This window comes from Patella vulgata, chromosome 1, assembly GCF_932274485.2.
Source record: "Patella vulgata chromosome 1, xgPatVulg1.2, whole genome shotgun sequence".
NCBI classification, from domain to species: domain Eukaryota; kingdom Metazoa; phylum Mollusca; class Gastropoda; family Patellidae; genus Patella; species Patella vulgata.
The window spans coordinates 75,858,421-75,930,509 of NC_065879.2; the positions used below are offsets into that span (position 1 = coordinate 75,858,421).

Below are 72,089 nucleotides of genomic sequence, written 5' to 3' on the forward strand. Positions count from 1 at the left end.
GCCGCCATATTTGATCAACCTTGGGATGAATCGGAAACTGTCCAAAATGAGCCCAGCGACCAACCAAAAAGTTATAAAAGAACATGTTACACGGGCTATTTCCTCAACGATGTTTGTCAAGCTCGTCAATCTCATAGTATTCCCTTAGCAAAATGCAAAATATAATTTCTTTTATTTTTTTTTATTTTTTTACCTTTTTTCTTTTTTTTTTTTTGGGGGGGGGGGGTGGGATTTCTTCTAAATTTACAAGATTATTTTTCTCTGCGTGGACATGTTTGATGATTCATCAGTAAGAACCATGACACGTTTTCTTCTTGATATAACTGAAATATAGGGAAAAGAATTGTTAAATGAAGTTATTTAAATAACAAAACCACATGAATCTGATCTAATTTGATATTGTTGTTGAGAAGGTAATAAAATATACTTATACATGTTAGTTCCATAGAAAACTATACCACCAATTCTACAGGGGGGTTGGATGGCTGAATGGTTAGCGTGCGCGCGCTGTATCTAAAGTCTGTCATTGAGTCGACTGGCGTGATTTCGAATCCCCGGTTGTACGTGACAAGGAGTAGGGTCGCCTGTCCAACCTCGTGGGTTTTCTCCGGGTCCTCCGGTTTCCTCCCACTGCTAAAGACACCTATGCGCAAGCGAATTATTGAAATAAAATTTAAAAACCATATGTTAGTCCCGAAATGACCTAGTTTGTGTCGAGTGGACGTTAAAACTCATTTCTCTCTCTCTCTCCCTCCCTCTCTCTCTCCAATTCTACAGCAGCACTAATAATTAATCTATAGGTTATTGTTTTGAGTTCCTTACAGTATTCTATAGAATTCTATAGGAAATTACACTTGGAAAAACCCATCTACCGATCCTATACAAAACTATAGTAAATTATTCCGAATCTATATGTATAGTCATGTGGAAAAATCTACAGAATGAATTAGTGATCCTGTAGTACTCTATAAAATTCTTTGGAATCCCACGAAATTCTACACCTTTTGTATAGGACTTTCTCGTAATAGTTTTGGTTGCCACCTTGGAATATTTGCTCTCTCGAAATTAGGACTTATATATAGTGTCAGAAACCGTCACCAAGTCTTGTTCCACTCAACAAACTTGTCAACCTTAGAAATTTCTGTATTTTCATGAACAGCTGTCCTTCGAAACTTTCGCATAAAGACTGTCACAATTTACGGTCTCCGTTGAACTGACCCAGTATTAGTTGAATAATTTTGCTCTGGCTAAGTTGGTAAGACGCTGGCTCGCTAGCCTGGAGGTCGGGTGTTCAATCCCTGCATTGGCCGAAAAAGTTCACCCAGATTTTCCGGCGTGGTTCCACCTTGTCAGTGATGCAGGACGGAGGGCCTGACAAGTGACAAGGACAGCTGTCTAGTCATTCGCATGATACGAAAAACTGAGGTCCCGTGTACACATTGACGTGCACGTAAAAGATCCCCTGACAGTTAATTGGAATTCAATATAAGAGTATAGCGTATGCCCGTCTTCATTAGCCCAGTTCGGAGCAAAACAGTAGGACGTTAAACCCCATTTCATTTCATTTCATTTCTCTGTGTACCTAGTATTATTCCGGTCATCGTATTACTTTGATTTGTGAGACATTAGAATCTCGCGACGAAGGGGAGACAACTCCAGTTTAACGCGCATTTCCGAGACAACAACGGGTGATACAGTGGCGATTTCCCACAACCAAATTTATATCTACTATCTATATTGCTTGCGATCAACTATTGAAACTCACCTGCTTCACATATTTCATTGACTATTTATCCTCGAACCCAAACCACCAAGCACAACATCATCTGAACTTGCCAAGGCTCGGTAATCCCCTAAACGATGTATTTCTGTGGAATCTCCACGGCGTACCCATGAAATAATTTCTTTCACATTTTCGTAAGTAAGTTCTATATACGTCTACAATTCTGAAGATCTGTGCATCCCAATTCTTGTTCATCTCTGTCCTTGGACGTTATTTTGGATGGGATATTTCTTACGCTTAATGAAACCAAAAACTTAATTTCTCCCACATATCTGTCTCGTCGGACCATTCTTGTTTGAAACCCTGCACCTCGGCTGCACCTGGAGAGTGTGTGTGTGACCAATTGACGTCATATAACACTCTGGAGTCTTCGATTCTATTAAATCATTCAGTCTACACTTGAAAAAAACCCAAAACAACGTGGGTAGAAAACCAAAGTTGAGAGTTTGACAACACACGGAAAGTGGAGTTATCTCCCTTTAAATAAAGGACTGTCTTATTAAAAGATTATTTTCTTAACACCCCCCAGGTTACCCAAATGTTTTAGAGTTTTAGAGAAACAATAATAATGTCATGTGTATTTTTTTTATTATTGTAAGTGAAGGGTATTTTACAACTTCAAAGCCAAATTTGTCCGCTTTGTCAAAAATACCGACATTAAATTTAAATTTACTGTTGTTATATTGATATCCATGTAAAGATAGGGACAACTATCGTGACGCATAGAATAGTAAGAGGGGATAACGCAGTAACAAAAGGTTGGGCAGTGCTGATAGGGATCGTCTTCTTATGACCCCAGTACTTCACACCAAATAAAAACTGTAGCTTCTATCCCGTTCACAAAGTTTTCGGAAAATGAAAGATAAATCCGGAACGAAAGGTCGCGGAAGTGCCGCCCTTTCGTGATCCCAATGCGTTAAACCAAATTTGAAACGTGTGTCCCTGACGAAAAGAATGGGCCGCAGTCCGCTAACTGTATTATACCGGTATGAGTGACTTGTATATTTCACGGAGAGACGATTTCTGCAGTGAGCTTATTTATAACAGTGAACAAAGTATTTGAATAGTCTATATTATCTGTCAATGTACATGGCCCCTGCTCTATTTATATTCGCCGACGCTAAGCAACATGTCCAAATCTCCATAATAATACGCAGCTATAGGACTATATAACTATAATTTACTGTTTACATGCTAATAAACAAGTTTTGCCCATCCTAATCGCCTTATCTTGCATGGCAACCGCTGGTTAGTTTGTATTGTATAATATGAAAAAAAACCCCAACGAATAATTTTGCCTCGCTTTGAGCTGACATCGCAGACGCCATTTTAGTGCGGTCTTTGTTTATCATAAGCGGGAACCTGTCATGTGATTGCATTACGTCGCTTTTCACATTTCCGATGAATTCTTGAATATATCAGATGTTAATGTATTCATATTTCAAAACGTTTTAAGGTCCATTTTTTTTAAAAAATAAAACAAATAAAATAGTCACTTACCGGAGTCCGTGTAAGACCATTTCAAAGCTAAAGGATTGAAGTTTTTTTATATTTAAGCCGGGGCGGAAGGGTAGCTGGATATAGAGGTGTTGGGGACCTATTGAGGGTAAAATTTTACGGACGCTATGGCCTATGTATGCTAACCATTGTAAAAAGACTCAATAAACTTTGAAGCTTAGAACTGTATATGCGCACCAGGCAGAGTATGCGTAGCCATTCTTGAACGCCGGTTACTACTTATCTCACGTAAGTTCAATTGCTTTCGTTACTCTATTTAGCCTATTTGGCCTTTTGGGATGCGACATGAGCTTGATCTCTTTTTATTGTATTGTTATATAAATGTCCCCCCTCACCCCCCTCACCCCCCCCCCCCCCCGCGGTCATATTTATACTGTTATCTTTAAAGGGTTTGGGGCTGTTTATTTGGAACCTTAAAATAGACGAAAATGAGTATAAAAGCACATATTAATGTAATAGGAGTGCTTATACGGAGATTTACATACAGTGTTTAGATTATTTATTGTAATGTCGGGGAAATACGTGAACAGTCCAATTTGAACGACAGTCCATTCTATGCCTTTTTGTCGTTTGTAAATCAGCAATTATTAATTACTTCCGCATTGTCTTGTTTTGAAATTCGAATATTATGGAAAATATTGAGCCAGGGGTTTGGCTCCTTTAAAGTTACAATTTCATATTTTTAAAATGTATTAAAATAAAGCCCTAAAATAGATGGTATCTATAAACAGTCCTACCTTGTTAAAGAATAATCCTATTAATCCTATAATTCACTATTGCCAGTTGAGAAATTGGCAAAAATATCATTTTCAACTTCAAATTCAAACGTTTGAAGATAGCTATTCCATGGTGGGGAATAGGAAAACAAGGGAGGTAATTGTGTTATTTCCGGTGTGAAGATTTTTAAGTGTGAGAAAGATAACCTACGATCCCTTACTAGTGAGTTGACAACCTATTGAGCAAAAGACATAGAAATAATTATGTTTTGACTTTCTTAGAAAATATGAAATTGTAACTTTAAGTGACATTTAGTAACTGAGCAATGCATTAGCAGAACACAATCTGTTTGGGAAACAATCACTGTTTTTATTACACAAGCACGACGATTCGACGCCTATCATCATGACGTTATACTGAATATTTTCGTTAAACAAAGATATGAAATAGAAATACATTTTCTTCTTTGATATCATCAACATGTTGCATACATAGTTTGTTCAATATATGTTAGATATTGAGTTTTCGACCATACACAATCAGACATACTTTTATTAATAAAACACATTTAAATCAGAAGGTATTTAAATCACAGTAAAAATACCGCAGACAAAAACAGGAGAAGTCAAAGAAAAAAAAAAATTGCGGTATATTAGAGCATGATTCAGCAATTCGATTGGATTGGTGGGAATTGTTTCCCTTTGCACTTCTGACCAACCGCAGTGTCTTCAAATATGGTTAGTACTAAATGATAAGGCCAGCTCAATTTTCGTCATAGCTTCCTACCTTAAAGACACGAACGATTTTGTTCACAAAATCAAACAGTTAAGAGTCCCTGAGCACACCATTTTAATACCCATAGACGTACAGAGCATGTACACGAACATTGATAATAACGCATGTATTGAAGCAATTAGGAAAGTATTTCTTAGGAACCCACAAGCATTCAGGCCAGACGAAGAAATCCAAAGAAACCGATACACATCAATTACTGTTCAAAAGCTCCTTTCACCCAAAACATACGTTCTCTGGCATCATAAAATCTCAGATTCTCCGTTTCCATAGAATATGTACTCAGAAGGCCGACTTTGAGTCGACATCTGCCCTGGTATTTTTAAACAAACCAAGAGAAAGGGGATACTCCAAACGCTACCTCCGACGTATAAAAAACAATACTCTAGCTGAACTTGCCGCCAAAGAAACAAATAATATACAATCAGCACATAAAACCAAAATTTGTGGCCATCCAAGATGTCAAACATGCAAAATCTTAAACATATCCGACCATTTCCATAACAAAACATCTGGCACAAAATTCCCAATATTAGACCAACTTTCATGCAGTAGTTCAAACATAATTTATCTAATCTCATGCAGAAAATGTGACAAGCAATACGTAGGGGAGACTCAAAATGCACTTAGGGAAAGAATTAACGGTCACCGGTCTGACATAGTCACCAAAAAAGACAAACCTGTCTCAATTCATTTCAACCAACCAAATCATGACATTTCAGATCTCATTGTCACGCCAATAGAAAAGACCAAGAGCGACTTTGAAACTTCAGAAGAAATTAAAACGTTTAGGCTAACAAGAGAAAAATTCTGGATTGACAAATTGAAAACAACAGCCCCCCTAGGTTTGAATATTCATACGGCTAGCGCAATAGCTCCTTTTGTAGTTCCATTTAGCGCAACAGCAGCAAGTGCGTCCAAAATCATCAGAAAACACTATACTGATCTCCAAGAAAATCACCCGAAAATATTCACACAGAAACTTATAATTGCATATTCTAAAAATAAAAATCTGAACGACATCCTAGTGCACAGTAAATTAGATTAAATAAGACCAGTCTCCACCCTGACCCAAAACAAACCATATATCAAATCCTATGCCTAACCGTTAGTAATTAAAATCAATTAGATATAAGAATCCCTAGCCGTAACCCGGTGATGTGGAACAAACACGATTTTTTTAGAAAATCCAATCCGTTGTAGGAAACACACTAATGTGGCTCTCTCCCGAGAGCCTCAAATTTATTTTCTTTTCTCTTCAGAAACAATAATACCAGAATACCAGAAGCACCACCCAAGGAAGACCATCAGCGCCACCAACACCAATAAACAGTGAAATCGCCTTTGTATATAAATCTAATGTATTGTATGTATTTTAATAAAACTAGGAAATATCACGAACTAATTTTTCATCATCCTAGGTCAGTGCTTATGTGGAGACTTAACCTCTCCCCCCAAATTCTTAAACCTAACCCGGTGACATTGGAACAAACACATTTTTAGAAAATCCAATTCTTAGTAGGAAACACCCCCGAGAGCCTCAAATTTATTATTTTTTCTTCAGAAACAAAAATACCAGAATACCAGAAGCATCATCCAAGGAAGACCATCAGCACCACCAACACCAAAAAAACCCAGCGAAATCACTTTTGTATATAAATCTAATGTATAATATGTATTTTTAATAAAACTAGGAAATATCACGAACTAATTTTTCATCATCCTAGGTCAGTGCTTATGTGGAGACTTAACCTCTCCCCCAAATTCTTAAACCTAACCCTGAACCTAACCTAGAATCTCGCCAACAATCACGTACCCTTACCTTATTTACATCTCATCGACCTTGACAAAAACTGAGATGGCCTTCACAAATAGATTTAGCCCTTCAAATAAGCCCTCGTAACAGTCGAACACTTTACCATAATCAGGTCTCCTTTTGGTTAAATCCATTATTCATAAATGGTATACACCACTCAAATATTAAGGCATTGATTGTCATAAGAACAAATAAATGAAAAATTACAGTTTGGAAGATAGGCGTACGAGCCTCCTTTTTGGGCAATCTGACTTTTCGGGCTAACGGGTAAAGAGATTTTTTTTTATTTCATCCACTTGGCAAAATAAGGTGGCCGAAATCTAATAAAACACTAATTTTACTTTTCGTTTAATTGTCTGGAGCCACTCTACTTTGTGCGACATTAGTCAGGCATCGATTATTATTTGTGAATTATTTGTGATAGGATGTTTGGAATTCAGTGGGATAGAGTGGGATTTTGGTTACAAAACCATTGGGCAACTTTGGAGTTGTTTAACTCACGGGCTAGAATGCAGAAAAACGCATTTGCGGCGGTTAAATTTTCAAAATGTATTCCGCGACGATTAATTGGTTGTTTGGGATTCAGGACAGCCAGGTAGGCTATATTGGACCACATTGATGTTGCTGTATTCACGGGCTAAAATAACAAGAAAACGCGTTTGCGGCAGTTAAATTTTCTCCAACGGTCCCGTCTTCGTGGACTGTAAACGATTGATTGGTTGATTGGGATTCGCGTCAGTCACCTCAATTAGGCAATATTGGACCACTTTGAAGTTGCTTTGTTCACGGGCTGGAATAGCAGAAAAGCGCGTTGGCGCCTGGGTGGACGTCCAATATTCCAAAATGTTCTTGAGGGGTCCTTACACGATAAGCCCCACCTCTCACAGAAGACGGGCGCCGCTGCCTGTAAACCTGTCATAGAGCTGTACGCCTATGGTTTGAAATAATTATCGAAGGCACTGATTTAAGCGGAGTTTGGGAATAACAACTACGGAAAATGTGTCTAGATGTTCAGATAATACTTCTGGTATTGTTGCTCTACAGCTTCAAACCAAAATGTATGATTTTTTGTTGAAAATTCCGATACTAAAGGCTCGGTGCGCCATTTAGCACAACAAGAATTACTTGTAAACTACATTATTCGTTAAAGTTGAATCTCTAATAGGAAAACCAGTCCAAAAATGGTTCAATTCCATTCAATATTTACAAGGTTATGATTATTATTGAGAATTATTATCCCCCTTTACTTAAATAGCTGAATTTGAATATATAGCATGCAATTACAATTTATATATAATTTATTTAAATTATACTTTTTTAGGTCAACTTTATCATAAATCACATTGTGTCCACCTATTAAATAATGTTGAATTTGTATTGTTGACAATTTATACTTTGTTTACATAGGCGCGTATAGTTTTTAATTTTGCATGCCCTGGGAATGAATTCACAACACCAATGCCAAGACGTCTTGAACTGGGAGAGTTCGCCTCCTTAAAAATAGTATAAAAGAATTTTCCCAGTCCTTTATAACTTCATGTGTAGTGCATAATAAAACTTGATACGTTTATGCGTTTTGTTCCGTTTGTTCGAAGAGAGGTTTGTGATCGGCCGATAGGTCACTGGTGGCAGAGACATTACCGGGTGTTGGTCCTGAGCAACACTTACAGCAGAATTCCCCACACTACCAAACCGCTACACCATTTCATCACCAAAATAAAAAAAGCACCACAAAAGACGCCGCCATCGTTTGTTGGTAACGGAGAAACATGACGGACCTAGTTTAAATCTGATTGAATCCAAGTCGGGAGATTGTCTAGCGTCGATATTTGGATTTTGTTGTCTTAATCAAATGCTAATTAATCAATTGAGCCGTGAACAATTCAATATCTTAAAAATATATAAATGGAGCATCGGACCTTCAAGTTTATCATTGGTTTTACGGTTGCCTAAGTCAATGTCAGACGCTGTTTGATGCCCTTTAAAAATAATGAAATGAAATGGGGTTTAACGTCCCATTGTTCTGCCCCGACTGGGTTAATGAAAACGCTTAAAAATAATGGAAATATAAAGAACATAATGAAACATTCTAAACAAAATTAATGTCCAGCGCAAAACAGTATTGGTTTTATTTTAAAGGTTAAAATGGGATGCGGAGACATTGTCCAAAACGTTTTCGACACCTTCGCTCGGCGTCAACCAAAACACCGTCAAAATTGCCATCCCCACCCTAACACCACAGTTCAAAATATTGTGGATACGCGCTTACGGATGTAGTTATATTTAAGTCATAGTGACAAGTAAGAAATAAATGAACCTTGACAGTGTGTCAAGTTAATAAATTGTAAATGCAAATAGATAAAGTAATGCATGTAAAGCTATACACGTATACATTGTATATAATATATTTTCTTTCTGGTTGAATACAATTAATGGAAATGGCTAAATATGTCTCGCATAGTCTATATCTTATCATGTTATAAGGGGTTGGGTGTAATTCGTCCCGCATTCGATCGTACTGTCTGTAATCGGCTCAGTTCCAGAAGTCAACCATACATAATACACAAACATTGTAAGTAATATAAGTACTAAAGGCAATGACAACATTTCAACCATAGAAAATAAATGCATGGCGTATGGCCGTCCCCATTAGCTCAGTCGGTAGACACAAAACGCTTGCATTATTAATACAACAGTGTTGAGTGTAATAAAGAAATGTTGAAAGTTAATTTAAATTTAAACACCAGTGTAGGATGAGGTCGTTTTTCTTATAATTTGTTTAAAAATTCCAAACATTATTGAACTATGCAGATTTTCAAGATGAAGTATTACATAACTTTATTTCTACTACATACGTATATGAATTTTTTGATTTCCTATGTGTATTTTGAAAAAAAGAAAAAAAGATTCTAGTTTTCATATTCAATTTGTATTTTTTATATCTTTAATTTTTATTCTATTTTTATTTTAAATTTTATATTAAAAGATAAAAAAAAGGAAATAAAATATTTAAAATGGAAATTAGAATAAAATATTTAATTAAAAATAAAAAAAAAAATAGAAATAAAAATAAGTAATAAAATATTACAAAGTTAAAAATAATTCTACAAAACCGAAACCCAAACATAGAAATGAGCAAATATTTTTTTAAAACTTTAGAAATAGGAATGAAAATACGAAATAAAAAAATAAAAAATAGCTTGTATTTGTTTGTATTTGAACTTCCGTACCCAACACTTACAATTTCTGATGGCCAGAAATAAAATATTACAAAGTTAAAATCCATTCTACAAAATCCATATTCAAAAAATCCCCCCTCCCCCCACCCCCCCCAAAAATGATGAAAAGTGAATATCATAATAGTTTCAGTCAAATTACTTGATTTTGGGCGACGTTATGGCTCATTTGGGGAGTAGCGGAGTCTCGGTTGTCATTGCTCGATTATTCATTTTTCAATTAAATCATTAACCGCCAATCGTGTTAAATACGTTGAAAATATTGAGCATCCCATGCCATCGAGTTAATTATATAACATTTAAGGCCGACAGAAAGATCTGCATTGGCAGACGATAGTCATTAGATGGTGCCATGGCAGAATACTAAGTCACACAAGCGCGCTCGATGACTCTACCCCCGTTTTGCGAGCTAGTCCATACAAGCTCAAAAAGGCCCTGCCTCGTGCGGTGTAACAGGATAGCAAATTCATCACTAAATCCGTGACTACTGACATTGAAACATATAGGTAACGATGTAAATTTTGCCCCAAGTATTCATTTTGGATAACCTACTGTAGAGACAAGGCTGCTGTGTGATCTTAAATTCTACATTTGTCTGACTATCTCCACATTCATATATTAAGTCAGATGTAACATGCCTTGAACCATGGACCGAATATAGATGGACAGGGAACGAGTGCGTCCATTTGGTCCGGTTCTCTGCCGCTCACGCCAGACACGACCAGATCTCAAATGCACACGGTGAACAAAGCGAATTTGCGGTATTCTCATTGTTACACGGTAATGTTTTACCTCGATAAGTATATATATATCCGTTAGTAACGAATTTTTCCAGTTAAGAACTTTGACAATTTAAAATGTAACAGTTGAAGATTGTGAAATGATAGCTTTTTTTATTTTAGGAGTTTTTGTAAGTATTTTGATTTTGCTTAATAATCCAAATTCTCGTAGGTATGAAAGATTTTAAAATTTATGAAAACGAGGTTCAGGTATATTAATATCCGGAATTATGACTAATTGTGCAGAAGTAAAAATTAAAAGTGTGTTTTATTACCTTTGTATTTAACGAAAACCCGGCGTATTTTTTCTCAGATCCATATGGGCGTGTCCGAAGTCCGAAGTATACAAAGACGTTGTACCATAGACAATCATCAGTGGTCTATCTATGCATTGGTTTGAAAAAAAATAGCAAGAACTTATCTCAATAACAATATTATGAATTGATTTATGTTTCTTTGCGTATGAACTTCCTACCGGTATTTGCACCATGGGCTTTGTAATGCTTAATAAGAAATCTAAACACATTAAAATTGCAGTATACAGAGCAGCCCTACCCTTTAACTAATAAATATGAGAGGTCTAGATTTAAATTTATTTTTTGAAAGAAAATATGATGTTTACCTATTATTGTTGAACTAATCATATTAACGTAGGCGTTACAGGGTTTAGTGTTAGATTATGTGGTAATTGCGCAGCTCTATTCTAAAATACATTCTGACAGAATTATCCAGTTATATTAACAAAAATACGAGAGTAGGATCTCGAACTGACCAAATGTCCCTTTAAAGCACGTACGTCCATGTTTACGGAAGACACATATATATACAGAGTCATACAGCTACATAATACTTTAATAAAACGTTAAATTGTGTCATGGCATTTAGTAATTAAAGTGGGGATACACAGGTCAAAATTCTATGGAATAGAGTTCTTGGTTATTACTGAGGGACGTTTTGACTAGAATTCTTATATTAGAGGGCCGTGTCTTGTTGGTCAGTATTAACCAAGTATTGCTTTACATGAATACATTGGATCGTAAAATAATTTTATATTTCACCAAAGACTAGAGAAGTCTGGTCAAAACGTCGATCAGTGAAAAGGAGTAATTGTATCCAATAGAATTGTGACCTATGCATAATAAAATGGTGTCATCATTTGAACAATAGTTGAATAGTTTCGCGAACCACCATTATATATCTTTTTACATACTAAAATATACACACTTTCAACATTTAAGAAGATCGCTTGGCTAATATATTTCCTTGTACTTTTAGCATCCGCTAAGGCTGAAAACAGTCATGGGAATCGGTCCGAAAGACATGATAACAACCTAATCTCCAGTGATCAAGACGAGAGGTTAAATTGCCAATAATCCAAAGTCAGAACATAACGACAGTCTTATAAAAAACAATGACTACTGACTCGCGGTTCAGTATCGGTTGATTGTCGTAAGTCTTTATAAAATATAACCGAGCTTATGTAGGTCCCGTCGTTCAATTGTCCTCCCATGGGTAGATGACCACATCTTACATATCCACCATGTTTTTCTATTGATAGGATCCCTTCTTTGTTATTGCTAAAACAGTCCAGGTAGATTGCAACGAATCCTAGGTCTGTTGCGAACGTCTCTACAGTCTGCAGACAAAAACGCCCGATCCCCTTTCTCCGTTCCGATTTATCCACGATGCATAACGAGTCGGCTACTTTTGTTCCACGGAAAAAACTGCTACGAATAATTATGAATCCAGCCATCAATTTATCTGAAGCTTTTTGAGTTACAGCAAATGGGAATCCTGCTTTGATTTCCCGCCTGAATACATTCTCACTGGAATATTCATTAATCCCGAATCCCATTCCGTTCTCGGCAGCTTCGTGGATCATCGCATATGTTTCTGATATCTGACCATCCGTCATGACGTCAATGACTACTTCCTCGCCATCGGGAAGTGTCGTAACGAGTGGAAATCGAACAGCTTGTTTTAATATCCCGTTGTTCGATGATTGGTAATCAACTAAAAAGATACCAAAAAAAAAAAAATAATAGCCTAATATAACATTAACAATATGCCAATGGTTATACCAGAAACTGCTATTAAACACTTTTAAATTTGATATTATAGTTACAGTTGGGAAAACGTATTTCAGAAGAAATTGTTTATGGTGTGGTGACCTGTGTCGCATTCACAACATTGTATAAGAACGAACATAATTACTGAAACAATTTTAGAAAAATTTGTATGGAATGAAATGCAGTTTTGTTGTAACTGTAATGAGACAGCTGGAAGTTTTGAAGACAGCCAGATCAACACAAGAAAATTGAAATAAATATCGACAATCTAAATGTTGGCAATTGTTCTGGAAAAATTGCCAGAAACCATGATTTGTTTCATATTTTTACAAATCGAAGTCACATCCTACAGAGATCTTCATTGACTTGATTTCCACATCTAACTAGACACTACAAATTGTCGACGAAGCAGTTGTAGACTAGGTTGCTATATAGCGTGTGTATTGGCTAGAACCCAATCGAATACTCTGTTTTGACCTACAGCAAAGAAATTCGGTTTCTTAAAAATGTTTAGAAATCTACTTACCATTTTGTATACCAAGACGTTTGGTTGAAATTGATCTAGGAATATTTTTACTAAACTTCTGTAGAATTGGCATTTGCGGTATCCTTGGAAACGATAATACGCCTGGTTTTAGTGTCTTGGGCCACATTTTGCAAAGAACTTGACCTAAAAATTTCATCCTGATACGTCTTAATAATGCCAAAGCTAGATTATATTTTAAATTCTGAAAAATAAAGCGTACACCAATATTTTCTATGGTATAGAATATTTAGTTTATTTATAAATTCTAATAAAATAGTTTATTCCGTCATAACAAAAATCCAATAATCTATGGAATTAACTCTTAACGAGCGTTAAATATATACGAGTAGGTGTTGCCTTGTCTAAAAACCATGAACCATATAATGGCCCACGTTATAATGCGTTACACTAGAGTGTTTTGACGGTATATTCAATAAATTCTAATAAAATAGTTTATTCCGTCATAACAAAAATCCAATAATCTATGGAATTAACTCTTAACGAGCGTTAAATATATACGAGTAGGTGTTGCCTTGTCGAAAAACCACGAACCATATAATGACTCACGGTTGTGGTTATAATGCGTTACACTAGAGTGTTTTGACGGTATATATTCAGTGGATGAAGGAATGTATAATATTGGCAGTACCAAATGTAGTTACATGACCATATACGGTGTGTAGGTTGTCGTTCTTTGAACAAGTGCCCATAACGATTGTCGTATTGTGATTTGAAGACCCGTTTGCCTTGCATGCGTTTTCGCGTTTCCGACGGCGAAAACGTCGGTCTAATCCAAATGTAATGCGACCATTTCCACGTAATCGATGAAAACAGGCCCGTGAACGTGATTAAGGGCAATAAACCATAATGTCATTATCAGCAAACCAAGTGGTCACTGGGTCTCAGAGGATTCACATCGAAATTAGCGGAGGCTGTTAGATTTGTTTGTTAGCTCTTACTGGTAATAAGTAATTGCAGCTTTATAGGTATTGTAAATTCGATTTCTCAAGAGTTGTATATTAAGAATTACTGATTCTATCACTGGGAGACATACACGATGTCCTTGTTGCGATAATATGGTTAAATTTGTTTGTAATATAAAATCATGCCTACTTGTTCATCCCATGTCAAATTTCTTCTACAAACTTTTCTCAGTTCACAGATTTAAACCGAATATCTTGTATTCTCAGTTCTCTACCACATACATAGGCCTATAACGTTAAGAAGTGAAGAATTTTTTTATCGCCAATGAACAAAAATGGTCTCAAATGGAGGCTTCCATTCAATGAAAGGGGTGATAGGATGTATCAGCATAATTCACGGAAGACATTGCACTGTTTTAATATAAAATCTACCTTCGTAGGTAATAAAGTAGATCTAAGCGCTTACATTCGTAATTTTACATCCAAGCAGTGGATTTAAAAGGGATTTTGATGGTTCGGACAACAACACCCAACTCACCACCACCATGCTTTTAAATTATCTATAACATTAACATTCTTCTAAGAAGTGTTTGTACCGTTCCGCTGGACTGATCTGACATTGCCGGTTCGAGCATATATTAATAAGCATTGAAGTTCATCGATGGACAACGAAAGTCCTTCAGGCGTACTGTTATTGGGCAAATACTGACTACATGGTGTATGTTGATTTTTATACACTCTGTCAACCAGAGAGAGAGAGAGAGAGAGAGAGAGAGAGAGAGAGAGATAGATAGAGAAGGAAATGGGGTTTAACGTCCTCCCGGCACAAACTAGGTCATGTCTGGACTAACATAATATGGTTAAATTTTATTTCTATAATTCGCTTGCGCGTAGGGGTCTTTATCAGTGGGAGGAAACCCGAGGACCCGGAGAAAACCCTAGAGGTTAGAGGCGATCCTACTCCTTGTCACGTACAACCGGGGAATCGAACCCATCGCCAGTTGACTCTATAACAGACCTTATGATATAGCGCGCACACTCTAACCATATGGCCATCCACCCCGGACTCATTAAAACGGGTATACAGATTCCATACTCGATATCATATGGATTGCCTTATAATTCCCTTTTCAGTAACGACGAATGCCACCGCAAACTTACGAAAGTTGCTGCGTTGACACTGCAATGAAAATATTAAAGATGGTCGTCATGAGGCATTTTCTGGTTATTTACTTTAATTTAGTGGGGTAAAATTCGGACCTCGATATGGAGGTGGTTTCCATCAGAATTTGACCAGCTGAATCCAACGAACTTGGGTATTCCTCCTAAAAAAGATGGCTAATTCCACTAGCGGGCCAAATTCAAAATGGAGGCTCATTTTGGGGGGAAACTCATAAAATCCCCCAAAAAGCTGTGCAATATATTAAACTATAGGTTTTCGGTGTCATTTATTTCCGATATAAACATAAAAAAATGTTCCGACCACAAAGTATTCCAGGTTAAGTTCATATTCAAAATGGTGGCCATATTTGGCAAGACATAACGATATTAGTAATGTTTTAAACTATAGATTTTCGGGTTCGCCGAATTCATATCTGAATGGCGAAATGTGCCATGACCGAGCGAAACGCCAATATGGTTCCCTAATTCAACAAAATAACTAAGTTTATTAGACCATGGAAAAAAATAGAATCGGTGATGTAAAAACTTGTGCACCACAGGACTAAGAGCACAAATTAAAGGGTCATACGAACAGAAGCAACGGAGAGCGAATTGTAAAGCATAAATTTTGATCCACTATGACCCCCGGCCGTGTCACCTTCTCTACTAGAAAACAGAGAGGAATAAGGGATGGAAAATGTTTGTTAGGGTGATACAAAACCCCAGTTTTACCGGCGCGTATGAATGACCAAATAACTGGCAAGAACAGTGTCATCCCCGTTGCATGAGATGGAATAGGAAGAATCAGACTGTTCTACCGATTGCGAGTATTCAAGTGATTCAGTACAGGTTGAGTGAGAAAAATACCTGAGGTTGCACAAGACAAATATGTGAGCCCCAGTTAGCTATTAGAAACATTTGCTTTCAACTCACAATGGTCCGATAGTTGATTGTGTTTGACCGTGTTGGGCCATTATTTGTGTCATTTTCATGTGGACGTATATTGTCGTCAACCCTTTCCGTCCGGACGTCCGTCCGTCCACAATTTGTTTGTGGACACTCTACGGGTCACAATTCTTATTCGATTTTGACGAAACTTGAAATATAGGTTTATCTCCAAAAGATCTCGGTTCCTTTCGATATTGGCATGTATCGGACCGAAACGTCAGGGAGTATGTCCCTTGATTGTACGTAAAACCGCGTGTTTAGCTTGTGAACACTCTGGAGGTCACAAGTTTAATCTGATTTTGATGAAACTTGAAATGCATGTTTATAACCCCAAGATCTTGGTTCCTTTCAATATTCGCGCATATTGGATAGTAACTTCCTGAATTATGGCCCTTGATTGCACGAAAAATCGCGTTTTTAGCGTGTGGTCCCTCTAGAGCTAACAATTTTTATCCGGTTTAAAAGAAAAACGTTTGAATATATCACCGTTAAACTGTAATGATGGCCGAGTCCGAATTTAGTGAAAATCGGACCAAAACTGCCAGACAAAATGGCCGCCATTCGTACGCAAATAGTGTAAATATATGTTATATCAAGGTTGTGGCCCCCCAAGAGGTCACACTTTTGATCCGATTTTGATGAAATTTGCTGTATGGTCGTAAATTCTACACTTTGTTTCGCTATCTTCACATATGTAATGTATAATTTTGTAAATCAGACGTTACTTATACAGAACCGCACTGATCAGCAGTGAATATTCGCTAGGCCGCTACAGTCACTGATGAGGATGACATCGATGCGACTTAATGAGCCCAAAATATTAACCTTTTTCCTCCAACAAATTAAATTCTAAAACATTGTTTTTATGTATTAGAAAAATAAAAAAAGAAGTTTGAAGTATTCGTAGGTAAAATCTATTTCCTATTTAATGGGTATTAAAATGAGTAAAAGGCAGCATTCTGCCCAATTTAGCAACGTCTTATGTAAACAATCCACGCGCCATTGAGCCAATTATTGACGTCGCTTGATGTGACGTCACGTGTTGAAGGCAGAGATATTAGAAGACTTTCGTAATCATCTGTGAAACAGATTGGTACAGAACTACGCATATTAACGAAAGCGTTACACGGTTATCATTAGAGTTACATCGTAATTCCGCTTTATTCTCTGACAGAATTGACCAGTATTTTTTTTTACTAATATTATATATCTCGAACTGTCCTTGTAAATCAGTTTGAATCACGTACGTTCATGTTTACGGAAGACAAATACATAAAAAGAGTCATCGCAGCTACAAAATACTCTAATAAAAAGAGTTAATACAGCTACACAATACTTTAATAAAAAGAGTGAATACAGCTACACAATACTTTAATCTATACTAATATTTGTGACTGTCGTTTGTCTGTCTGTTTGTCTGTTCGGGGTTGGAGGCTACACTAGGTCTGCTCCGAGTCTGAAATTTACTGTTTATTACTGTGGGATATTTTAACTAGGATTCTCTGGTCGGTCAGCAGTAAACCAAGTATTGCTTTACATGTATTATAAAGTTTATATTTTATAATAGCTTGAGAAGCCTACTGGAAACGTCGGTCAGTAATAACCAGTAACTGTATTCCATAGAATTGTGACCTGTGTATAATAAAATTTGTCATCAGTTGAACAATAGTTCGCTCGCCAACTTTATATTTCTTTTTATATACTAAAATATATACACTTTCGCCCTTTAAGAAGTTCGTCTAGCTAATATATTTTCTTGTTTTAAGCATGCTCCCAAACTGAAAACATTCATGGCGATTTGTCCGATAGCCATAATAGTCTAAACTGTTCAGATACCATAATCAGGAGCTAAAAAAAATATGACCCAATCGTCCCTGATAAAGAGTTTTAAAAAAGATCACGAATCGTTCAGTGTCAGGGTTTAAAAAAATATAAAAAAGCACCCCAGTGATCAAAACAGGAGTTTCAATTGCATAAAATCCAAAGTAGGAACAAACGATCATTAACGGAACATTGGTATTTTTAATTTTGTAGGCAGTCTTCTAGCATACAATGACAACTGACTCGTGGTTCAGTATTGATTGAATGTCGTAAATCTTTATAAAATATAATTGAGCTTATGTAGATCCCGTCGGTCATTTGCCCTCCTATGGGTAGATAACCACATCTTATATACCCGCCAATTCTGCCTAGTGATCGGAGCATTACTTTATTATTGCTATAACAGTCTGCAAATATTGCCACGAATCCTAGGTCTGCTGTTAATGTCTCCATAATCTGCAAACAAAAATTTCCGACCCCCTTTTCCCGTTCCGATTTATCCACGATGCATAACGCGTCGGCTACCTTTGTTCCACGACAAAAACTGCTACGAAAAATTATAATTCCAGCTATCAACTTATCTGAAGCCCTTTTCGTGACGGCAAATGGGAATGCTCTTTGGAATTCCTGTCTGAATATAATCTCACTGGAAAATTCATTTTCTACGAATCCCATTCCGTTCTTGCCAGCTTCCTGGATCTTGCCAGCTCAGGAACTCTGAGTGGAAATCGAACAACTTGTTGCAATATTTCTTTGTCTGAAGTCTGAAGATCAGCTAAAAAGATACCAGAAAACGTAATAAATTGCTTAATGAAAAACGGACATGCCAATGCTGGTTGATAACCCTAATGAGACAACTTGAAGACAGGGAGAACAACACAAGAATATTTAAATAAATATCGACAATCCAACTGATGCCAATAGATGATTGGAAAATCTGTCGGATCATGATGATTTTCCCATATTTTTACAAATCAAAGTCACATCCTGCAGACATGATGATTTTTTATGCGGCATTCTCAGGGATACAAATGAACTTAATTTCAACATCTCACTAGACACAACAAATGGTCGATGAAGCAGTTTGAGAAAAGGTCGCTAACTCTGTATTGACCTAAAGCAAATATATTCGGTTTCTTAAAAATGTTTAGAAAGCTACTTACCATTCTGTATACCAAGACTTTTGGTTGAAATAGATCTAAAGATACTTCTACTACATTTCTGTATAAGTGGAATTTGTGTCATCTGTTGAACTGACAAGTCTGGTTTTAGTGACCGGAACCATATTTTGCAAAAGACACGACCTAAAAATCTCATTCTGGTAGGTCTTAATAATGTCAAAACTAGATTCTACCTCAGATTCTGGAATAATCAAAAATGTGAACCAATATTTTCTCCTCATTAAAACCGACAACAAAGTATCGGACAGAAACGTTTGTGTGTTAGGGATTATGCCCGATTATATAACATAAATATTATATTAGTGCAGCAGCTAACTGCATAAAAACAAGTAAATCGTTCAAATATGGATACACGTATCAAAATGAACATGAATACTCCTTGAGGACTAATTCTTTGGTAAAAAAAACAAACTTTTAGCCATCGAAAATCTGAGATGGTGGTCATACTTCAAGTAAAGAAATATTATTGTTTGCCATAAAGTCACACAAAATTGATTTATTACATGAATACCCTAACTAAGTTCGATATTGAGCATTTTCAGCTCAGGCTAAGCAGAGCGATAAGCAATTTGATTAGTCGAGACTTTGGACTTTGACAACTCTAATTGAGTGAGAGTGTTGAGACTTCATTACCTTGACTTCGATGACAGCATTTTCTGCTTAGGCTAAGTCGAGACTTTGGAACACAATGACTCTCCAAATTAAGTTAGAAACTTCAAACTTGGTGTAGGTGTTTATTAGGTGAATACCTTGACAGTTTTTTTTCGTCATAACCAATATCCAAGGATCACTGGGATAAACTCTTAACGAGCGTTAAATAGAAGTAGGTGTTGTTAGTCACACATATTGTGGTTATAATGCGTTAGACATAAATGAAGGGATCTATAATATTGGTAGTATCAGATTCTAGTCATCCCACATCATTGTGGGAGCCACGGTGGCTAGGTGGTTAAGACACTGGCTCGCTAGCCTGGAGGTCGGGTGTTCGATCCCTGCATTGGCCGAGAAAGTTCATCATGACTTTCCGACGTGGTTTCCCCTTGTCATTGGCGCAGAACGGAGGGCCCGACAAGAACAGCTGTCTAGTCCTTCGGATGGGACGAAAAACCGAGGTCCCGTGTATATATTGGAATGCACGTAAAAGATAACCTGGCAGTTGGAATTCGATATAAAAGTAGGCGATAGTGCCGCTGCCCGGGCAAAATTTCCCTCATAGCACACTGCATGGCGTAGGCCCGTCTTCATTAGCCTAGTATAGGAGCAGAACAGTAGGATGTTAAACCCCATTTCATTTCCCACATCATTGTATAATATTTGGATTCGTCTACTAAATGCATTCAATTGGAAGGAAGCGTGGGGTGGGATGGACTGATCTGTGAACAAGAGCCCATGCAGATTGTCCCATCGTGACTTCTCACGGGTAAAGGTGGCCTAGGTAAATAATCCATAAAGTAAATATCAGAAACGCAAGTGGTCGCAGAGTTTGAGAAGATTCCTATCGAAATTAGAATTGTGTGTTGGAGCTTGCTGGTAAACCCATCCATTTTGAGATAACTTTCAATTTCTTAGATTTTGTTTAAGTATGAATATTACTTATTCTGACACTGTGTGACATATTACGATGACCTTGCTGCGATATGCTTAAATTTACGGTTACCTGTGAACTGTCTTTTACAAAATTTTCGCCGCTTCAAAGATTTAAATCAGTCAGTGCATTCGTAATACCTTCTATACTAAGTTCTCTCCCACACAAAAGGTTTGAAAATGAAGTACAAACAAATATGACTAATAATGTTTGCTTGCTCTCAAATGGAAGCGTCCATTCAATGAAAGGGATAATAGGGTGTATCTACATAACAAAATGTTAGATCTACCTTTCGTAGGTAATGAAGTAGATCAAAAGCGCTCACATTCGTAAATTGATAACTCAACAGTGGATTTAAAATGGGTTTTGGTTGGTCGGACTGCAACACCCACTTCACTCACCACAACCCCCTCCACTCCTCGCTTTAAATTATGAAAACACTAACATTCTTTTAAAAAGTGTTTGTACCGTTCCGGTGAACTGGTCTGACATAGCTCATTCAAGCGGACTTTAATACGTATTCTAGATCATCGATGTACAACGAACAGCATTCAGTTGTACTGTTGATGGACTGATACTACCTACATTATGTATGTTGATTTTTATACGCTCTATCAACCAGAGGGGTCTTTAGCAGTGGGATGAAACTGGACAACCCATGAGGTTAAACAGGAGACCATACTCCTTATCACACACCAGCGGGGAATCAAGACAGACCTTATAATCTAAATTTCACCCCTTAGACAACTAAGACTGGCATGTAACTGTGTTAATTTCACCTATTAAAGTTTCCCTCAATTTCTTTTTAAAAGATAAAATTTGTTTTTCGGAATTAAAGACCCGTGTAGTCTAGCTCTTACCCCACGTTTTATTATATTTCTAATCTTAAAATGGTTTATTAACAAAACAATTATTATATATAAATCTATACATAATCTTAAAATAGTTCTTTCACAAAACAATTATTATTATTTATATAATATACAATACCGTTAAAATTCAATATTACACCTTAATTGCTCTACTTGTTAGTTTCAATACACAGCCGTGATACCTACTGTATGCTGTTTGCTGGACCATACATTCCAAAGTTTATTGGTAATGACCAAGAAGGAACGACGAGAGCATCAACGTCGAAGCGCTCCTTGTAGATTAATCAGTAAGTGTACGTAGTCCATATACATGTGTAGTGTTATACCTATCAATTGCTAAAATGCCACTTAAAGTAACGGTGAGAGATATATTTTGTCGGAAAATATAATTTTCGAACATCCTAATCCACGATAATATGTTTTCAGATTGATTGTTTAACATTTAGTGAAACTGATATATCAACGCTAGATAACCGCCCGACTTGGAATCAGTGCCCATCAATTACATTTCTAGTCTCTATCATGCAGATAAATATTCTACAAATATTAATCTGATGGGTTGACAACCTTTGAGAATAACTAGGTCATTGGCTAGATTATCCGGTCTTACATTACCATCAACAAAATTAATTTAATCGGGGTAACTAGCCCTAAAAAAGGATGTCTGTATGTGTATTTCTCAAGTAGACACTGACCTTGTGGAGGGAGAGAGAGAGAGAGAGAGAGAGAGAGTTTTAACGTCCACTCGGGGCTAACACATGGTTCAATTTTTATTTTAATAATTCGCTTGCGCGTAGGGGTCTTTAGCAGTGGGGGGAAACCGGAGGAACCGGAGAAAACCCACGAGGTTGGACAGGCAACCCTACTCCTTCTCACGTACAACTGAGGAATCGAATCCAAGCCAGTTAACTCTTTTTTTTTTAAACCATATTTTTATTCAGGTTGACTGAATGGGATTTGTATATACATATATATTATTAATACAAAAGGGTGTATATACATAGTTAAAATGGCAAACACATACATATAATATGGATATAATAAAATGGGTGAAAATGTACAGTATACATAGTAGTTAATAATTATACATATGCAAGCACAGTAAGAATCTTTTAATAATAATCAGCATTAGAGAGACTATACATACATGAAAGAGAAGATAAATTATTATTTGATCGAGATGAGATTAGAATCTGTTTGATATATCTATAAATTTATGGACCTGATTAAAAATATTAGAATTAACATCAAGACTGTAGGCTGTGGAGCCGAATAAAAGACAGTTTATATTTTTAAAATCATGTTGTAATTTGTCTATGGTTTCTATTCGTGCAATTGAATGTAAGGAACATCGCAGGAGGTAATGATCGGGATCTTCAAATATATGACCGCAGAGGCATGCGGGGCTGTCGGCAATATGTCGTAGGAATTTGTGACCCTGCAGGTCAGAGCATCGAAGTCGTAATTTACAATGGATTATTTGGGGGTTCCGCTGACCGTTATAATAAAACGAAGGAACTTTGATATCAAATTTCGATAGATGATCGGAGAAAAATTTTCAGGGATCTAGAATTCCTCGCTGGGGTACTGAGTTTATTCAACTCCCTTATACTGGATGGGATAAATGATTTAGCAAAAATTTCAGTACGACAGCGAGTTTCTTTTAATTTGTCTTCGTTACGAAGGGAATATTTGTTTGCAGGTTCTAGATTTATGAGATTCTTAAGATAAGGAGGGGTTAGGTTATTGATGATTTTGTAAAGTAGTTTTAATTTATGTCGATTTCGGCTTTCTTTGAGTGGAATAAACCCAGTTTCTGCGTAGAGGGAAGCATAGCTAGTACCCTTAACTGCCCCACAAATAGTGCGCAGTGCGTCAAGCTGAAGGTATTCAAGATTATTACATAAGTAGTCAGTGCACCCGTCTCAGATAACATCGGCATAATCAAGGTGTGGCAGAATGAAGGAAGAATATAGGGTGTGTAGCGATTTTCTATTTGGACGATATTTCAAGGAGCGAAGACTGTTTACTAATTTTGATACTTTGCTAATTATGCTATCAATGTGGCTGTTCCATTTACAATTGCTTTGAAAGATAAGTCCGAGGTGTTTATGTTCAGTTACTTCCTTTATTCCTATTGAGTTCATTAGAAGGGGTGGTTTTACAACACTGCGTTTAGTTGTGAAGGTCAAAGTTTCTGTCTTGAGGGGGTTAAATATCACTAGCCATGTTTCCGCCCATGAATTAATTGTTTCAAGATCTTTATTTAATGTAAGTGCGCATGCCTCTGGGTCGTCGATTTTCAGATACAGAGAGGTATCATCAGCAAAAAGTCGGATGTTCGATTGTATATTATTCACAATGCCGTTTATATATAATAAAATTAATAATGGTCTAATACGCTTCCATGTGGGACACCAGCGGGAATACCCCTGTGGTCCGAGGATATTCCGTTTATCACAACACATTGTTGTCGATTTTCAAGATAGTTCTTGAACCATAACAGCAGTCCTCCTCTGACCCCAGCAGCTTCCAGCTTATGACAGAGTCCGGCGTGCCAGACTCTGTCAAAAGCCTTGCTGATGGCACAAAACACGATCCTGGTATATTTGTTATGATCAATGGCTTGACAAAAGAAGTGATTTCGGGACTAACACATGGTTTAATTTTATTTCAATAATTCGCTTGCGCATAGGGGTTTTTAGCAGTGGGAGGAAACCGGAGGACCCGGAGAAAACCCACGAGGTTGGACAATCGACCCTACTCCTTGTCACGTACAACCGGGGATTCGAAACCACGCCAGTCGACTCAATGAAAGACTTTATGATACAGCCATCCAACCCCCCCCCCCACCCGGAAGAAAGCCACTTTGAAGTGCTGTTAGTATTGAATTGTCCTTGAAGAAGTTAAAGACGTGTTTATATATTATTTTCTCAAAATTTTTTATAATAATGCTCAAGAGTGAAATGGGTCTGTAATTGCAGCAGTCGGCTGGGTGTCCTTTAAAAAAATATCCATGACATTTGCAAATTTCCATAAGTTTGGGACAGCGTGTGTTTCTAGTGAAAAACGAAAAAGTTGGCACAAGGGATTACTAATTTCATTAACGATATATTTTAAGATTTTTGGACTTATTTCATCTGGACCTGAAGCTTTTGATGTATCTAGGCTATTTATTATGTCCTTAACTTCTCCAGGGGTTGGTACAATCGAGTCTAAGCTATTATAATTAGTATTCATTTGGAGGAGTGGAAGAGTTTTGTTAGTACTTAACAGTTCAGTTTGTTGAATGAAATAATTATTAAGGGCATTGGCTTTATCGGTGGGCGTAAACATTGTATCATTTCCAACTGTTAGTGGTGGTAACAGACTTTATGTTACAGCGCGCACGCGCTAACCATTCGGCCATCCAACCCCGTCCTGGATGGAACATACGATGAACAGTCTCCTGCAAATAGGTTGAAGTCATATTTGACTCAGTTTGATATGTTACAGAGGGCACTTTAAATTCGCCAATAGCTTAGAGCTGGGGGTTTATGGGAAATAACTGAAGTCCTGGTGACGATTCTAATGCAGCGGTTCTATATGCCTGACATTGGTGTCGAATAAATGAAAAGCAAAAGCTGAAACAGCGTGGTTAGCTTAGCTCAGATTAGTTCAGCTCTGAACGTAGGTTTCATTACACTCGCCCTGTACGTTCAGGGACCGTGTTATTGAATCCTTGGCGAAAAAGTTTGGCTTCCCAGTCAATTTTACTGGGCAACTTTTTACTGCTAAACGGTCGCATGTCAGTGAACGCCTGACAAATGTAACTGAACATCTTAGTGAGAAAATAAGACCTTGCTTACCTCGCTAGAACCAATATGAGCGACAATGAAGATTTGGCCGTCTTCATTGAAAGGGTAAAGCACAAATTTACGATCTCGGGCATATAAGATGAAACGAAATTTAGGTAAGCCTGGGGGGGGGAAAAATTGGAATTTTTGAAAAAATTGGGATTTTTGAAAAAATTGGGATTTTTGAAAAAATTGGAATTTTTGAAAAAATTTGATTGTAAATTATTGTAATTGGGCTAGGCAAAGCAATAAATGATTGAAGATTCACAACCTTTCAAAGATTTCTATAACTCAGATCTACGTAGAAGTAACAAGCGAAGTATTACTGGTAATAACGTCCTGGTTAGACGGAGTAATACACACGCCATCAGCACAATCAGTATCATCTGTCGTACATCTCTTCTTTTTTCTATCTGCAATAGATATATAATACAGAGATAGATAGATAGATAAATAGATACATCGAAGAGATAAATAAAAACATAAAAAACTTTTAAACAATAACAAAATCATTCGTTGTGTCTGATCACCCTTGACGCTATTAACCAAAGATTGGTTGGGTGGCTGAATGGTTTGAGAATGTTTGTCATTGAGTCAAATGGCGTGGTTTCAATTTCCCAGCTTGTACGTGGGTTTTCTTCGGGTCCTCCGGTTTTCTCGAACTGCTAAAGAGCCTACCCGCTAACGAATTATTGAAATAATAGTTAGATATTCGAGCATTTATAATAGACAGGAAAGATTTACTTAGACAGCTTTCAAGTGCTGTACCCCTATAGTTTCCCCTTTCCAGTACAGGACCCTTTTTGTAGATGGGTGTTATGTAAAGAGTCTTGCGATACTGTTGGAAATATTCCTATGGATAAAACTAAGGATACAATTAGCATTTCATTTAGGATAAGATCGGGACCATTAGATTTATTTTTCTTGAGTTTTTTTTAAGGCTTCACGTACTTCTTGGGTCGTGCTTACCCCATTTAGTTTATTATGGTTTATTGTTGAATTACGCTGAAGATGTTTGATGCGGTTGTCGATATCTTGCATCAGAGTCATTTCTATTTTTACTTTCAATTTTCTTATCGTCGTAAAGTAGAGAATTAATTAGGTTCCGGTATTCTTTGGGGTTATTTGATTTCAAATCATTCAGTTTTGCTAAAATCGTACTTTTTAGCTTGGAGACTTTTGAATTTAATGAGTTGTTTTTTTTTAGCGTAATATACATGACGAAAATGAGCGTCGAATGTTATTTTTTATTGAAAGCGTCTTGTATATCTCAGTGATCAGAGAGATGTTTCAGGGGTGAAGTACTATAACAATTATGAAACACGTATAACTATTATATCTCCATAAGTGATCAGCATTGATATTAGCAATGATGATTATAGGGGATATATTCACATGGTTTTTTTTAAATCGGATAAAAATTGTGACCTGTACATGGACGGCAAGCTAAACACGTGATGTTTTGTATATTCAAGGGCCATAATTCTGGAAGTTACGATCCGATACGAGCGAATATCGAACGGAGCCAAGATTTTTGGGTTATAAACATGTATTTCAACTCTCATCAAAATCGGATCAAAATTATGACCTCTAGAGGGTCCACAAGCTTGATATACCAGATGCTATACACTATTTGCGTACGAGGGGCGGCCATTTTGTCTGGATTTTCACAAATTCGAACTCAATAAACATTACGGTGTAACAGTGATATATTCGGACGTATTTTTTTTAATCGGATAATAATTGTGACCTCTGGAGGGACCACAAGCTAAAAACATGATTTTCATACAATCAGGGGCCATAATTCAGGAAGTTACTATCCGATATGCCTGGATATCGACAGAAACCAAGATCTTTGGGTTATAAACATGCATTTCAAGTTTCATCAAAATCAGAAGAAAATTGTGATCTCTAGACGGTCCACAACATTGATACGCCATATTTTTACGCTGTTTGAGTACGAGGGGCGGCCATTTTGTCTGTCAGTTTTAGTCCAATTTTCACGAAATTTGAACTCAACCATCCTTAGGATGTAACAATGATATATTCAACGGGTTTTTATAAATCGGATAAAAATTATGACCGCTATAGGGTCCATAAGCTAAAAATGTGATTTTTCGTACAATTAGGGGCCATAATTCAGGAAGTTACATCGTGATATGCGTGAATATCGAAATGAACCGAGATCTTTGGGTTATAAACTTATATTGCAAGTTTCAGCAAAATCAGAAGAAAATTGTGACCTCTAGAGGGCCCACAACCTTGATATACCACGTTTTTACGCTATTTGAGAACGAGGGGCGGCCATTTTGTCTATCAGTTTTGGGCTGATTTTCACGAAATTCGAACTCAATCAGCCTTAGGATGTAAACCTGATATACTAAAACGGTTTTTTAAATCGGATAAAAATTATAGGGTCCACAAGCTAAAATCGCGATTTTTCGTACAATCAGGGACCATAATTCAGGAAGTTACGGTCCGATATGCGCGAATATCAAAAGGAACCGAGATCGTTGGGTTATAAACTTAAATTTAAAGTTTCAACAAAATCGGATAAAAATTGTGACCTCTAGTTATAGGGTCCACAAGCTAAAAATGCGATTTTTCGTGCAATCAGGGACCATAATCCACAAAGTTACGGTCCGATACATGCCAATATCGAAAGGATCCGTGATCTTATGGAGATAAACCTATATTTCAAGTTTAGTTGAAATCGGATGAAAATTGTGACCTGTAGAGTGTCCACAAACAATTGTCGACGGACGGACAGAGGTCCGGACAGACAGGGGCGACGACAATATACGTCCACATGAAAATGTGGGCGTATAAAAAAACAATAAATACAAACACGATATCACTTTTCATTTTAGTGTAAGTTGTTTTTAAAAAATGGTACTATTATGGACTAATTACCCTTGCACATGCCGATTTGTTGATCAGAAACATGTAATACTTACTTCTCATTTTGTAGATTAGGTAAGCCAGTACCAGTACTAAAATTATGACCACTGTTGTTATTACTACAAATGGAATTATCAAACCCAACGATGGTGTATGTTCCTTGGATGTTTGATTCCTAGTCTCATCACCTTTTACATCATCTGGCTCTGAATCTATATTCAAATATTAAAATATAGAAATATCATTTACTTTGAACACTTAACACAACACCGGATCTAGATTCTGTAAACGTCGATTCAGCTTGCTGGGCGATCAAATGGCGTGAGCAGGCTGGGGCTCCTTATTAATGCTTAATTATTTTCAAAACTTACAGACACGGTAACGCCAATTTCATTGTCAACGTTCCCTGGTGACACGTCGGTTTTAGATTAAGAGTTTTAACCAAGCTGATAGGTCATGTAAGATTTTGATAAAGAGCTGACCTTTTTCTACACTGTTTAAATAAAGATAATGCAAAATGAATATATTGAAAATTTTATTCAAATTACTTTTTTATGATCGAAGTTATCACTATTTTAAGTCTTAACAAGATGTGGCATAGATTGTTTATTATTCTAAAAGAGGCACTTGTTATTCGAGATTTAGTCTCAATTCGCCATTTTAAAATTAAATAATTAAATGACGACCTTCTTTTATCCCGTTTAAAATTAAATCATTCAATGGCGACGTTGTTTTTAACCGGTTTAAATCTCTGCCATCCGATCGTCTAGAGGGTTGATTATAGGCTTGTCATTTGAATAAATGTCTAAAAAATAGTTTATATAACAATTGAAGCGGAAATAAAGAGCTACAATAAGTCGATTTAGCTCTTACATAATGTATCTTTAGGTCATGAAAGGGATTCGAATGCTTACTGAACCTATCGGTCTAATGATGACGGGCATACTCAGTAATGTTTTTTGGGGCTTCCATGGGACGAAGATTAATAAAGAGGAAATAAAATGCTAGAGAGTGATTACTCACGAACACTGCTTCGTTAAAATGAATCATTCATGCTTTCTTAACTAATGAATGAATATAAGGCCTTAAAGAAGCTAAATCGCTATTCTTTGGCTCCTAGAAATGGAAACAAATGGGTCGCAACGCATATAATAATGTAGCCTAATATGTATGTATATATAAACTGATTTACATTCAATCTTTGCTGTTTTTACTGTTATTTCCAATCAGTTATGTTCGACGAAATACACAAAGAGTGCAAATTGAATGGTAGTCTTGGCAGTTATTCCAGTCTATCCTGATAATCTCCCCTGGTGGATATTTTTAGCCTCGTTCACCGGGTCGCTCATTACAAATGGCGCCCGAAAGCATTCTGCTAAGTTTAAAATTTTCATTGTGTCTTGTATGGCGCTAGTTTTTATTTAATCATAAATGAGTCTAAAGGCCCATATTAATGTAATATGAGTATATTATATAAAGTGATTTATATTCAATTTTAAAAAAAGGTAATTTCTAATCAATTACGCGAACTGTCTAAACCGAACGACAATCGTTTACGCCTAATTAGCCCATTTTATTCTCATTTTATCATTTGTCAATCAGCCATTACTATTTACTGCCGCATTGTAATTTAGGATATGTTTCTCCTTGTTCGTTGGTTTTGCGCCCGAAAATATATACCATATTTTAAAACGTTCACTGTGTCTTATATATTGGATACTAGGATCCAACATTTTCACGGCAACATAACACCATCAATATGGATTGACATGGACCAATATTGAATTCTAATTTGTGTTTTTAATTTCTAATATTATGGAAAACACTGAGTTAGAGACTTAGCTCCTTTAAATATTGAATACCAGAAACCCATCTTTTCACTGTAAGATAACAACATCAATGTTGATTTAAATTGACCAATAAGTCGTGTTTGCAATGTCGAAGACTGTGGGTGATACTGAGTTAAAGACTTGGCTACTTTAAGAGGCGAGTATCCTGTCATATCATATTCTCTTAAAATAAATATTCTCACCAAACTTTTGTGTTAAGATAACTTTACATTGACTCAGCTGGCCATCGCCATGAACGACTTTGCAGAAGTATGTTGCGTTGAAATCTTGCCTGGTAACACGACGTAGTGTAAGAGTTATCCACTCTTTCCCATCGATATCAGGTACACTTTTGCTGAATGAAAACTTTCCTTTAAAGTGAGAATATAGTTCAAACGTATCCATATACCAGAAACCAATATCATCAACCTATGATACGATATAATTATTACTAACTTTAAGTAAAGTCGATCCACTGACTACACTATTTGAAAGAGTGTGGCGTTTGAGCTCGTGGATGGAGCGTCGTGTCCTTTGAAATTCTTTAGAAGAGCCTGCCTTTGTTAAATTCCCTATTTATAGTGTTTTGTTAGCTATAAAACTATTTCCTCCCGATACCTACGGTATTTGTCTATCGATATTAATAGTGCCACATCTACAACAAAAGAAAACGCAATTGGGTTGTTGCATTTTCTCCATTTCAAGGAATTAACTATTCTGCGCCAACCGGGATAATGGAAACTGACATGTGCCATGGAGTGTGCTGTAAGGGCGATATTCGCACACTCTCAATCGAATTCCAAATGTCAAGGCGTTCACCAATTTTAGATTGCATTAATAAATTAATGTATAATGCACGTATTATATATGTATTGTTTTGTTTAATGAATGAAATGGGGTTTAACGTCCTACTGTTCTGCTCCGAATCGGGCTCGGACAGCGACACTACGGCCTACTCTTATATCGAATTCCAACTGTTAAGGGATCTTTTACGTGCACACCAGTGTGTACACGGGACCTCGGTTTTCGTCCCATCCGAACGACTAGACAGCTGTCGTGGTCAGACACTCTGTCCTGCATCCCTGACAAGGGAGAACCACCCGACCTACAGGCTAGCGAGCCAGCGTCTTACCCACTTAGCCACAGCGATCCCCTGTTTTGTTTAAAAGCCCCCCCCCCCCATCAAAAAAAATAAAAATAAAAAAAAATAAAATAAACAATCAAACAACCCAAACCATCGAAGAGAGTGAGAGTTTAGCAACAAATCAGTTATCAGTTTATATCAATATTCAAAATTGATCTCATAAATACTGAACACTCTAATAGATTTGAACATGATCCTATGATAATTATGACCTCTAGTGTTTTAACTATGTTTCAAAAAAATCAACTGTCGGAAATCGTTTGATATCAATAGCTACTTCCTCTGTTTTCTGACTGAACAGTGAACAATCCATATGAACATGACCTTATGACAACTGAGATCTCTAGAGTGTTAGCATGGTTTCAGTTGGAATAACGCCAGGAGTAGTTGTCGAATATTCTTCAAAATCAACGGACGTCTTCCTTTTAATGGACTAAATAACACAATCAAATATCAGAAAGATACCTACATATTTGCGTTGAATATTCGCATAACTCACCACTACGTTTGTTGTTTCCAACCAGAACATTACGGCTACTGCTCCATAAGGATATTCAAAACTCCACTTGAACACAGCAGCTTCCTTCTCTCTGGCTTCAATATGTTTAGACTCAGCTCTGCATTTTGGTCCTGTACGATATTTTAAATACAAAAGATGTTAGCCATGTGGATGTAGGAAAATGTATTGCTATTTGGAACATGCACCAATGTGTTCTTCACACTATCACAAAACATATGTCATATTCAAATTAAGGTTAGACTCACTTTAAATGTCTTATGTATTAAACTTGCAAGAGTTAGTTAGTACGCGTATATTTCAGCGTGTGCATTTGACAGATTTATCTTCAAATGATGCATTTAATCTAACTTACATGCACCTGTAACTTGAATTCTGGATACAGATCTAGCAACTTTTAAATCAGCTATTCGACATTGTAGCTTCGAAAAATGGTTTTGGCCGTTTTGGTTAAATGCATGTAATTATTTTATCACGAAGTCTTATCCTCCAAACAGTGATGATGGTATGCAATGTGTGCTTCGTCCCATTTCTATCTTAAGGGCCAAGTCCAAAGAAATTCTAGACGAGGTATTTGTCTCTGTAGTTGATTATCTTGATCCCTTACATGAATATGCGATTGTTAGAAATTACAATACCCCCAAGATAATGCAAAGATTGCAGATGTCATGTAATATGTGCTCCGTGCCATTACTATCGAATACACCCGTCAAACCGGCGTGGCCGTACGGCGACCAGAAAATGCACAAGGTTGCCGGCAAACGTGAACACAACGCGGGAAAATGTATCAAAAAATTACAAACTTAAAAAAAAAAACCCGTTCTCACAGCTTTCCAGGTCAGATCGTAGAACCTTGGCGTAAACGGCGTGACTCGGCGACGATTGAGACTACAGCACGATATCTGGCGTTTCAGCCACGCTTTTACCAGGCTTATGGCGATCTTGACCGTTTTCCGTCGCGGTAGCAGCGCAGTAAGGACGCCATCCGGGTCTAACGGGGGTATTACAGACCAAGTCCAAAGAAATTTCAGACGTGTCTCTGTAGTAGTTTATCTTCCTTAAGACGTCCCTCTAATAATATGTATACTTACTGTGAGACGTTAGTTCAATTCCTTGTTTATCGTCAAACGAGCCTTCACAGTAAACGTGACAAAAGTAGGTCAGATCAAAATCTTTGTAGATAGCACGTATTAATTTTATGCTGACTTTCCCACCATCGTTGGTGAAATTTTTACTGAAGTGAACGTCGGTTGACAGAGATGGATCTGGTTTGTACCCATTTCCAACTGTCCATACTCCAACATTTTCAGGCTACAAAGAAAATGTAAGCAATAGTTATATTCGTACTTTACAAGGTGTGCTTTGTGGAAATTTGACCCGGACAGCGGCACTACGACCTACTTTTATTTCGAATTCCAACTGTTAAAGAGTTCTTGTACGAGAACGGCAAGGTGTATACGGTACCTCGTTTTTTAGCACAATGTGAACGACCAGGCATGGTTCCGTGCTAAGCCGCCGCCCGGCACCACTGATAAGGGGTCACCACACCGGAAAATCCTTAGGAATGCTGGTTAGCAAACCAGCGTTTTACTCACTGAGCCACTACGGTTCCCCGCTACAATTGGTAAACCAGGTTATAATATTTATAGTATTTTCTAAATTTCTAAAACGAAAAATAGCTCAATTAATTTATAATTATAAAATGAACCTGATGATTTTTTCTAAAACTTTTTATACACTATTCAATGATGGAAGTAAGTCTAGATTGTTTTTGTCCATTGGGTCTTACCGAGCTTTCTTCGTCCTTCGTTCTATAAATGATGATCTTATGTATCCGTTTACTAGTTCTGTACGTCCATGTTAATTCAATATCTTGATTTAAAGTCTTTTTTATTGGGGCTTGAGTACTAGGTATCCATTCAAAGCCAGCATCACCTATTAACAAATTGTTTTCTTTTATAAGTAAGAATCTCGGATATAATTTTAAAAATGAATAAAACTGGTGAATTCTACGTGGAAGGTTTTTATAATTCTAGTTTCATGCCACAGCCAAAATAAATGATGCCAGCGTCCGGATATCAGACGAAGCTAGAGATGGGTTTCTTGGCTACCATTCACCTTGATCCTGGATAAACTCGCACATAAATAAAATGAAATGTGGTTTAAAGCATTATTGTTCTACTCAAACGGGGTTAATGAAGACGGGTATATGGTCAATCTGTTTCACAGAGATATTGCGAAAGCCATCTTATACCAATGTACCTATATGAAGTTTACATGCATTCTACAGGTGACGTCACCTCACGGCGTCCATATTGGCTCTAAGACACGTGCATTGTTTACAGAAGACGTTGTTGCGTTAACTGGTACGGGCAGAATGGTGCCTTTTACTCTTTATTTTAACCTATACTTCAAACACCGTTATTTATTTTTCTAATACTTCAAAATAAATGTTAGAGAATTGAATTTGCAGATGGAAAAAGTTAAGCTTCACGGATGTCACCCCTATCAGTGATTGTTGCGGCCTGGCGAATATTCACTGCTGATCAGTGTGGTATATCGTATGCAGTGGGCTATTATGGGAATTATTCCCGGACAGTGGCATTTATGTATACTCTTCGTCGAATTCCTACTGTCAAGGGTTCTTTCACGTGCACGCCAACGTGCACACGACACCTCGGCTTTTCGTCTCATCCCGTTCATAAATCAGCAGTGAAAACCATCCGTGTACATTCGATATATCTTAAAAGTATTTCAGCGATTAATAAAAGTTTTCAGGATATTACTGCGGGTTAATTACATCTTGGCAGTTTACAAACGGTCTCGAAAAGCGGTGTTACCAGATTACTCAGTTAAACCCGATTTCATTTCATTTCTATCTATAATTGGTAAACTTACCATTGACAATGAGCTTTATATCTTGGTGTACATTTAACAAGTCTAAGATACATCGGTAGATACCAGCATCTTCTACAGACACATTGGTTATGGTCAGGGATAGAGTTGCATTGCCTAATGTAAACTTCGTGTCGATATCATAACGGTGATGATGAGGCGGTAGCATTACCGAGTCTTTCATTAAATACGTCAAAACAGGATTCTTGAGTAAAGTAAAAATGAAGCTACTGTAAGTATTATTTAGGGACTATGATGCATTACGGGTGGACGGATAAAATGCATGGACTATAAACTAAAAAAACGTATCGCATCACCCGAAAGTTTATGCGCCGAAGAGAAATTTATTAAATACATAATATATTCAAAAGTGAATTGAAGATTTTGACGTATTCTGTTCTCCAAACATACCTGCCAGAGCAGCACGAAACAGAACTACGGCACGGGGAAGCCGTGAACATCGACAGACTAATGACGTAAAGGACCGTCAACATTCATATGATTGTTACCTCCAACTGGTAACAGTAAGAGGGAATCTTAAAAGCCAAGGCCAATCTTTATGTACGACAAAATGTGCGTGCCGATGTTTATTTTCTGCATCAGGAGACCGTTGCTACACTACGTGACCAGTCGGGAACTGAATCCAGTTGAGAATATCTGGGACATTCGCACAGAATGGTTCCCTAAAATTTAAAAGTGCAGATCGCGTTTGAAATCGCTGCTAAGCCTTCTGAAACACCGCAGAATGCAGAATTTTTCACTTTCCTAAGCACATCGAGAGGTTGATTGTCCGTTTGGATTATCATATCATAATTAGGGTCAACATCATTAAGTTATGTATCTTAACAAGGGTAAACATCATTATTGAAGTTTCGTGTGATGCCTTTTAAATAAGATATAAAATGGAACATACCCCGTCTTTGATAATAGTAAATTCATTGACAGTTTCATTTATTGTAAATGTCCAAACTAGGACAGCCTGTGAACCTTGCTCGGTTGACATATTTAGTAGGGTATTGGCAAGCTCGTCCTGTTTTAGTTTATCGCTAATTTGTACATTGCCAGCATCAACTACAGATAATGAATAATATTTTAAAAATCGAGAGAAAGAGCGAGAAATGGATGGGGAAGGAGATGTAGCGATGGTGTAGGGGATAACATGGTTGTTAGCTGTGGGAGAAACCCGTAGCACCTGTAGAAAATCCATGAAGATGATCAGGCGAACCTACAGTACTTGCACATGGGATCAAAACCAGACCAACTGACTCAATAACAGGATGTTTCAAAATGGGTGCTTTATATACTTTTGCATCTGTGGCCATTGTTCCTAAACACAGTAGCCTCTGTTTCTGTAATCCAGGTCCAAATCGTCGCTAGGGTTCGCTAGAAGTAGCTCCGGGAGACGTCATCTAGTCTTTCCACGATATCACTCAAGGTGGAAGCGGACGACGTAACATTCTGCGAACAAACGAACGTGATCTAGTCATGCAGAGGTACGCGAAAGCAGTGTGATAGGAATGCCTACTTTGGATGAAGTTATGCATCAAATTGCAACATCAAATCTTCTGATAGAATTCAAGCTTGTAGGTGTTCATCATCACGATGTCGTATGACGTCAATACAAAGTCCTGACCGGTGTCGATTCAAACCCGGTATAGTTCAAACAACGCATATGTTCGGATTTTGAGCATTTATTGTGGACAGTAACATTGTCATTTGAACTACCACCACGTGCAGTGATGTTGAATTAACGAGAACTAATTATGCAATGCTCGTCTACTAATAAACGCTCGAGAGGGAGTTTGGTGGGATGGGGTAGATCATCGTCCACAAGGAGTTATTATATGAGCTTGACATGACAGGTAAATTGCGAAAAAAGCTTTTCAAAATAATGGTATACCTGTTGATGACAGCAGAAGCGATATCATAAAAACAGACCATGGGCGTCGCCTTGTTGACCTTTGTTCGTTGTGATCTAGAAAGATGAAAGGGACAGCAAAATACAGTCCCTTCAATAATGTACCAATCAATGATGTTAAATGTGATGTTATTCGTAACAACCCACCATTCGCAGTCAGTCTGTTTTGAATTTTAGAGAAGCCTTTGTTCACCATGTCACTACCATCATCGTTAAGAGGGACGTTGGATGGATTAAGAATGTTAGAGCCATCTAATGTTCTGTGAGTGGGTATTTTCATCCACGTTTCATACATATTGTCCGGAGAAATGATTTGTTGAGCACTAAAAAACTCAAATGGTGATGGATTAATTAGTAATTCAGAATTGTCTTCCGTAGCAATCAAGGTCTCTTGGTATAAGGAAAAACTACATCTACAATCCATTTTATCCTGTAAAGTTACAAAATGTAAATTAATTAGAAAATTCTGCATCCGAAACATCTAAACAAGGTGTTTTTTTAAAACTATTTTGCAACTAACCGTTTTTCACGCGTTGTTCTAATCCTAATCAGTAAGTCTTCGATCCCTTTTCCCTACAGAACAAAAACGCATGACCCCGCTGAACTTGACTTTATGAGCATCAAGCTTTTCTATAGCCTGTGTCATAGGAATTAGAACGGCAGTCAATCTATGCAAAGCGCTAATTATAGTATGACAATGATGACCGGGTTTTATTTTCCGAAGACTAGACTACAAGAGAAGATATCAGTTTTTCGGCGGAGTATTCCATAACGTGTGACGCGCACTCCTGTCATGATGTGATCTACAGCCTTAAGCTAGCGAACAGTGACTATATTTTCGTTCGGAACCTGGGCGGGCCTTCGTACTGATTTAGCCAAGTCATAATATCTAATGGAAGCTCAAACAAACCACTAATTAATTGAATAGTTAATAAAATACTTTTGGGATGTAAATGTATTAGTACAAACACTATCTCGAAGTGTCTCTTAGCGGAAGTATTCCCACCCAACACAACTGAATTTCAGTAATAATTATAAAACAAAGAATATATAGCTACTGACAGACATTCCGTCGCCGTCAAACCAACGGGTTAGTTCTATTTGTAAATGCAGTTGTATAACGGGGATTCATTCATACTTTGATGGAATATATAGCTACTGACTGACAGTCAAACCAACGGGTTAGTTCTATTTGTAAATGCAGTTTTATAACGGGGATTCATTCATACTTTGATGGTGACTACTGAATTAAATTTCGAATGCTATGCAATCATCGAGGCGATGGGGAATTTTCGTGCGCATCCAAATCGTCGACAGCGAATACATCAGTATGAGGTCCGGACGGACAAGATGGGCCGCGCGCAACAATTAATCTTTCGTCTGCTTATATCCCATAACAGCATTATACCGGTTTGAATGCAGTGTGAACTTATTATGTATAACCGTGACTAAGTATTTGAATAGTATATAACTGTCAACGAGCCAAATTCATTGCAATGTGTATGGCAACTGTTCCATTTATAAACATGCCCAAATCTGCATAGTGATATACAGTTATAAAACTATAACTATAATGTACTTTTTACTTAGTAATAAACAAGTTTTGCCCATCCTCATTTTTGTTTGCACTGTATATCATGGGGCCCCATATATATAGTATGTTAGACTTAATCGGACACATTGGTCAGACACATAGGACGTACACAAGGACTCAGTTTGCCTCGCAATGATTTACAAGTGAAAGGAGATATCGTTGTGCGCATTTTAGTGCAGTCTTTGTTTATTATAAGCCTGAACCTGCCTGCCATATGTAATCGCATTTCACATTTTCGATGAATTCTTGAATATATCAGATGTCAATGTATCAATATTTTAAAACTTTATAAGGACCATTTTTAAAATAAAACAAATAAAATCGTCACTTACCATAAAGTTTGCGTACCAGCCTGTCAAAGTTATTTTTAAACTGGGGCGGATGGGCTGGTGGGGTGGGTAGGGCATGTTTGGGGCCGATGGAGAAAAATTTAATTTAGCAGATCATGTATGGCCGAGCGTACTAGTTGTCATTTTCAATCTAACCATTATAATAAAAGCCCAATAAACAATGACTCTTTGAAAAGGATGTGCACACCAGACAGACTATGCGTAGCCTTTCAGTTACTATTTATCTCATGTAACCGAATGGTTAGCACGCGCGCGCTTTATCATACGGTCTGTCATTGAGTCAACTGGCGGGGTTTCGATTCTCCGGTTGTACGTGACAAGGAGTAGGGTCGCCTGTCCAACCTCGTGGGTTTTCTCCGGGTCCTCCGGTTCCTCCCACTGCTAAAGACCCCTACGCGCAAGCGAATTATTGAAATAAAATTGAACCATGTGTTTGCCCCGAAATGACCTAGTTTGTGTCGAGTTGACGTTAAACCCCATTTCTCTCTCTCTCTCTCTCATGTAAGTCGACTTCCTGACTTTTACATGTATTTTATTGTAGTGTGATATAAATGTCATCTTGCACCCTTGTATATACCGTAAATTTTGACCTGGGCCCGGTTGCTCAGAACTAAGTTATTTTAACGATCCGTTAAACTCTAACGGATCGTTATCTTGGTAACTTGTCGTTTGTTAACGGTCCGTTAAATTTCTGTTGCTGGAAAGTCAATTTCATTATCCGTTAGCTAACGGATTCATTAAAGTTAATCCAAGAGAATACTGTTTGTTCATTGGCTGAATTTTAAATTCGATGTACATGTATAACAACTTCATAGAAGTTAGTATTAACAAGAAACTGAAGACAGTGAGACAACTGTGCAGTCTGTTCACAAAACTTGATTAAAGACAAAAACATAACTGTAGAATTTACTACAAAAAACACTATAAAAAAAACTATAGAATACTTTATTTTTTCCTTTAGAAATTTTAGCATAAATCTGTAGGAAAAATTATGGGATTTGCACTACAGAATTATGGGGCCATTCTTTCCTACAGGCCACCAAAATTCTGTAAAATAGTATAGAATTTCACCCTATAGAAAATGGAATTGGCCTGCATCGCCCAACCCTCTAGAATCTTCTATAGAAAATTACATAGGTAATCTATGACAGATAACGGAGCACAACACCTCCGTTAAATATAACGCCAAGTTAACATCACGTTAAAGTTAACGGGGCTTCCAGCAACAACCTTTCTCTCCGTTAAAGTTAATGATCCGTTAACGGATCGTTAAAAGATAACAGAGCTTTGAGCAACCGGCCCCTGATGTATAGCTCTGTTACTTGAAACCTTAAAATAGACGGAAGCACCTATTAATGTAATCGGAATGTTTACAATGTACGTGATTTACTCGTTTTTATTACTATTTTGTCCTTTGAAATCGCAATTACTAACTACTTCCACATTGTCTTGTTTTGCATATCGAATATTATGGAAAGTATTGTTTCTTGCGATCTGGTATTGAAGTCACAGATTTAAGCGCGGTTTGGGAATACCAACTACGCAATTAATAAGCCAAATATGTCTAGATGTTCAGTTAGTATGAAAAACGGAGTTTCCTTTATCACTTCTAGTACGGGTTCTTTACAACGTATGTATGGTGTTTTGTTAATACTTCCGACATTAAAGGCTCAGTGCGTCATTTAGTGCTATATGAATCCCTTGCAAACTTCAATATTTGTGAAAATTGAATCTCTAGCTAACAAGGTGGCGCCATCTTTTATTAGTAACGGAGAAACATAACGGGCCTAAATTAAATCTGATTGAATCCAACCCGCTAGATTCTCTAACGTTTGTTTCTGAATACATATTTAGCGTGTATTAAAGCGGAAATTGCAAATTCTCTAAGAAAGTCAAAACGTAATTATTTCTATGTCTTTTGCTCAATAGGTTGTCAACTCACAATTATACGATCATAGGTGTCATTCTCACACTTAAAACTCATTTACACAGGAAATAATAACACAATTACCTCCCAATTACCTCCCTTGTTTTCTATTCTCCACCATGGAGTGGCTTTTTTCAAACGTTTAAAAGTGAAGAGGAAAATGATATTTTTGCCAATTTCTCAGCTGGCAATAGTGAATTATAGGATTAATAGGATTATTCTTTAACAAGGTAGGACTGTTTATGGATACCATCTATTTTCAGACTTTATTTTAATAAATTGTAAAAATATAACTTAAAAATTTGCAATTTCCGCTTTAAGCGGACAACAGCTGGGTATTTTAACAAAGATACAAATGAAGCATCGAACCTTTAAATTCATCATTGCTTTTATGGTTGCCCAAGTCGCGGTATTGTGACCTTCAAATATAATGAAATGAAATTGGGTTTAACTGTTCTGCTGTGACTGGTGTATTGAAGACGGTTAAAAATAATGGCATATACATAAACAAAAATAATGCAACCTTTAAAGAAAACCCTCAACGTCAATCATCCGGTCTGTATTCGATTCAGTTCCCAATGTTTGTGGTATAAGTGCATGGGAACAAAACAGAAAGCCAGTAGTCAAACCCACGCACAAGACACACCACACACACAATGCACAGATATTGTAAGTAATAGTAGTAACGGCAGTGGCAAAATTTCCCTCTTAGAAAGTTTGCATGGCGTATGGGTGTTTTTATTAACCCAGTTGGAGCAGCAAAGTGGGACGTTAAACCCCATTTCATTTTATTTCAACAAATCAAGTGAATGGATTGGTCGGTAGATTACAGACGTACTAGGTAGACACAAATTGCATGCATTGATAGAACAGTGTTGAGTGTAGATTAATAAAGAAAAACAATACTACAAGTTAATTTAAATTTAAAGAAGTGGCTAGGGGTCGTTTTTCTAATAATTATTGGTTTAAAAATTCAATAAATTATTGAAATGTGCAGATTTGCAAGATGACGCATTACAATTCTTTATTTCTATACTACATATATTTATGTATTTTTTGATATCCTATTTGTATTTTGAAAAAGAATTCTAGTTTCTATTTGTATTTACTGTTTTTATTTCTATTTTTAATTAACTATTTTATTCTAATTTCTATTCTTAATATACCAATTCCAATTTTTATGTCATTTTTTAATTTATTTTTTAATTTCTACAATAAACGAAATAAAAAATAAATAAAATTAGAAATACAAATTGGAATTGGGATATTAGAAATATAAATTAGAACAACATATTTATTTAAAAATAGAAATAAAAACAGTAAACAAATTATCACCATGTAAAAAATCATTCTACAAAATCCAAAATAGAAATTAGAAATTAATTTTAAGATTTTAAATTAGAAATAAAAATAGGAAATAACAAAGAAAGAATATTTCTTATTTAAGCTTCCGTACCCAACACTATTTCTGGATGTCATCTGAAAACGAATTGATTTATTGCATACAATTGTCACTTCCCTACAGGCTCCTTCTGGATAAACAAGTATCATAAATATTATATTGCGGAAATCACAATCTTAAACATATGGACACCAGGAGAAAGCCTCACTCCATACAATTTGGACTGAAATCGCCGCTTTTATAGCATTCGTTCATTTCAAATTAATAGGTTAATATATTGCCAATGATAAAAGCATCATACCATGTGGTCATCTAAATCAAAGAACCCTACTAAGCAGCAAAAGAAAAGTCAGGCTGGTGTGTTACTCTGAATAGACGCATTACATAAAACGTGCCAAATGTTTTCATTGTATATTTGTGACCACATCTCTAACTTTAAATGAGCAAAAAGGCTCATTCCCAAACACAGAATTTAACACAGGAGATGTTCTCATAAATGCAACCTGACTTCTGAGTGGCAATGTGTTCTCCATGATTTTCATGTAACTCATGCTGCACGTGTTGTTCACCGGGACCAGCCCTATAAAATGCCCCCCCCCCCCGCATACGTAGTTGAATCACTCACACTACAACGTCAGCAGGATGCCACGACTCACGACACAGCTCAGAGGAACCAATCACTTTCAGGGCAATGTGCGGACTTCAGCAATGCCTTCGGGCCACCAACACCACAGATGATCGCCCCCGAACTGGTAGACCAAGAGTTACCACAAAGCGACAAGACCGGCATGTTGTGCGACAGCACGTGCAGAATCCCTTCACACAGGCATCTGAAATAGCACGTCAGACAGTGGGAACACACGGAAGACCCATCAGTACTGATACAGTGCGCCGATGTCTCAGCAGAGAGAACATCCATTGCCATAGACTTTTCCGTGGACCGATCCTCACCCCTCGCCATCGACGCGAAGTTCTACAGTTTGCCCAACAACACCAGAACTGGCGACACAGGCAATGGCGAACTATTGCTTATCAACTGCAAATGGGCATGAGCAGAATATGGCGTCAACTTAGCCATCGTTATTTTGACCAATGTGTCATGGAACACGACTCATGGGGAGGTCCAAGCATAATGGTTTGGGGTGGAATCGGCCTGAACCAGAGAGTGGGTCCTGTGGTGTTCCAAAATCTTGGTCCAGGGAGGGGAGGCGGTATCACAGCAGTGCGCTACATCGATCAAACTCTCAGACCCCACGTCATACCACATTTCGCACGTCATCGAAACAATGTTTTCCATCACGACAACGCCCGTGCCCACACCGCGAGAGATACTCGGGACTTTCCACAACAGAACGGTGTCAACGTTATGCACTGGTAAGCCCTTATTTTGGACTTAAACCAGATTGAACATCTTAGGGATGAAATTCAGAGGAGACTTAATAACGTCGTACCGAGACGACACATTGTCCATGGATTGGGCCGGGCTTTTCTGAGAGTGTTGTTCCAGTTGGCAATGGCGTTTATCAATCGTATGGTCCACTCAATGTACAAACGCTGCGCTGCTGTTATTGACCCTTACGGTGGGCACACCAGATACTGATGTATAGACTGTGTACAGACTCTAAACCTTCTCGTAATGTTTTGGAATTGTCATGATTTAATCACTAATGTGTCAACATACGGTTCACAAAAAATGCTTTGATCCATTTAGTAAGTTGTTTTCTAGAATGATTTGATTAACTGCCTCTCTGATTTTGAAATCTTACTGACGTTTTTTTTGTTTTGTTTTTTGTTTTTGGGGTTGTTTTTTTTGCTGTTTAGTATATAATCGTAAGTAATTGCTGTTTATCGAATTCGCGATAGCAACAACATCGATTCCAATGCTGTGCTGATCATGATCTTCTGAGCATGTTCCTAACTTGTCAAGACCTGTGTTTAACTTATCGTCAAGTCCTGTTTCTACGTTATCATCAAGATGTTTCAGGTGTCACTTGATTTGTTTCTAATGCACTATTCCTTGAAATGAAATGGGATTTAACGTCCTACTGTTGCTATTCCATGAACGACATGTCTTCATCAGATGATTCATCGCGCGCACGTCTATATTGGCCAGACTATTTAGGTTCAAGAAAGTCTATTTTATCTAAATCTTCATTTAAACAACTGGCAGGTGGTACGACATAATTACCGTGTCTAAATTTTGGAATCTGATCATCTGGTATTTCCCAGTTATCTATTTTTTTTTTACAAGGACACTGTTTTTGAGCTAATTCAATAAAATGCTTGCCGTTTTGATTGAAACTTACTTCTATGTACGTTATTTTTTTATATATAAACTGGGTCACCAACTTGAAAATCATGGGATTTACAATTTAATCGGCATAATGAGTCTGGCGATGGTTACATTTTTTATAAACCAACAAAAATGGTTTATGCTGATGTTTGATTGCAATTTGATGTAATTCTTCTCCTAAATATTTCCTTCGCGGTGTCAGTAACATATCAATAGGCAAAACTACATTCCTATTATATAGTACCTAAAATGGTGAAAATTTGGAAGATACGCTAAGATTGAAACCAATAGCCGCCAATATTTGATCGTACGATGAAATCTTTCGGCTTTTGTATTTGATTGCGGGTGATAATACGATGAATATGGTGTATAGATTTTTTTACATTTCTTGTACCGTTATCTAGAACGTGTTGTAAAGGTGTACTATATTTAGGGAATATTTCGTCTGTTAATGAATAGGCTACGTTATTAGAACATTTGTCATAGGCTGCAAGCCATTCACTAATACCAGTCGACGAAAATATGATATATTTATTCCCCGAGAATGGTATATAGTGAATGGGGTCCAGACAGATCAAGTGAATTTTAGCAAATGTATATGGTAGGATATCGGTTTCTTTTAATGGCGAATCAAGTAAATATTTTAATGATTTGTGATTAGTACGGATAGTGAATTATGCATCATGCAAATATAAATCTAATTTTTATAATGCATAACGAATGGCATAATAATCTTTTCAACCGTAGAGACACGACTCTGAGTATTGATAAGTTTATGACGTCGTATACATAATAAGCTTTCCTCGTAAAACGTGTCTTTTCCAACGATCATCATGGCAGCCAAATGTGTCAAATCAGTGAAGTGGTGAAGTCAAAAGGGTATCACCTTTTATAAACATATATTTTGTATATTTGTAGTCAGAAACTACCTGTTAGTGTTATTGTATGCTATATCAAACGATGTTGATGCATTGTGACTAATGCTTTGGAATTCCGAGACAGAGCTGTCAAATGTTATTGCCCAACTAACAAAGTTACGTGATTTTTACGTTGACTTATGTCTCAATAGAGACTTTTGGCAAGTGGAATTTTTCCCATCCATATAACGTATCCGTATCGTCACGTAATACGTTGCGTTAATTTAGTTTTAGAGTTTTGGCAGATTTTCGCGCCGTCTACGTGTGGGTAGCTGAGCTGAGCGTAGTTATATTCCAGCATGATGGCAATTATCTACCAAGATCAACATCAGTACTAGTCAAGTACCTACACTGTAACAAAAATTTCCGTGAAAAAACGTAAAAAATTCCGGAAACAAAAATTACCAGGAAAATTTTATCCGTATTTGTTTTTCCTGTAATTTACAGAAATTCCCTCAATTAACATAAATTCCATTTTCAAATACAGAAAAAAAAAATCCTGGTAAATTTTGTTTCCTGACCATATAGGTGATAAAAATTTCATTGAATTAACCATTGACTTTATACGCGTGCGTTAAATAGCTTTATTTAACGTCCGCTTCCACCGAAGTGATATCGCAGATAATCTTTAAACGTAACCTCTTTTCGCTAATATAAGAATTGAGATCAAGGTATCACAAACCGCTACTCGTCAGTGGTTGGATGCTTTCAGATGTAAGTTTGCGGTATTATCAATTCGCAGGTATGTAGACCCTGCCATAGAGGCAAACCGACTTACACTGGCCAACCGGTTATACTATCCGGATTTAAGCGTGCTTGATTACCAGATATTACAACCTTAACTCACGCAGGATTACAACATATTTTTACATATTTATGAAAATACTTACAATCTGATTAACGTATGATGAATAACAATAAACATTATAGATCTTATAAATAATGGAAATTAGATATACACGTCAATTAATATACCAAACGTTACAAAATATGATTCCTCATATTATGGTTAATAAATTGAAATGAATACTATAACATGATGATTATTAGGAGTGATTATATATGTATACTATTACTTATCGTTGCACCGTTTATCCCGTAAAAAATAACAGAATTAAGTCCATTACAGAACGGAATAAAACATTTTATCCCTAAATTTCACGGAACTTCCTTGTCATTCCACCGTCTATTACGTAAAATAACAGAATTAAGTCCATTATAGAAGGGAATAAAACATTTTATCCCTAAATTTCACGGAAATTTCCTGTTTAATACTGAATATTCCACAGAAATACATAAAACACGTAATTTGAAGAAATAATTCACACTATTAACACAATTTCTCCAAAAAATCCATCGATTAACATAAAAAAAAAGGTGTTAAATTACGGAATTCGGCCACATAAAAAATGGATATTTTTTACAGTGTAGCCTACAAATAAATTTCTGAAGGGAGTGAAGTCGTTTGACAGTCGCTGAGTTATTTAAAAAAAATATTAAAAATTAGTGTCGAATCTTATTAAAAACATACCCCTTTTACAGATTTAGCACGTAGATCAAGAAGCGTGCAGACAGACGGGAAAAATATGAAAATTCCGCGAAAAGCTCATCAAAAGTAATGATTAAATTCCAGTCATGGTTAAAATCACATCAAATATACACCTTCGTGTTCTTGGATACACATAGATTCATAAAAACGCTACGGCACAACAGCAAATTAGCAAAAAATACGATAAAAAGACGACGATGTTATACGGACCCTTTCCGTATGAAAGCTGTTCGATGCGTGCTGCCGTATCCGTGTGCCGTATCACGTATAAGAAATACACACGCATTGATGACGTTACACGCAAAATCGTTACGGATACGCAATACGGATCAGGAATTTACGCTTGCGAAATGTCTCTAATGATAGGGCGCCCTACGCAATCAAACTTTACACACGGATCACGTGCATGCGTCGGCGTGGGTTCTGTTAGCCTATAAATAGCCATCTACACATATATCAACTGTTAAAGCATTTTTGCTGTTGCAGCAGCTTGAGAAAATTATGTTCGTTTTGTTTTATATAATTTGCTTTATTATTAACTACATATCGTTAGGAGCAGCATCTTTTGGTTTAACACAACTAATATCTCCAGAACACTCGATACTAGTAGTTGGATCCTTTTGCTTTTACAAGGTTCTCAAAACAATCGTGAAGGTGTGTAACTCGTGTGTTACTAAATTAGTTTTCTTGATATAGCCGTAGAAAAAAGGTCTTGATTATACAGACTGTCAATCAGCCGGAGAACGGCCAGTAGACTAGTTTAACGCTACTAATTTTAATCCAAGGGCATGAAAACTATTTTACTCTAAAAATGCCCGGATGTAATGTCCGCTTGTCTATTTTTATTGGTTATAACTTGTTAAATACAACATGACCGTTTATTTAGTGAGAAACTAAGTTAAAACTTGTTATATATATGAATATTGTGGTATAATTGTCGATATATTTGTAGATATTTATTTATGTCGGGCCACGCTATTGTTGTTAATGTTTGTCAGTTAGTACTGTATAGTAATTTTAATTAGTGTAATTTCAGTTTTCACGTAGTGTTCTGTGAAATCTCTAGTATGTTCTTCGGATATTTATCATGTTCTTCAGAATGTAAACTTCTGTAATATCGTCAGTAATATCCAGCGTGTCTTCAGTATAATATTCAGCACGTAGAATTTAATTAGAATTAATATAGATGAATTCATCAGTATTCGCATTTTCTAATTAGGCTATTGTAGGCCCATGCGTAATCTGATATAAGGCTATTATAGGCCCATGCGTAATTTGGTATTTAGGCTTTTATAGGCCCATCCGTAACGTAATGTAAGCTGATATATATGTGTACTCTTTATGTCTGTACTGTTTGGCTGTTAATATATAAAGTTTATTACTTTAAAAAATCTAGTTGTCTATATTTTTGAATGTTTCAGTATAGAAAGCATTGACATCCCTGCATGCATCCGCAGAGCATCATTCGTCTATCAGTATTGTTTGACTGCTTCCGAGAAAGGGGTTTGCTGTTACAGTGTTGTTGGTTATCATAATAGGAAACCTTCTTCGCGTAGTTGAATTACTGGCACTACTACCCTGGTTGGTTATTAATGAATCCAAATTCCTCAGAAAACTCACCATTGATCAAATTGTTTGGCATGTACAACAAAGATACGTGAAGTTTTGGGTTTAACTATTACCTGATTAGCCATTCGCACTTAAGAAGATATGTGTAAATCGTCAACCAAGGGTATATTATTCATCCTTAACTTTTAAGTATTCTAAACTGAAATATAATCCACCGCCTTTATTAAGTAACCGATCACATCCTTATATAAAATTGCGATTGATATTTGATACAACATAAAATTTCTGTTTCATTTTACATTTTCCTGTTGTAAAAGGTAATTCGATATAGCCATGCATTCAGAGAGTAGATTAACCTTATCTTTAATGGTATATTGTTATATTCTATTATGAGTTATACTCAAGAAATATTTAAATAAAAAAAGGGATATTTATTTTTGAGCTCCTTTATTAGCTTCAGCATGTAAAGCGCGTTTTAATTTAAATTTTGATATCGCCTAGAACTACATATTTATCCTGATTTTTCCTGATATCCCAGGGTTTATAGCATGTCCATAAAATAGTACAACGATTTTGCCGAAACGGTGGTCTGTAAAATTGGACCTATATCCATGTATTGCAGTTGGTAATAAGTTCTGTGGAGATCTATACAAGCATTAGCTTTATGACCGTAGTTATAGCATTTCTGGCATTCTTTCATTGGCCTAAGATTATCAACTTCCCTTTGCTCATGATTATGTGAAAAATTTGGGGCTTGGTTTTGGTTTAACCAAAACGCAAACCTGGTTTACATTGTGCTCTGACATAGCTGACGCAGCTGCTTCTTGTTAAGTTTATGGATTGTCTCGAATTAATTTCATTTTAATCCCATAATGAAATGAAATGAGGTTTAACGTCCTACTATTCTGCTCCGCTTAGACCCATGGAGACGACCCATAATAAAATAACATACGCATAGTAGCTGAGCTAGGTCTAAAATATTTTCGTCAGAACTATATGCTTTAGCTCTTTTAGCGAAAGAAAGTAAATGTTTGGCATACGCTTGAACATTTTCAGAAAACAGCTGCTTAGCTCTTTGTTATAAGAGAGCGAGAAATGGGGTTTAACGTCCACTCGACACAGGTCATTTCGGGACTAACACATGGTTTTATTTTATTTCAATAATTCGCTTGCGCGTAAGGGTCTTTAGCAGTGGGAGGAAACCGGAGGACCCGGAGAAAACCCACGAGGTTGGACAAGCGACCCTACTCCTTGCCACGTACAACCGGGGATTCGAAACCACGCCAGTTGATTCAATGACAGACTTTATGGTACAGCGCGCACGTGCTAACCATTCAGCCACCCAACCCCCCAGCTCTTTGTTATATAACCAAAGTATGTTGTAGGTGTGCAACGATACCCTATCTCTAATTAGCCAATTTGTTTGTTGCTGCTTCCCAAGAAAATGAATGATTTTTTGTTAGAAATCTATTCTAACAATCAATCACTTTAGTTTTAATATGATAAAAGATTTTATTCACATCATGAAACAAGAATAGGTTGTTGAACGGAAACCTATTCCATTAGGTATGTTTAAACTGTAGTAAAACTCGTTATCGTATACCTTCCAACCAGGAAGTAACTGAATATTGTCATCTAATAAGGAGCCAGGACTAAAATTAAAAGCTTGTATAGCAAAATTAAGCATGGAGCCCACACGTTCTGACCCGTTACTCTTTTCCTTTAAATCATCAATACTATCTTTATCTTATGATATAATGCACAGATGTGACAGTCATTGTGCAACACGCCCTATATATGCGCATAATATTATCAAAAACATATGCATTTTTTATTTATGTATGAAAATAATTATTCATGAATCACTTTAAGTTAAATGAAAGTTATGAATCACTTTGTCACACACACCCACCCAAAAACTCCTTATATAGTTAAATATATGGAAACAGTCTAGTATGTAGATAAAACGATTGTCTGTTATATAAATCTTAATAAAGACAGAAACAATAATTGAAAATCTTTTTCATTTAATTTATATCGTAATGTTCATTAAATATTAGAAATTCGTGTCGATTCACTTTCGCTGGATGTTGAGAACTTACCCTGATCAAACAATGCGAAAAACAATTTTTTCTTTGAAATATATATCCTGCTTGTGAAGGTTGAGAAAGTGTAAATTTTCACTTTCGCTTTCTCTGTCTTTTTGTGGTCGTTTTTTTTAGAAATAACTTTTAATTTTAGTGAAAATTACCGATCATAGTTATAGATTTTGATATAACTACTTTTAATCAAATTATTTATCGTCAGTTATTCTTTTGCTTTATAAAGCTATTCGAAAAACGGCATAACAATTCGTTTCGTTTAAGACGACGGATATAGTGTTATATTTTTAAAAGCAACCTAGAAACTGCAGGTATATGAAAATTATATTCAAATATAAAGGAAATATTTCGACAAACAATTTGACTATACAATCATACACAGAATAAGAAATTCTTCCTCGTCACATTCATTTTTACTTTCGTGTCCCTATTTGATACATTTATTAGATGTTCAGGTTTACAAAAAGGCCCTAGTGTTGTTTTGACAAACTTATATTCATTATGTTACTCGGATTGACAGTTTTTATCTTGATGTTATTGGTATCTAGCCAGATGACATCAGCATGTAATGTGAGTACCTGTTTGTTTTGTGTAAATTAAAAGTAACTTAGATGCCGGAGTTTGGCCTTGATACAGCAGGCTGCGATTTTACTATTGACTACTAAACTGCACTCATAGATCATTTACAGCTTATGTTTAGTCTGTGCGAGTGTATTACTAGTAAAACGTGCTATTGAGGCCTCCGGTATTTATATAACAAAGAGCTGGGGGGTTGGGTGGCTGAATGGTTAGCACGTGCGCGCTGTACCATAAAGTCTGTCATTGAGTCAACTGGCGTGGTTTCGATTCTCCAGTTGTACGTGGCAAGGAGTAGGATCGCCTGTCCAACCTCGTGGGCTTTCTCCGGGTCCTCCGGTTTCCAGCCACAGCTAAAGACCCCTACGCGCAATTGAATTATTGAAATAGGGTTGAACCGTGTGTTAGTCCCGAAATGACCTGGTTTGTGTCTTGTGGACGTAAAACTCTCTCTCTCTCTCTCTCGGTTGCTACCGGTTAACATCTCAAATCACCACTTCTATGCCGACATTTTATAAGTGTATATTAACACAAAGCCAACAGTTACGTTCAACATTTACACCATATCCATTACAGCCAAATCGTATATTCAGTTACTGTATCACAATAGCTATTACGCCTAAGGATAATATCCGTTACTTTGTTGTAAATCTTTGTATTGGTTAAAGCTATGTTATCTTTCAATCTTGACCGAAATTTCTGCTCTATACTGGCTTTTATTATACAAAACACACTAGTAGCGTAAAACATCATAACTTTTAAAGAAATAAAATGAAATGGGGTTTAACGTCTTACTGTTCTGCCCCGTCTGGGCGAATGAAGACGGACATACGCCATGCAATGTGCCATAAGGGAAATTTTGCCGGGTCAACGCCGCTACGGCCCACTCTTAATTTCAACTGCCAAGGGATCTTTCACGTGCACGCCAATATGTACACGGGACGTCGGTTCTTCGTCCCATCTGAACGACTACACAGCTATCCTTGTCAGTCCCTCCGTTCTGCACCACTGGCATGGGGAACCCCGATGAACTTTCTCGGCCATCCCGCTACCTCCAGGCTAGCGAGCCAATGTACTCTTACTCACTTAGACACCGTGGATCCAACTTTTAAAGAGAGAGTATTACACGATTGGTATGAAAATAATTACGTTCATCAAATAGATTAAGGATAATGTTGTTTTTGATTTTACGATTTAGAGTATTCTAGCTTTTGTTAAAATGCCAACAAAGGTGAAGACGCTGTAAACAATTTAGTAATTAAATCGGTAGGGTTTGATGGGATAAACTTTGGTTCGTTGTAGAGTTTTTTTTGATCAAATCGATAGAATGTGTTACTCGACAAGGGCAATTTCGGCACACTCATATTAATCCAGATCAATGTATAATGTATAATTATTTAGGATATTTCAAATTTAAGATCTTTCGTTGGTCGCGAGGCAAACCAATATGACTATTGTCAGATATGAAAGAAAAATTTCTGTTGGTGCAGAAGAAGGGCGTTAAAACCCCATTTCATTTCGCGTATTAAAATTCGTCTGTTCAATTCATCTGTTCTATTCCATAGATAAACAATTAGCGGCCATTGGAGTGACGACGTTCTTGTAAATTCGTTTTTGGTTTGTGTAAGTTTGAATGGTAACCTTATTCAAATAACACACTTTTTATGGCATAACAATTACCATAATTTGTATATATCACAATTACTAAATGACAATTGCTAAATGAATTCGACGATCCTTATCTATTGTATGTTTTTTTTTTCATTTTAGTGTCTCGGAAAACAAACTGCAGGTAAATAACTATTTTATATAATTAATTATGTATGTCGTCTAGCCCCAAGTCAAAACCAGAAACTCACAACTTGTATTTCAGTATTCACCGTGTGTTGTCTCCCTTTACCCGTCTTCATTAGTCCAGTCGATGATGAAAAGAAGTACCGTAACCCAATTTCATTTCATTTTTCTCCTTTTAGTGTGGCAAATCGTGTTGACGACTAATGAATTTTATATGAAATAATAATGAGCTGCCTTATTTATTTAGGGTTTTATTATCATCATCTGTATAAAACTGACTAATTATTTAGGACTAAAATAATTAGATTATTGGAAACACGTTTTATTTTACTTCAGCATTACTGGGCCTAAATTAAACTTTAATTTCGTATATTTTTAATTTGCCATTTAGCTGTACAATTTGAAATTATAAAACCGAAACGATTTTTAGTTAGAATGTAGATTCATAGATATGGGAATTGATAATGCCACTTTCCCGGTTATCACTACACACGCTTTGAATGTGTTACCTATTGTCGCTGGGACCTGGAAAACCCATTAGTCGAAACATTTTCTTAAACATTAACGATCAGAAATACAAAATTATCAATTTTCTAGATTTATAACACACAACTGTCTTTCCTCGGCTCTGTTAACAACTCCTGCAATCTCCTTGTCCTGGTCCTGCGCAATTATCCAAAATTCAGTCATAACCTTCTTCAAAGGAATCTCACAATTTCACACTATTTAAGACTCTGGAAAAACACGTCCATTTATATTCCGAGATAAACATCGCGTTAATAAGCCATTCATACGATTGAAGATGCTTAAATAATTAGTTACGTATCCCCGTTAAAGTTGCAAAATTGTTATCAATTTATAAACTAAATCGAGTCTTTGTATATATGATACGAAATTATTGAAACTTAAATGTACACACAATATTTTGATACAAAATTTAAAAATATGTGCAAGTGTGGATACTGGTCAAACGCGTCACTTCCTGCTCACGCTTTAATTATTTAGAGGTAAACTAACATTATTTGCTTTGTACATAAATAAACATCGCTACTTTTATTTTAAATTTCAGGGGACATAGAGCTTTCGGTATCTACAACCTCATCTGTCTATGGTGAAAAGCCGTGTTTATGCTGTTACTTTGTATCAACAAGAACTAACAGTTCCATTGTCTTTTATAAAAATGATTTTCTGATCTGTGCAGTGAAAGATTCTGGACAATTTCCATTGAGGCTTGGCAACACCACGTGTAGAAAACAGAGTGGTAGTTTGGCCGTTCTTGAAATAGACCCGGTAGTGTTTAACATCGACGGTAAATGGAAGTGTGGTAATGACAGTTTTTCAAGTAAAGAAGTACTGGTTAATGTGCAAGGTTTGATTTTTGATTTCCGTAGATGTTTCTTGTAAAGATATCGGAAACCATTGCGGTTCAATGAGTAGGCTTTTGGCTCACTAAACAATGGGTTTTGGGTTCGAGTCCGGTGTTATCCGAGAAAGTTCTTCATGAGTTTCTAGCGTGGTTTCCCTTGTGTCAATGGTGCCGTATAGTCGTTTTGATGGACCGACAAACAACTGAGGTAGTTAGAATTCGATGAAGAGGTAGTTGTCTGGGCAAAATTTCCCTTAGCATGGGGCATGCCACTTTTCATTAGCCATTTTGGTGTAAAACAGTAGGGCATTAAATCGCATTTCCCTTGCAAAGATATGTATTGCCTTTCGTTTATATTTAAACATCGTTTCAGATTCACCTGCTATTAAAGCCGAATATTCCACAAATGAAGCTGAATACCATAAAGAGCGTAAGTCACTTTTCATTAGCCATTTTAGTACAAAACAGTAGGGCATTAAATCCCATTTGCCTTGTAAATATATATATATATATATATATATATATATATATATATATATATATATATATAGTCTTTCGTTTATACTTAAATATCCGTCTTCATTAGCCTTGTCGGAGCAAAACGGTAGGACGTTAAACCCCATTTCATTTCATTTATTTATGTGACAGTATGGTGTCGTTAAATAGACGAATTATGAATTACTTCCACTTTGTGATACGGCCCGTGATACTAGGGTGACACTATCGTCTAGGACTTTCTTCGACTTCACGTTGTGATAAATATTCCCAATGATCAATTTAGTCTGAAACACTGTTTATGTTGTTACTATGTTTATATATCAAATACAGCAAACTACAAAGTTAAATACGGGAAACTACAATATCTATGATAGTACTTTTTCAGTTATTAAAATATCCACGGTCTGAGTTAAATATCCTTTCTAACTCAGACCTAACGGCTTATCCGTGGCAAGAGCCATATACGTCTTGATAGTTCTACATAAGGTTCGCGGTAGGATGATGTGTTCACCCTAGCCTCTAAGCCGAGGAGGCTATGGGTATAATGCTCCCTGTAGCACCATGGGTCTTTCTGTCTGACGTGGAGAGTGGACATTGTCAAACCGGTCGCCACATCCTACATACGACCCATGCATCTTTTCTTACTACATATTTCTGTAGCCTTGTGATCGTCTAGAATTTGTCTCTAGCTGTCTTTACTTCTGCTTCACGTTGTGTATTTACTTCTTCCAGTTTCTTAAGACGTTTGTCTTACCAGGAATAATAATGCATGGTTCGCTTCTACATTTTATATAGCATATAACTGAATACAGGTATACAAGCATAGCACAAATTACAATACTATATAGCTAAAACCACTTCTCCACCCTATCCAGCCTCTCGGCTGTCTAGGAACTCAGATGTACCCTCGATCTCTGGAATCTAATGCAAGTCTGACTTACAGGGTTCCCCGGTTTCTTTTAAAGGTAAATGAATATCATGCACAATAAAGCGTGATCATGGCCCTGAATTTGTGTAATTAACAAAATGATTGGTTACTTTAAATCAAATGATGCAATTAGAATAATTCCACACACGTGTAATTCTGGTGGTAAGTAATTGACATATGTTTTCGATAAAGAGCTCTTTTTTATTTGTCAACTGTCAATTACAGACTAAGTTGATTTAGTGCACACTATATATGTTAATATATGTTTGAAATTACTAACTTGCCAAAGATATTAATTAATGAAATATAAAGGCATCTTATTTCTCTATTCCTTGTCTATAAATTTAAAAACAATGTCGCAACGACGATAGCGCTACATCCCCTGAGCCCCGAATGATGTCTATCTCCTAGTATCTCAACAATGTCAGAAGTGAAATTAAACTCGTTCCATCTTATATAAAGATGACACATGCATGAGTCAGTATTGGGCCCTGGGAAATTGACCAGGTACTTCCTTTATCGGATTGGTCAGATGCACAGACGCTACCCTGGATTTCAACACAGTGTACTTATATGGGCACCTGGGAGGGCGGCTAACCACGTTTCTAACATTACCATATTTGGATTAGCAAATTATGATGTCATTGACCGATTTTAAACTACCAGACATATTCTTGTTAGCCTAGTTCTTGTTGTCACTGGTACTAGCTAACAACTTCAATACATTACCCAGACCATTTTACAGAACTTAAATAAACTCTACTAAATAGAGACCATATATAGTATTATATTTAAACATCATTTCAGATTCACTCGGTACCAAGACCGAATATTCCACAAATGCAGCCCATTACCTCAAAGTGCAAAGGGCAAATTTCACAGAAGTTAACATTACCAGCATCAGTACATACAATTTAACAAGATCCGATAATTCAACTAGTAAAGGTCTAAACTGGGTTATACCATTACACATCAGTTTAGTCTCCTTTGTGTTATTAATAGTTGCTGTTATAATATTAATAGTGTTACTAATCAAGAGAATAATGCACAGTAAGTAATATTATTTTATAGATTCAGGCTAATGCTATTCCTTACTTTATTGTAAGTTTGCTTCCAAAAGATTAGCTCCCTTTAACAATCTTATATTATACACGGATCAACCGCGGCCTTTCTGCGACAACTTTAGATAATGAAATCTCAGGAAGGGAGGGAATATGTGTGTGGGAAAGTAAATGATTCAATGATGGTTTAAAAGTTAAGAAATATTCAACTAATGGTACATTTCGGCCACGATTGTTAACACTATTGTTTAAGATGGCCAGAAGAGTTTGATGTATGTCTCAAAGAAAATTGTCGATTTTATGACAATGTATTGATTTCAATAATAATATTACGTCTGTAGATAAAGCCTATAAATGTTACCCAGTACTATAGTCAACATAATACATTATATCAAACAGAACACTACATTGTGACTCAAAACTAAGGCGTTTGGTTTGTGTAAGTTCATTGAGTTTAAATTCCATACTTGTAAGCAGTGTTTAAGTCCAATGCCTGTACCTCTATAAATAATGTTTAACTTCATACGATCTTAGTACTTCTATAGGGGTTAAATTCAATGTTTGTACTTTTATAGGGTTTAAGTTCAATGTGTGTAGGTCTCTAGTCTTTGTTTAAGTGTAATGTCTGTACGTTTCTAATCAGTGTTAAGTTTAATGTTTAATTGTGTTTCTATAGTTAGAACTTAGAGTTTAAGTGTAATGCTTGTACGTCTCTAGTTAGTGTTTAAGTGTAATGCTTGTATGTTTAGTGTTACAGTATTGGGTCTTTATATCAGGTTCAGATGACAAGACTAGTTGAACATCTTATAATACTTTTATTCTCTGCTTCTTACATATCACGTACAAACAGCGTAATGTTAAAGACACAAAGAACTAACTTGTATTGAGGGAGCCATGTCCTAGCTTGGCTAGGCACGAGTGTGCTAACTCCCAGACGTTCTCCCTCGTTCCGTCTCTTCTCGTGCCTGGGCACCCATGGCCTCCGCTCTCGTGTCCTGGCCGGACCTGACTCTGGATTCGTTTGTTATCTGGGATTATAAACCCTTCCAGACAAAGGAATCTTATTAGACTTCTGGCTAATGTATCATGTATCATATCAGGTTTCACATTTAGTACAGTTTGCTTATCAGACAAAGAAAGTTAAATAAAATATGCCAACAAGTTAAGGTTACACAATGACAAAGGAATGCTACCAAGACCTCCAGGGGGATAGATAGCGAACAGGTTGATATGTTGACATTAAGATCACTTTCACGTGTCAAGATACAACGAAGCGTCTATAACATCTGCCACTATGTAACACTAGTCACTGTTTAAGTGTAATGTTTCTACGTCTATAGTCGGTGTTTAAGTTCAAATTGTGTACTTATCTAGTCACTGTTTAAGTGTAAAGCTTGTATGCCTAGTCATTGTTTAAGTCTAATGTTTAATTCGGTGTTTAAGTTCAAATTGTGTACTTATCTATTCAGTGTTTAAGTGTAATGCTTGTACGCCTAGTTATTGTTTAATTGTAATGTTTGTACGTCTATAGTCAGTGTTTAAGTTCAATGTGTGTACTTATCTAATCAGTGTTCAAGTGTAATGTTTGTACTTCTATGGCTAGTTAAGTTCTTTGCGTATACTTATATACTATAGTTAAGTTCTATGCGTATACTTATATACTATAGTGAGTGTTAAGTTCATTGTTTTTTTCTACGGTTAATGATTCAGTGATTGTAGTTCTCCAGTGTTTAAGCTTAGTTATTTACTCCTTTAACAACAGTACAACATAACAGACATTATTGATCAATCTAACGGAAATCATTGCCATTCTAAGTTTACATTAGTGCCTACTAATTTCACGACATGAATAATATTAATATATTTTGTTTGTATCCGTATTTTATTTCTAGTCGTCATTTAAACGACAGTTCTCTTATAATCCCTATAAGACATATAGAAACAGATTTCACGATAACGATACCTGTATAAGAGTTGAAACGTAGTATGATAATAAAATTCAGAAGTAGTACGTTCATATAAGTGTTCTAATTTTTACAGTATTCTTCTAATTTACGCTCAAAATACAGCTTTCGGTCTTTATTTGTGCTTAATTTGAAATGACAGCTCTTTGATCTAAGTCCAAATTAGAATTGAAGACTTAATTGAAGAGAGAGCTGGGAATTGATATAACGTTCACTCAACACAAACAATGTCATTTTATAATTAACGCGTGATTTATCTTTATTTCAATAAGCCGTTTATATGCGCAGGAGTCGTTGGGGTTGCAAAAAAGCTGTAGAAAGTCCTCTAGATTAATCATTCATGTATATATTAATTTTTTTGGAGAAGGGCGTGGGGGGGGACTAGGAGATCCCGATTTCGATCCCTCCGTTGCTCGAGAACATTCATCGGCTCTTTTCCAGCCTGGTATCCCGTGGTGCAGGATGGGGATCTCGCTGGGAACAGTGTCTAGTCGTTGAGATCGGACGAATGACCGAGATTCCGTGTACACAATGGGGTACAAGTAAAATAGCTTTTGCCAGAGAGTATTCGAATAACAATAGGTGGAAACGACGCTGTCTGGGCAAAATATCCCCAATAGTAGACTGCATTGTGTATACTCGTCTTTAATACCCCGGTTGGTGCAGAAATGCTACCATAAACAATCGATTGTATGTTAGGGTGCGTACAATTTTAGATTTTAAAAAATAAAATTAATATCAGTTTACCCCCCCCACTCCCCCCCACACACCCACACACCCAAGACAACAAAATTTGAATGGAATTTGGGGTTTTCCCACCACTAATAGAAATGATACATCAACGAAAATCAACATTAAGTTCGACCCAAATCAAATAGTAAGCGCAGGAGGACCGCACTACACGCAAAAACAACCGATAAGACAATCCTGAAGACAATCTTGAGGACTACACATATATTGCAAACAATAAACAACTAGTGCCAAATAAAGTGAATGAATCCCCTTTCAATGAAAACTATTATCTACTGTCTATCATGTTGTCCTATCTTTGATATTTCAGGGATAAAACGGAGACGATATGAAAGAACGTTAATAGAGAGAAGAGAGAACGAAGAGAGGTACATCACTCTGCCAAGGCCTACATCTACCTCTTCATCTGATGATTCTCATCCATATGAATCTTTCGAAAATTTAGCAATGGCATCATCTGTTATGTTGCCATCCAGAACAAGAACCAAAAATGGTTCATCTGTTGTCGCAGAAATACCTAAAGTCACACATTTAAGTATCCGATACAATTCGACTGTAACAACAGCACAAAATCAAGATGGCGAAAACGTCGATTCGCCAACCATTCAATATGATCAACGATCTAATATGAATGACCCGACAACTTCTACATCAGATTATACTGATCATTCCCAAGGAAATGTATGCATTAGAAAGTTTCCGAAAAATGCATTCCAAGATCCTATATTAAACGATGGGTACTTAATTCCCCGAGCCGGAAGCTATCACGATATGCCATTGTATATGGCTTCTAATCCAATATCAACCTTAGAAGTACCGAAACAAACAACCTCAAAGACGCAAGGTCAATCTGTTGTTCTTTTAACACAAAATGTCAGACTTGTCACGTCGGGGCCAGGTTGCATCCCAACATCTCAGGAAACACAAATTTCTAGTAATTTAACGGAATTGTGTGAAACAGCGTTGGACCACCAAAGTGAAAAGATACAAACGGTGCAAATGCCGTTATTAGAAACTGCGTTATAGAAAGCATCTATAATCTTTATTTGGATGCTATTGATGGTCATTCTCCTCTTCAAAGCTATAAAGTTTCATGAGGTTTGAGGTCATCCAATTTATGTTCGTTTCTGCTAAAAGCTTAGACGCAGATTCCCTCCCAGAAACGTATAATTACGTACCTTTCAATGTCTGGATCAGCTACCTTTCAAAGGATACACCCCGTGTTTCCGCGACTATATCGGTAGTTGTGTCCAACTCAAGCCTGACGTGAACAGTACAAACAAACTTCAACCTACTGTTCACACCATTATAAATATCCTACTTACAGAGATAGTGAGTGTTCAGAGCTAATTGTCGTCTGTTGGTGAAAATTGTTTTTACTCGTGGTAGCTTTAAAATGTTCAATTTGTTTTGTCATAAAAGATATTTTAAGTGTGATGGAAGATTACTTACTGTTCAATTACTTTTAAGTCGTTGAAGGTTTTGACTTTATTTATTTGCAACGAAAGTTCTTGTAAACATATCGGAAGCCATGATGGCTCAGCAAGTACAGTCTTGGCTCACTAATCAGGAAGTCACGGGTTCGAACCTGGTGTTGACCGAGGGCGTTCTTTTATTTTCAAAGATGTTTATTGTAAAGATATCGGAAGCCATGGTGGCTCAGTGTGTAAGGTCACTAAACAGGAATTTTGTATCAAGTCCACCATAATTCGTTCCCAAATTACATATTTTTTTAAAAAAATTGAACTGTGTAATTGTGATAATAGAGGATATGCAAAAGCTAGTCTATATGAGGTATGACAATGTTTATAATATTATTTCGGAACATTTGTTTTTGCTATTCATCCTTTAAATTGATTTAAATTTTGTTAATAATTTGATCTATAACAATGTTAATAATATTGTTTAGGAACATTTTTTCATTACATCTTTAAGTAAATAATTTGATCTAAGTTTATTTTCACTATATTATTATGTAAATAAATTGATCTAAATTATTTTTGACTACATCATTAAATCAATAAATTCTTGTGTTTTGTTTATTACATCATTAAACTTAAGAATTGTTAGCGTTTTATCACAACGTCATGCTACATGTTAAAGGTGGGGTTGTTCCTCTTCAGTATTATTTTTTAATTACAACATGTAAATATTGAAAGGTGCGAACATCTTGAAATCTTATTTAAATACGTATTGTATAGGTATACATGCATATTTTATAGATAAGGGTAATAACGACACCCACTCTATTATTATCTAATCTACATTCCCTTGTAAAATAAAACAGGTGCGGCCTATTGTGCTATTTTTGAAGGGCATTTAGAGGTATGAAATAAAATTGGGTTTAACGTCCTACTGTTCTGCGCGGACTGGGCTAATGAAGACGGGCAAAATACACCATACAGTGTGTTTTAGGGAAAATTTTACCCAGACAGCTTACTTTGAATTCCTATTGTTCAGGGTTCTTTAACGTGCACACCAATGTGTACACTGGACCTTTGGCTTTTCGTCCCATCTGACCGACTTTACGTTGCCCTCTTCGTTCTGCACCACTGACAAGTGGGGGAAGGGGGCTGCACCACAAACAAGGGGGTTGAAGGGGGCGGGGCGCTGGAAAATTCCGATTAATTTTCTCGGCCAACATCGGGATCGAACATGGAACCTCCAGGTTAGCGAACCATCATCTTACTCACTGAGTCACCGAAGCTCCAACATGTAGACGTAAGATATACATATCAAGGTGTATACATGTATATGTATAATATTGTTACATTACAAGGCGTATTGTGAAAATACTGTTACTTTTATTTAGATTGCAATAGGTGTTGTTTTATGACAAGTGAGTACCAAACATATGATTGATATCTACTAGTAAGTGCAGGATGACCGCACACAAAATATAATTACTTTAAAACAATTAAAGTACATAAAATTAAATAAAAATATATCACAGTCGAAGTCCATAAAATTAATGACAAATATTACAGTCGAAACATATAATTTAAAAAAGTATCACAATTCTTTTACGTACATAAATAATGAAAGCAATTTCAAATTGTAATAAAACCTAAAACCTCTACTCTTGAAACTTTAAGTTAAAGTTAAACTCTTTTAAATCCAACCTCGTGGGTTTTCTCCGGGTCCTCCGGTTTCCTCCCACTGCTAAAGACCCCTACACGCAAGCGAATAATTGAAATAAAATTAAACCATATGTTAGTCCCGAAATGACCTAGTTTGTGTCGAGTGGATGTTTAACCCCATTTCTCTCTCTCTCTTTTAACGCTTTTAAAGATGCATTATGTAAGATTTAGATAAAAAGTTGGTCGTTCTCGCAATAGTAGTTTATAAACAGATAATAAAAAAACGAATATACCACAGCGCCCATCATTTTTTTTATTAAATCCTACAAAGTTCCAGCAAGAAGTCAGAAAGAGACCATAAATAGGCAGATTTAGTTCTTACATAATGCATCTTTAAGAAGTTTACGCCTTTGTCAACTTGGCCCGAATTGGCAAATAAATGATGTAGCCACTGCCTTTCCTATGAATTTGAAAATAAATACACGTATAAGTACTGAACAGTAGTCTCTAGACGTGACAGAAGAGGGAAACCCACCCAACCTAACTGGATCATTTTTGGAATAACATAATAAATCTGTATTTCCATAACTCTCTTTAGCATTAAGCGAGAACCCGGGGAAAACCAACAAGGTTAATTAAGCAACTGGCAATACACCTCGTCAAGTACCATCGTGTGATCGAACTCTCGTCTTTTCATGGATGACAGGCCTTATGTTAGCCCACTCTCTCCCCGCAAATACCACTTTAGTTATTTGCAGAAGGGATTGGGTTTATGCGTCAAAAACAGGTCCGTTACATAAAACTATTTATGAAAAAATATAACATCACAGTCTATAAATTTGAATGGAAAATGTTATACATATAATTAAAAAGTATAAAAAGTATACTTTTTTTAAAGTTAAAGAGCCTTTTTCATATATAGGTCGTTTTTTTCGAAAATTTTGTAATCATATAGATATTATTATTAAAGATGCATTATTAGTTAAATACCTGGCGTTATTGCTATAATATTTAAAAAATAGATAATAAAATGTGAATATATTAAAAATTTTAGTCATTCTGTAAGAAGTCATGGATGTTTGAAGTTTTGACAAAATCTAGCGTAAATTGATATCTACTTTATCGTTAACCGTTTATATGACAGTGGTGTTCTAATTTACTTACATTTTCTTACAATCGGAGCCATCCGGTGGCACTGGGAGTTAGCTATGGGTTTGTCATGTTTTGTTGATTTTTTTTTTTTTTTTAATGTTTTGTTGATTTTTTTTTTTTTTTTTGATTTTTTTGATTTTTGATTTTTTTTTTGGGGGGGGGGAGGTGGGGGGGGGCTTGTCAGATTTTTTAAATAGATTAAATCACATACGAGATCAAAGTTATACATGCATGAGACAGATTTAGCTCTTACATAATGTATCTTTAAAGGTGTATTTTAGATAAGCTACTAAATACAATAATGTTATAGCTAATGTAACAAAACCCCACCTCTCCCCTAAGATTAATCTGTCGCTTTTCAAAGACGAACTCTTTATTAACTAGCTCAGTTAATGCATATAATTGATGCAGTAACTGTAAACAATCCTACGTGTATCATATTCCTGAAGCAATGGCCGGAGAAATTCCTCTCTAACGGGATTAGTACTAATCAAACGAAATACTGTGAGGAGTGTGTACATGCATATACCAATTGTGTCGCTATTTTAATCTCCTCAACAAAAACACAGTCAATATTACTGCATACATTATGCAAGACACGATTTCAAAAGTTCTTTATATGAAATATTTGATACAAGTGTGCTGTATACCGAAATGAAATGGGGTTTAGCACTCGACTGTTCTGCTCCGACTGGCTAATGAAGATACGCATACAGTGTGCTTTGAGGGGAATTTTGCACAAACAGCCGCGCTACGGCCTACTCTTATATCGAATTCCAACTGCCAGGGGAGAGCCATATTCCTGAAGCAATGACCGAGAAATCCCTCTCTGGCCATTGCTGGATTGGCTTCTGATATTTGAGCTTTTGAATGAGTGTGTCTATTTTTCCCGTTCAATCAAATCTATCCCAAGTACAGCAACATGGCAGCCCTTCCTTTAATCTGGGGTCTTCCCTAAAACTTTGAACGGTGATTTTAAGGTATTAAAAACGGTGAAAGTATTGTTCGTTTCCAAACAGTATTGTTTATTGTATCCGTGTTGATAGCCTCGTTTGTCACGCGATTAGTTTTTCTGCAATATTCTGCTATGCACTGGTTAATTGGGCAATAATAAAATCGTGAGTCATGACGTAACGTTATGTAAACATATTTGGTCCAATCTGGAGCTCTGTTTAAAGCGTAATGATATTGTCACGCAGTACTTAGCTATTGGTTGTTAATCGGACTAATGACCAGTCATAATTTGGAACAGAAATTTGCTTCCATTACAGCAGTGTTAAGTGGGATTAGCTCTTATCAAACGAAACACTGTGAGGAGTATGGGGGAGAGCGAGCCAACGTCTTACTCACTTAGCCACTGTGACTCCAGTGCGCTGCACTTATATGGGCTACAGGATGCAAAGTATTTAAAATATTTAACGAATTGCTGTTAAATTCAGTGCACAGTTAAAGATTAAACTAACACTGTGTGGTTAGATTAAGGGCATTAAAGTGAGGTTTATGTTCTTTTTCGTATGAAAAAAACTATTTAAACGCACCTTAGTTGAATAAATATTAAGATTTTTCTAGACATAGCTTCACTGGTTTCCGGTGAATCATTCAACTCTGATACAATAACCCACACGGGGCATGTGTGGGGTCATTATAAATGGGTGAAAGATGACAAAAGATGTTTTCATAGTTGACTTGTTGATGGGAGACAGTTTACAGTATCTTAATGTAGCACACGGGCAGATGTTTTATGCAGGGTTAAATATACACCCGAGGATTGACAGTACGATTATTATACCAAAAAATAACCAAGACCGTATACTAGTAAGTAAATAATTTACACAAATTATTTATTAAAGGGGGAATGGGTGAGTTTAAATTTGGTTACGGATGTTAATACTAAGCAATAATATTCAAGTTTACTTCTTATAATCATTTTCGTTTCAGTAAGTTAGGTCTAGGGTGCGTAAATATGCAATATAATTGCAATTATGCTTATAATTTCATTTTTAATTTCAGAATTATTTTAATTATAGGGCTTTTGCAAATTTATTTCATTTTTATTTTTTTATCACAACTTATCTTTCTAACTTGCTGAATATTGATATGAATTTCTAGAAACTCATTATTGACGTTGATGTACTGCACTGGAAGGAGAAACCCTGGTTTCACAGTACAGTACGATGAAAATAAAAAAAAAATTGTATTTAAGTCTGTAAATAGGCTTCAACGTGATATAGCCTTTTTATGTTGCCTTAACTTACAAATTAAGCCGTTTAAAAATGATCTGCAAAACTCGATTTAAAAAAATCATTTTACACAACGTAGAGTTTTGGGAATTATGACCGAACAGAAATGGGAACTTGCAAGTTTTACTTCTTTGAAAAAGTATCACAGAGCGCCCGAGGACTGGGATAAAGTTTTGCAAGAGTATTTCACCCCAAATTCACCAATTTTCTTCATTCAAATAAAATGCAGCATTCCGTTAGGTGACAAAACTTTTGTTTGCTCAACCGGATGATAAAAAAATAGGACAAACATTGTGGATAGTTTTATGTTAGGTTATCACCATGAGCGATCTGCGATTATTCTACCGTAAAGTTCAGTGAAATCATAGTCTCGATTTAGGATTGGAATTTACATAAAAAAAAATTCTCAAATAGGACATGCACATAATAAGTTTTTAAATTGGCGAGAAACATCGAGCTGCTGAAATAAACAACACAGCAGTGCGCCAGTACGTTAAAGGGAAACCAAACTATATATCAAAAATCGCTGAATTGCTTAAAATAAGTAGAATAAATGAAGTGATATGGGGTTTAACAGAGATTTTTCTCGATCTCAGCGTTAGTGAGCCAGCTTCATACACTCTGAGCCACCGAGGCTCCCACGTAGAATAAAGGAACAAAGCAACACTCGTTGCACGACACTTCTTTTTGGACATCTTAAGTTGCGGAATGGTCAATAGTAATACGTATAGAGATTTTCCCAATCAGTTCGATTCGATTGGTTTTGTTAACTGGATATAGTATAGTGCTCATTATTATATCTTTGTGTATTCAATAGTTCGATTCGATTGGTTTTGTTAATTGGATATATACTATTCAAAAGAAGTAGGGGATATTTGATTTTTAAGTGTTATTAAAGTCACCTAATGAAACTGACGAAGAAACAAATGACAAAATGAAATGAAGTTCACATTCATCGATTTATTCCAAATGATCGTTAGACTAAGTAAGGCACAGACTGACCATTATAAGGGTAAAATGATACCCGGGGTCAAACAGCAAAGTTACCACAGCATCACAACCAAGTCAGTAATGGGTAAATCCTCCTCTGTTTGCCAAACAAGCATACTCCTAATGAGACGTTTAAGGTCATTTTGGTCCAGATTGTCCCATTCCTGTTGCAACGCAGCAGCAAGTTCTTGGACATTGGCAGGACGTTGTTGACGTTGACGTAACCTCTGTCCAAGCATGTCCCAGACATGCTCGATGGGGGAGAGGTCGGGACTCAGTGCTGGCCAAGGTAATGGGGTGATGTTCTGTTGTTGGAGGTAACCTGTAACGATCCTGGCCCTGTGACATCTTGCGTTGTCATCCTGGAAGATGAAACGGCGGCCATGACGTCGTGCGAACGGCACAACATGGACTGCCAAGATGTTGTCCCGGTAGTACTGGCCTGTAACACGCCCTGCAACAACATGTAAAGCCGTTCTTCCAGCAACAGTGATGCCTCCCCACACCATAACAGAACCACCCCCAAATCGATCATGTCTGATGACGTTAACGTCTTGGAAGCGCTCGTTTCGACGACGCCACACCCTCCTACGTCTGTCCAAAAAATCAACCGTGAACCTTGACTCATCTGAAAACATCACATTGCTCCAGCGTCGATTATCCCAGTGTTGACGATCCCTACACCAACGACGTCTTGCCTGAATGTGATGATCTCTCAAACAAGGGATCACGCGAGGACGTCGGGCGGGAAGGTGACCCCTATGCAGTCGATTCCGAATCGTCTGGCCACTCACTCTCACACCAGTGTCTGTTTGAAGACGAGCGCTGATCTGATTTGCTGTGATGACACGATTTCTCAAGGCCAAGGTACGGATAAATCGATCCTGGGCTTGAGTTGTCGCCCTTGGTCGACCTGAGCGTGGTCTGTCCTGTACAGATTGTGTATCACGGTATCTGGACCATAGCCTGCTTATGACAGACTGAGAAAAATTCATCGTCCGCGCCACAACCGCCTGTGTTGTGCCGATCTGTAGCATGCCAAAGGCACGTAACCTTTCATTTTGGGTAAGCCGACGCATATCAAAATTTGTTTTCTGGTCACTAAAACAATTAAACTGATGTTTCCACCCTGGAATTCAATGCCACAATGACTGTAACATTCAAAGTCAGAGTCGTGCAAATCTTGGGTTGGACCCCCATGATGATCCCAAGCATCACCTGCATTCCATGCGGTAGCTATTGGTGCGTTTGGGCGTCACATGTAACTGGAAATGTTTCTTCTGTTAGGTTCTATAGTGACTTTTTTCGTAGTCATTTGCATATTTTAGTATTATGCCCCCAAAATCAAATATCCCCTACTTTTTTTGAATAGTATAGTATAGTGCTCATTATTATATCTTTGTGTATTCAATAGCGCTGTATGCACGCATATACACATAGCATCTTTAATAAAAGGCTTGATCTCGCTTTAACTTCATACATCTTAGGAGTGAGGTCATATAGGCTATGCCTGTTCCTCAATCCCTTTCAATTTCTGAATAAAATATTGTTTAAAAAAAAAAAAAAAATCTTCTCAAGCCCTGCACGTTATACCCCGCATATTTCGGCACTAATTTCGATGGGATACTGACCCAGCTTGAGAGCCGATCAGATTCCTCGACCATCGCGTAGTTGTGCGCGCTGTAGCATAAGGTCGGCCATTGAGTCAACTGGCGTGGTTTGATTACCCGGTTGTACGTGACAAGGAGTAGAATTGCTTGTCCAATCTGGGGGGTTTTCTCCGGATTCTCCGGTTTCCTACCACTGCTAAAAACCCCTACGCGCAAGCGAATTATTGAAATAAAATTGAACCATATGGTAGTCCCGAAATTAACTAGTTTGTGTCGCGTTGACGTTAAACCTCGACCATCGGGAATACCAAATCTCGCGATTTCCAACTAAAATGTCTGCCCGTGATAATCGAGTTGCAAAGTTCAAGGTTCATTCAATGTCAAGGTTTCCATGGAGGTCGCTATGTTTAATTTGAGTGTATTTGTGTCACAACCTCTGATTGAACGATACTGTTTACTTATCTGCGGTAAAGGGAGACAACATAGCTATAAGTTCGGGAATTGCAAAGCAGTGTAGCAACGTCTAGATGTTGTAAAACATAGATGATAGAAGTACATACAAAAATAAACACAAAATACGGACTGTTATTCACAGATTGTTCTTTAAAAAAAGTTTTAATGTTTTCTTGAAATTTTCAAACAAAGGGCGCACTTTCAGATTTTGCGGGTAATTTATTCCAGACTTTTGGGCCGGCTACGTTAATCGTGTCCACAAAAATTGTGTTTTGTTTTGGGAACATACAAATCCTGGAATATATCAATTATGGCTAATCTTAGTGATATGTAATTACAGATTCTGACCCACCATGTAGAACTATCATTCCGTTTGTTTAAACTAAAACTCATTATTTTATATGTTTGTACAAATGTACTATATTTTAAAAATGACTGAAATTAAGTTCCCTCTGTGTTATTCAAGGTTTGTCGTTGAAACCCTAATTTATTTACTTATTTTACCAAGAGCCATATCAAACATGACAATAGAGATGATAATATAAAGTAATGTTGTCATAAATGAACAACCTCTTGAGGATAACGCATAAAAACCTGCTTAAATCAAAACTAGGTCTATTTCAAATGGGGTCCTTGAAGGCGGATCGGGTCATATCATCCATCATAGAGGGGCAGATTCATTTCGAAAGATGAAGGGTGAAATATGTCAATAAATAGTGAAGTAAAATAGTAAAGTGTGTGTGCACCATAAGGGATGTTAAGTACAAAGAGACATGAAAGACATCGGAGTATACATACATTCATTTGTACCTAAATGAAGGGATAATTTATTGTCTACTAATCAATCTGAACAAGCCTTTAAGGGTTCACTAAGTTTAACAAATACTATATCAGGATTTGAATGAGAAAACAGGATGGCACTATCGTCAGCATATAACATTAATTTACAAGGGGCAGTTATGCTGATGACAATGTCATTCACATAACTGAGGAACAAAGGGGACCCAGGATGTTTCCCTGTGGAACACCACAAGAGATGTCCAATGGGTCTGATAACGTTTTACCAACGTTTTCAACGTGTTTCCTGTTGGAAAGATATGAACGAAAACACTCTGTGGAACGGACACCGATTATTTCAAGTTTTTTTACACAAGATATCATTCAGTTTATTACTCAAATATGTATATTTTCCCTTTTAATGACTCTCTGTGTATTATTTCTCACTTTAAAAAAAACTATTGTAGTCAAATTCATTTTTGGATTTTTTAAAACGTGCCAAAAGGGAATCCCTTTTAGAAATTAATTCCAAAATGGTGGATGACGTCCATGACTAACCTTTTTCACTGGAGCAACTGAATTTAAGATTTCCACAAATGTAATGTTTAAGCCCAACAACACTTCATTGACATTCCCTAAATTGAAACAAATTCCAAATTTGCAAAAGTTAACTTTTCTATGAATTCATCTCGATCATAATTTTTGAGAGATTGAATTTTTACAGTATTGTGCAAACTTATAGTTTTTGTACATTTCCTAAAACAGCATGTTATGAAATGGTCACTCAAACCCGAGTGGATTACCCCAGATTTAAAGAATGTGCTTTGCAAAAATACATCTTTGCCAATGGTTCTATAAAGAATTCCGAAAAAGGAGTCAAAATAATTCAACATCGACAATAGCGTGTAAACCCGTCACATACCCTGGATAAACTCTTTAGTTTTTATCTTGTCAAAGATATTTTATTTCAAACCACACTTGTTTTAACGAGGCTATATTATCAGGTTTCAACGTCATACCTTGAAAGACAAGTCTTGTGAGATATACAGGGGTGCTTAATTTTGTCCGTGACAACAAGTGTTGCTCCAACTTCGTGGGTTTTCTCTAGGTTCTCCGATTTCCTTCTATTGCTTCTTGGAGCAATGGTGGGTAAGTGCCTAAAACGCTGGCTCGCTTATCCGGAGGTCGCGGGTTCGCTCCCGGTGTTGGCCGAGAAAGTCCATCCGGATTTTCTGGCGGTGTGGTTTCAGTAGTGCAGGACGAAGGGTCTGACAGGGACAGCTGAAAGATCCCTTCATCGAAGCAGAACAGTAGGATATTAAACCCCATTTCATTTCTATTGTTTCTCTACTCGCAAGAAAAATATGGCCACAATATTGAACAGTGAACTAGATTGTGTCGAGTGAACTTTAAGACCCATTTCTATCAGTCTAATTTTTAAAATTTATAACCTTCTCTTTTTTTTGTTTTGTGACAAGGTTATATTCGTTTTTCAAAAGCTTTATCGATGCATATTTATAATTTGTATTCATAAGCACACTCATACAACCTGGAGGGTATTTAACCCATTTCTTGTATATTTAATAGCATGTGACCTTGACCTGTCCAGTGAGCTTATATGTTTAGAATCATTCAGCCATAACGACCGTGTTGAAAGACGCCTTCTTTTTAAAATATTTAAAGGGGGAAACCGTTTTGCTTCAGGGTAAAATTGGAATTGTGTGTTATTACGACTAGTACGACATATTTTTTGTCTCGAAGAAATAAAGATACATTATGGGAGATTAGTAATGATGATCGAGGCTAGGTCAAAATTTCAATTGCTTAGTTCTCTGTTAATAGTGGATCAATTTAACTGAACTGTTCAGCAAATTGCTTTTACATTATCTAGTTTTTAACTATTATAGTGAGAACTGTCAGCTCTTACATCTAAGGTCGGTACGATAAAAAAAATAGCTTCGGTTATCCATTTCATGATTAAATCATGAATGAATGTTGGGAAGCAAATCGGATCATAATCCAATAAATATCGCAGGCTAGCGTTGACATCGAGAGTTGATTATGGTCTGGATAGGTTAAGTAATGTCTAATGAATAATTTAGATAACATTTCCGGCCTAAAGAAAGATCTGCAATACTCAGATTTAGCTCTTGCATAATAGATGTTTAAGCTGAAATGAAATGAAATGGGGTTAATGTCCTACTCCGACCGGGCTAATGAAGACGGACAAGATCTTATCTAATCAACATCTATTTTACAAAACAATCTCGTCCAAATTATCTAAATAACCCCCCAGCGTACACTCCCACACCGCCCCTCTACCTTTGTAAATGCTATCTAAAAAAACCCATCCTACACACCCATGCACCCAAGCCAACCT

The 72,089-nt window shown here is 36.6% G+C and overlaps 2 protein-coding genes and 3 long non-coding RNA genes across 7 annotated transcripts in view; 2 read left to right on the forward strand and 3 right to left on the reverse strand.

Moving 5' to 3' along the window:
- Window positions 1–225: 225 nt before the first annotated feature.
- On the reverse strand, window positions 226–3,300 carry LOC126827322 (uncharacterized). The gene is made up of 3 exons (XR_007682654.2): window positions 3,284–3,300; window positions 1,766–2,181; window positions 226–323 (listed from the first exon to the last, which is right to left on the reverse strand). It is a non-coding gene; the product is annotated as an uncharacterized LOC126827322 (long non-coding RNA).
- Window positions 3,301–11,475: 8,175 nt separating this feature from the next.
- Window positions 11,476–21,016, reverse strand: LOC126823729 (uncharacterized). Of its 2 annotated transcripts, none has more exons than XR_008785875.1 (5): window positions 20,928–21,016; window positions 19,253–19,451; window positions 14,350–18,864; window positions 13,237–13,438; window positions 11,476–12,654 (listed from the first exon to the last, which is right to left on the reverse strand). It is a non-coding gene; the product is annotated as an uncharacterized LOC126823729 (long non-coding RNA). The 2 variants fall into 2 exon arrangements; XR_007681282.2 differs by lacking the exon at window positions 20,928–21,016 and adding an exon at window positions 19,904–20,291.
- Window positions 21,017–21,721: 705 nt separating this feature from the next.
- LOC126823620 (uncharacterized) lies at window positions 21,722–38,722 on the reverse strand. Of its 2 annotated transcripts, XM_050552571.2 has the most exons (10): window positions 38,694–38,712; window positions 36,750–36,824; window positions 35,763–35,920; window positions 34,853–35,054; window positions 33,744–33,889; window positions 33,046–33,265; window positions 31,907–32,067; window positions 30,497–30,722; window positions 28,521–28,676; window positions 21,722–25,976 (listed from the first exon to the last, which is right to left on the reverse strand). In XM_050552571.2, the coding sequence occupies exons 2-10, from the start codon at window positions 36,775–36,777 to the stop codon at window positions 25,861–25,863; spliced, it is 1,413 nt and encodes a 470-aa protein (XP_050408528.2). In that variant the 5' UTR covers window positions 36,778–36,824; window positions 38,694–38,712; the 3' UTR covers window positions 21,722–25,860. The 2 variants fall into 2 exon arrangements, with proteins under 2 accessions (XP_050408528.2, XP_050408536.2); XM_050552579.2 differs by lacking the exon at window positions 35,763–35,920 and having other exon boundaries at window positions 36,750–37,197; window positions 38,694–38,722.
- A 12,177-nt stretch (window positions 38,723–50,899) lies between these two features.
- On the forward strand, window positions 50,900–56,458 carry LOC126823736 (uncharacterized). The gene is made up of 5 exons (XR_007681286.2): window positions 50,900–51,040; window positions 52,817–52,838; window positions 53,910–54,209; window positions 54,580–54,636; window positions 56,440–56,458. It is a non-coding gene; the product is annotated as an uncharacterized LOC126823736 (long non-coding RNA).
- Window positions 56,459–65,262: 8,804 nt separating this feature from the next.
- The window catches only part of LOC126823612 (potassium voltage-gated channel protein Shaw), an 11,408-nt gene continuing 4,581 nt past the window's right edge, over window positions 65,263–72,089 (forward strand). The window contains exon 1 of the mRNA XM_050552559.2: window positions 65,263–65,454. The gene's annotated coding sequence lies outside the window, so the exon portion shown is untranslated. The remainder of the gene's footprint in view (window positions 65,455–72,089) is intronic.

What these genes read in the sequence shown, in the direction of transcription:
- LOC126823620 (XM_050552571.2), bottom strand. Translation starts at nt 36,777, where the DNA reads ATGATATCGCTTCTGCTGTCATCAACAG. An exon ending in GCTTCTGCTGTCATCAACAG is followed by an intron (nt 35,921 to 36,749) that starts GTATACCATTAT and finishes CATTATCTGTAG; the next exon opens with TTGATGCTGGCAATGTACAA. An exon ending in TATCTTAACACAAAAGTTTG is followed by an intron (nt 28,677 to 30,496) that starts GTGAGAATATTT and finishes ATTTGAATATAG; the next exon opens with ATTCAGAGCCAGATGATGTA.